This window comes from Mesoplodon mirus (genome assembly GCF_964341445.2).
Source record: "Mesoplodon mirus genome assembly, chromosome: 7".
NCBI classification, from domain to species: Eukaryota; Metazoa; Chordata; class Mammalia; order Artiodactyla; family Ziphiidae; genus Mesoplodon; species Mesoplodon mirus.
The window spans coordinates 37,228,348-37,300,436 of NC_138983.1; the positions used below are offsets into that span (position 1 = coordinate 37,228,348).

The following is a 72,089-nucleotide window of genomic DNA, read 5'->3' on the forward strand; positions in this document are numbered from 1 at the left end:
GGTCCTCCACTAGAACAAAACGCTCCTCAACATGGGATGCCTCTCCATGTAGATGCTGAAGAAATGCAGAGCCTATGTGTGCCTTCGTCGTGATGTGTTCCTGAAGTCATACTGTATGACTTTGTGGAACTTTCCTCCATGGATAAGGGGACTCAAAAGTTGGGAAGAAAGCAAATAGTAAGGTTTCATCAGGGTTAGGGTTTTCCAGCCATGTGTATCTCAAGGAGAAAGGAACAAGTGTCTTGATGGATTGGATGCAGGGATAAGAGAGTGATTAAAATGACAGGACAGTAAATTTATCCTGGGTAAAAAAGGAAATGAGAACATGAGGGCAATGATGGAGAATGAAACAGTGTTTGATTCATGGGCTGAATGTCTCCATTAGGTCAAATAGTTATATTAGAACACTAGGAAATGTAAGCTAGAAAGAGAATGGGATGCTTGAAACATAGGTGGTACTATCATTATTCCCATTTAATGGAGGAAGAAACGGAGATGTAGAAAAATTTATATTTAACTTAGTAGCTTGTGTTCTCAATCTCTAGAGTTATTTTTGTACTTGGCTTATCTTCCATATAAAACTACTTTGAGAGCATTGTCTAGGTCTTGTTCATCATCATATTCTCCAAGGTATCTTGGTACTTTATATAGTGCACACTCCAAAAATGTTTATTAAAAAAAAATAAGTAGGGCTTCCCTGGTGGCGCAGTGGTTGAGAGTCCGCCTGCCGATGCGGGCATCGCGGGTTCATGCCCCGGTCTGGAAAGATCCCGCATGCCGCGGAGCGGCTGGGCCCGTGAGCCATGGCCACTGAGCCTGCGCGTCGGAGCCTGTGCTCCACAATGGGAGAGGCCACAACAGTGAGAGGCCCATGTACCGCAAAAAAAATAAAAATAAAAATAATAAAATTAGTAACTAAAATAATTTGGCGCACACTGCAGTCTCTCTCCTCTTGGTTACACCCCATCTTTTTCCTATTCTCCTCTCTCAGGGAAAGAGAAGATACTGCCCCTCTCCAGAGATAATCTTGCCATTTAAACTCCTTAAAATGACACCTCCCATGAATTCCAAACTATGGTCAATTAAATGATCACTACCACCTCTGTAAGGACTTAAATCATCAGTCATCAGTTTGTTTCCTGATTTAAGCTACATCCTTTCTCTTACCTTCGTTTCAATACGCAATATGTCAAAACATAAACAAAAATAATCCACCTTTACAAAAACATTTCCTCATCTCTCTCGTCTTCTGATTCTGACCCCACTTCTCCACTGAAATTCATCTCTGTAAATCATCACATTGTCTCCCAAGTGCTGCTCCATGGGTTACACTTTATCTCTCTACATCATTGATTCATGGAACACCTCCTTCCTCCTAAAATGTCTCTGACCTCCAGGGTACTGATAGTCTTCTCTGGTTCTTTTCTTTCTCCTTGGTTCCACTTCTTTTTCTACTACACAAATGCAGTCTTATTTCAAAGCTCAATTCTCATCTCTCTTTTAACTCTTATTTTCTCCTTTTAAATTTCCTTTTTATGTTCATGGCTTTCTTTAGTATCACACCCTTTCTCTTTAAAGATATGATTTATTGCCATAGCTTTCTCTAATAGCACTGACTTTCTCCTGTGCTTCTGATTTGCTTTTCCTTCTTGACTGGCCACTGAGCCCCTGAAAATCAACTTGTTTAGTACAAATTGATCATCTTTCTCCTGAAATTAACTTCCTCCTTTAGAAATCTTTTTTTCTAAGGATGGAAATACAGTATCCTAGTTACCATTGGCTATTACATCTCCCTCTCCCTAGACATAGAGTCGGTGATGTCAGGGGATCACAGGACAGTCTACTGTGAGGCCCCAGGGACATCTGTATACCCAGGGAGGCTTCCTGTGCTCTCCTACTTATAGCTGTCACCACTCAAGCTAGACCCTGAGGATCTACAAGTAGCGGTCACCTGTATCATGTGATAATCTGCCCATCTCACCCTAATTTTTCATCTTAAAAATTTTTCTACAATGATTTTATTTAAAACTATATAAATATATAATCAAATTTTTCATTCTATATGAAAACTTCCCCTAAAGAAGTGAAAAGAAAAGAGTGAAGCAATTTAGAAGGAAAATTAATGTCAAAAATTTAAATACCATGCTAAGGGTCTTTCCCCTAATAAACAATAAAATGCTGATTATGAATATCACACAGGCCCTCATTTCTTATTGAATTATGAATAGACAACTAAACAAGACTTGAGGTGAGTATTTGTTTTTGTTTTTGTTTTTCTTGGCTTTGCCATGTGGCATGTGGGATCTCAGTTCCCTGACCAGGGATCAAACCCATCCCCCTGCAGTGGAAGCACAGAATCCTAACCACTGGACTGCCAGGTAAGTCCCCTGTATTTGTTTTATAAATTAATTATTTCCTTTTTACATTTCTAAGGATCCTAGGAGGAATGAGGCAGGGCTACCATCTATACAAAAGAACTAATCTAGATACATATTAGCCTTCAGATACTGAGCATCCAAAGGAAACACTCTGCTTTTGTAAGTGTAAGTCTGTGCGCAAATCAAAACTTCTCAGAATTTGCCGATTATAATTACGGTGATCCTTCAGCTCCAGAGAAATGTCTTCTCTTTGGGTCTTGGATGGTTGCTTTTACTGTGAAACCGCCTCCATGTTTCTTTCAATTGGAGCCACAGGTACTAGTTGAGAATAAATACCCTTTCATTTCAGTTACTCTTCCATTTTACCCGTATTCATAGTATCCCCAGTAACACAGAAATTCTTCATCTAAGGAAACCTGGCAATCTTGACAATTGAAGAAAAGTATTTTTATCAGAATGATTAGACTTGATGGATTTCCAGAAATTAGGAGTCTTTCAAAAATAATTCCTCCAAGCTTTCCTGGTGTGTGTGTGTGTGTGTGTGTTTGTGTGTTTCAAACTGCGGAAGGTAAGAAGTGAAATAAGTTTAATAAATACTCTCACTGCGGCCATTGTCCAGTTTGCTTATTGTACACATTGCTCAACAATTTCAGGACAGCAGGAAAGCCTTCTTGTCTTTTATGTTCCATGCATATTTCAAAACTATTATTTCAAATGAGGATTGTTGACAGAATGCCTCAGACATTAGGCATTCTTTCTGCTGACAGCCAATATCTAAATGCTGTGTTTAATAGATTTATTCTCAAGTTAGAAAGTCTACTTACCATTTATTGAAAATAACTATAACCATAATATTTGATGGCTAAATAAATTCTATTTGATGGAGATAAGCGACTCAACTTTTCCCCTATTATTGGACAGTTATTTTGTTTTTTACTTTTCCACAAGTATTCCTAATCCCTTATAAATATCCTATATTTCAGTACCTACATCAGTATATTTGGTATAACATTAAATAATGAAATTCCTTGGATTAGATATCTAGAAATGGAATTACTTCATTGCAAGATTTAAACATTTAAAATCCTTAACATGTATTGCCAAAACTTTCCAGAAACATATCACTTTACATTCTCACCATTAACTTTACTCTGAAAAACAATCTTTAATAATTTGTAAAGGAAATTATTGTGAAAAATTTAGGTGAAAAGTGTAGCTCTAGTTTTAATTTATACTTCTTAGATTACAACTAAGATTGACTTTTTTTTCTTCAATGAATGCTAGCCATTTGTATTGGTTCATATCCTTTGCTCATTCTTCTCTAATATGGTTCTAGTGTTTTTTCTCATCTACTTACATGAACATTTTACATATTATGTGACTATTTTGCAAATTTTACACAGTATATGAACATTTTACAAATTGGTCATGTGAATATTTTACATAGTAAACCCTTTGCTTAATCTGTTCATAGTTTTTTTCCCAGTTTGCCATTTCTTTAATTTATATTTAATTTTAAATGGTTTTGGTATATATTTCAGTTTAATATATTAAAATATTGAGTCAGTCTTTTCCTTTGTAATGCCTTTCATGGCCTTTATGTTTAGAATGTTAGAATTAGAAAGTTATTTGCCCATCCAGAGACAGATAAATATTACCTTATGGGGTTTTTCCTTTTTATATGTTAATTGTACTTTTAATTTCAATATGAAGTATACGTTTAATTCAATCTGGGGTTTTGGGGTTTATTAACTTTTTTTATAGGTTTGTCCGCATGGTATGAGGAATAAGGGAGATGTAAGTATGAATCCTAGTCCTAGTTTGTTGTGTTCCTCTCTATTAGTTTATAGGAGCTTTTCTTTGTCCCAGTGCTCTTAAATTTTTTCCATCTCAAAATTCTGGTTCTTTAGTTTTATGAAAACTTTTAGTTCCTTCTTTGACAACTTCCTCTAGTTTTCCCCTCTGTACATTAACTCCTGTATTTGGATATCAGACCTCATGGACTGGACCTCCAATTTTTGTGTCTTTTCTTCTTCCAATTTTCTATCCCTTTATCACTATGTTTATCTTCTGAAATTGTTTCTCATCTTTATCTTGTAAACCTACTTCTATTGTCTTTTTCATTTCTCCTATCAAACTTTTAATATTTAACAGCTCATTTCTGTCCCCTTAGCTTTTACAAGTGTATATAGCTTCCTTCCCTGCCCCCACCATTGTCCTATTTTTGTTTCACAGGTGCACTTATTTCATCTCTCAGAAAATACTAAAATGTCAATGGCTTTTGGAGGTATTTTTCCCTCCTGCATAGTCTGTTTCTTTGAAACTTCTTTTTTTTTTTCTTTTGTTTTGGTTTGGTTTGGTTTGGTTTCTATCTTTCATGTTTAGAGCTTTCCTCAAATGTCTGGTGATTCTTAGTAGTTGGAGCAAATATAAGAGTACAGCATAAAGAACTGATTAGAAGCTCAGGGTGTGTGGATGAGTTTGAAGATTATGCTTCCCTGAATGGTGATCTGGCTGGGCTGTTTCCTGGCTGAAACTCTGATGCTGGTATCTCTACGACTGGTGATATTCAACAGTGAAGAATCTTCCAATCTTCTTCCTGAGGGGACAGGCCTGGCTTCCCCACCACATGGAAAATGGGTCCTGAATTTTCCAATATCCAGCTTGGGAAGTTCACTAAATCAATTTGTTTTCCCTATGACAAACACAGTCTCAACAATTCCTGGAAATTCCCAGTCCAGAGACCATCCTTTTCACCTGCTCTAGAAAATGAAGCTTAGTCTTCTGTTCAGGGTGAGAGAGCAGTTTACCCTGCTGCCTAGAGGGAGGGGATCTGAGGTTCTCACTGCTTCTAAGACAGACTTTCCACAAGTCCTCCTTAGCCTCATTTGAACTGCCGCATCCAGAGGTACCTGGTGCCATGAAATCCTAAGTCTTCTGCGTTCTTAGAGACAATTGTGTTGCTTCTTGGCTTTCGTCACTACCAATTTAGCATTCAAATTTCCTGGGTTTGACAAATCAGTTTCTACTTGGCCATCTGTTTTCAAGTTTTGCTACTATATTATCTCCTTTACCATTTTTTTGGTATATTCTTAAAACAAAAATCCTGTTATTGTCACTCCAGTGTAGTTTTGGAGGGAAGAAATTAATGATTGGGTTTAAACCACCATCTTTATCTTTTCTTGTTTCCCCAAATGTCTCTCACAATAATTCCTTAAACAAACTCCCAGCTTCAGTCAAATCCGTCTAGCCATTGTCCCTGACTCCATGTGCTTCCTCCCTCACTTTTGTTCCCTTACCCTTATCTAAATTACAATCCCTGCTTTCCAGATGAATCTCCTACTTGAGGGATACTTCTCTGCAAACCCTAGGTCTTGGAAAAGACTGTCCTCTGCACTCCACCAACACTAGTTGTCTGGACCATTTATTTGGTGCTTAAAACAAACTGTTGATGTGGGAACTCTCCAGACTGTTTTACTTGACAGCTTGCTTTCACCTCTAATGGGCACTTGTCTAAAGTCATAAATCCCTTCAATGAGACGTGCTTGCTTCTTTCTCTAAGATACCTGCATGTTTCTGCTCCACAAGCTTCAACATTCCTTTCTTGAGAAGCTTTGTGGAAAAGAGTAGATTAAAAGGTGTCTCTTCCTGGACTTTTTTTTTTTTTTTTTATGCGGTACGTGGGCCTCTCACCGCTGCGGCCTCTCCCGTTGCGGAGCACAGGCTCCGCATGCACAGGCCCAGCGGCCATGGCTCACGGGCCCAGCCGCTCCGTGGCACGCGGGATCCTCCCGGACCAGGGCACGAACCGGCATCCCCTGCATCGGCAGGCGGACCCCCAGCCACCACGCCACCAGGGAAGCCCCTTCCTGGACCTTTGTATCTCGAATGCCAATATTTGATGTGTACTCCCTAGTTAGGAATATTCAGGAGTGTGGATATAGAGGAGAAGTGTCAGGCCTGAACAGCATTGATTAAATCCTGATACAGTTGAACAGCATAAATTAAATCCTGACAAAGATGAGGAGTTGGCCTTTAAATCAGCAACTTAAATGTCACATAATGACTTCATTGTGACATATAATAAATTGAGCCTGGGTATATTAACCTCAGAGATTTCTCTATTTGTTTTCCTCTTACATGGATACTGTGGCAGCCACAGTGGTATCTGTCAGAAGGGCAGAAGTCTTCTTGAACCCCTATCTGCAAGACACAGCCACTCGAATCTTAAGGCAACTTCTAACATATGCTTCTGTGGACTCTAAATAAATTTTAAATATATTTCTTGAGTAGTAGATAATCCTGGTTCTTGAAATGTTCCCAGAGATTCCATAAACTACTTAATACTTAAAAACAAACTAAAAACAAAACAGAATAAACCTCTTTTGCTTTGGAGTAAATTCTGTAGAATGCAAATAAAGAACGCTGACAAATATAATTCCTCTCCCTCATTCCCACTCCTCAAAGGCAACCACTCCTACATATTTTAGCTATTTTCTATGTTTTGTTTTTCCGGTATTTCTAGACTTTTCAGTTTTAGATATTGTGGACACAGACTATAAGAGACGTGGATCTCTTTGTGACTACCTAGAGGGGTGGGATAGGGAGGGTGGGAGGGAGGGAGATCCAAGAGGGAAGAGATATGGGAACATATGTATATATATAACTGATTCACTTTGTTATAAAGCAGAAACTAACACACCATTGTAAAGCAATTATACTCCAATAAAGATGTTAAAAAAAAAAGAAAAAAAAGACGTCAATCTAGTTCTCTTATGCTCCATCCCAGCACACATAGACTTCGTCTACTCCATCCTCTCATATCAAATTTTTTGGTTAAATCAAGTCTGAATTTTTACCATGTAATATTAGATACAGCTGAGTCATGTAGTGTACCATGATTCCACTGCCTTCCATAAACAAAATGTTATTTATCCTATAGTTAATAATTGTCTTATTTCATTTGCTCGGTTTTATACATATTAATTCACTCCCAAATTTATTTCCAGCAGTGCAAATCTCTTCTAAATACATAAAATACAACACGTACTAAATCCGATTTCTCTTTTCAGAAATATTCTTCCTGGAGCCCTCCATATGTTTAACTGAATCTGGACTGGTTAGTCTTTAGGTTGTTGCACAGCCTGCATCCTGGGGTTTCTATGCACTGTAATCCTGGGGATTATTTTTCCCTATTCTGTTAGATCCCTTAATCCACCCCCACCCCATCTCAGTCTTTTTTCTTGGTTTACTTCCTTGTGTTGCTGGAGCATATCCACCAGGAGCATCCTTGGAAGCTTCATTAAAGATTGTGAAGTAGCTTACAGAATCTCCAGGAGGACCAGAGAATAGGGTTTGGTGACTGTGCTTCCAGGAACAACACCCAAATTATCCGACCATCTATAGTAAAGTATTCTTATACCTCCTCTGGTCAAAGGCACCAAAGACCCTGAGCAAGGGACATTACCAACTAGAACCTATGCCACTGCTGCCTCTGAAAGTTCAGTGTCTCACCACCCTCTTCTAGGGACAGATCCTGTGCAAAATTGACTTCCACACGTTTCTTCAGATTGAGCTCTTCCAAGGAAATGTCTGGAAGAGCCAATGTCATATGCCTATGTCTTTGCTGCAATAGATGCTGGATAACTGAGCTATGAATTCAACCCTGGCAAGGCAGGGGTCAAAATGTGGGAATTTCCTCAAATATAAAAAGGACATTCTAAAGTTATTGGCCACAAATATAACAACAGTCTACCAGAGTCCACATGTCTGAAAATGTCTGTGTTCTACCTTTATGCTTTTCTTTCAGAATTCTGAAGATATCGTTGCATTAAATTCTAGTTTCTAGACATCCAAAATCTGTTTTCTGATTATTTTTTGTGTAACCTATTTTCACTTCTTGAACACTTTTACGATTATTTGTTTGTTCCTTATTTTCTGAGATTTCATTAAAATATGATTGGTAAGTCTTTTTTGTCAACTATTGTGGTAGATTTGATGTAGATTCATGTTCTTCGTTGCTGAGAAATTTTCTTATTCCATTTAAAAGTATATTTCTTCCCACTATATTTTCAGTTTTCTCTCTCTGGAAATATAACTAGTTCGATATTAAACCTCTTGGACTGATCCTCTAATTTTCTTATGTTATCTTTCTCTTATTTTCCATCTTTGTTCTTTTATTTTCCAAACATTCTAGCAATTATTTTTGACTTTCAGAAATTCTTTTTGTTCTCTGAATATTCCTTTTATTATAGATTTCTCATATTTTTCATGGTTATAGATTTTCTCTTCTCTCTCTTGAAATATTAATAGGGATTTGTAAAAGTTTTATTTGCTCTCTACATATGTCTGTTTTCTCTGAATTCACTCTTCTAGGATGTTTTGGTTTCTGTTTTGCATGTTAAATTTTTTCCTTATACATCTAGTTATTCTTGGCTTATGTTTAACAGGCACTAAAGAGTTGGGTTTGCTATGTATGACTGGTAAGCTTTACTAAGAATGTTCTAAGTCATTTCCTTTGGGAATGGGGGCAACTGACAGTGTCTGAAGGTAAGAGTATAATCAGAAGACTGTAAATTTATGCATCCATCTCAATTGAAACCGGGGCCCAGGAATTTATGGTGTCTTAATATTTTTGTTTTTGAGAAACATTAAAAATAAAGAAAATAGAATGTATAACAAAACCCTGCATTCCAACCAGCCAGAACGGACATCTTAATATTTTGTCATATTTGCTTCAAGTGGTTTTTTTAAACAGCTTTATTGAGATGTAATTAACATAACAAAAATTTCACCCGTTTTAAGTGTACAATTGAATGATTTTTGGTATATTTACAGAGTTGTGCAACCATCACCACAATCTAGTTTTAGAACATTTCCTCCACTCCAAAAAGAAAGCTCATGCCCACTTTCTTGCAGTCACAGCCCATATCCACCCTCAGCTCCAGGCAACCACTAATCTACTTTCTGTCTTTATAGATTTGCCTTTTCTGGACATTTCATATAAGTAGAATCATAATATGTGGTCTTTTATGTCTGGCTTGTTTCACTCAGCATGTTTTTGAGGTTCATGTTGTAGCATGTATCAGTATTTTGTTACTTTTTATGGTTGAATAATATGCCATCGTCATGAATATACCACATTTTTATTTATCCATTAATCAGCTGATAACATTTGGGTTGTTTTAATCTTTTGGCTCTTATGAATAATGCTGTTATGAACATTCATGTACAGTCTATGAGTGGACACATGTTTTTATTTTTCTTTTATAGGTACCTAGAAGTGGAATGCTGGGTCATAATATGGTGACTCTATATTTAACATCTTGAGAAACTGCTGTACTGTTTTTCCAAAGTGCCTGCAACATTTTAAATTTCCATCAGCCATATGTGAGGGTTTCAATTCCTCAACATCCTCACCAACACTTGTTACTGTTTGTCTATTTTTTTATATATATCACTTCTAGTCAGTGTGAAGCCCTATCTCATTGCTTTGATTTGCATTTCCTTAATGACAAATGATGCTGAACGTTTATTATGATATTTATTAGCCATTCATATATCTTTTCTGAAGAAATTTCTATTCAAATCCTTTGCTTTTTTTTAATAGTTTTGTTTTTTTGTTTTTAGATGTTGGGGGTAGGAGTTTATTAATTAATTTATTTATTTTTGCTTGTTGGGTCTTCATTTCTGTGCGAGGGCTTTCTCTAGTTGTGGCAAGCGGGGGCCACTCTTCATCGCGGTGCGCGGGCCTCTCACTATCGTGGCCTCTCTTGTTGTGGAGCACAGGCTCCAGACGCGCAGGCTCAGTAGTTGTGGCTCACAGGCCTAGTCGCTCCACGGCATGTGGGATCCTCCCAGACCAGGGCTCGAACCCGTGTCCCCTGCATTAGCAGGCAGATTCTCAACCACTGTGCCACCAGGGAAGCCCTCAAATCCTTTGCTCATTTTTGTATTTGTCTTATAATTGAGTTGCAAGAGGTCTTTGTATGTCCTAATTATAAGTCCTTTTTTGAATATATAATTTGCAAATATTTTCTCCCAGTCTGTGGGTTATCTTTTCACTTTCTTAATTATGTCTTTGGAAGTGAGTAAGTTTTGAATTTTGATGAATCTAATTTAACAGTTTTCTTTATTGCTTGTGCTTTTGATATTTTAACTAAGAAATTATTGCCTAGCACAAGATCATGGAGATATATTCCTATGTTTTCTTTTAAGAGTTTTATAGTTTTAGCTTACATTTAGGTCTGTGATCAATTTTGACTTAGTTTTTTGTGTATGGTGTGAGGTTAGGAGTCGGTTTCAGACTTCCATTTGTGGATATCCATTATTCTAGCGACATTTGTTGAAAAGACTATTCTGTCACTGTTGAAATGTCTTCAAATTTTGTTGATTCTATTCCATTTAAGTATACAGCTTTTCATTCAACTATATAGCTATCCTTATACCAATGTCTTGATTATTGTAGCTTTGCAGTTAAGTTTTGAAATGGGGAAGTGTGACTCCTCCAAATTTTTTATTCTTTTTCAAGACTGTTTTGGCTATTTTGGGTCCTTAGTATTTACATATCAATTTCAGGATCAACTTTTAATTTCTGGGGGGAAAAAAGCCAGCAGGAATTATAATAAGGACCACACTGAATCCATAGATCAATTGGGGGAGTATTTCTATCTTAACAATTTTGTCTTCTGATGCATGAATATGGAATGTCTTTCCATTTATTTAGCTCTTCTTTAACAATGTTTTGTAGTTTCCAGTGTAGAAGTCTTGCACTTCTTTTGTTAAATTTATTCTTAAACATTTTATTCATTTTGACAATATTGTTAATGGAATATTTTCTAAGTTTAATTTTCAGATTATTCATTGCTGGTGTATAGAAATCAACTGATTTTTGTATACTGATGTTGTATATCCCGCAATTTGTTGAACTTATTTGTTCTAGTAGTTGTTCCTTAAGATTTTCTCTATATAAAATCATGCCATCTATCAATAAATAAAATGTCATCTATCAAAAAATTTATTTTTTCCTTTCCAATTTGGATACCTTTTATTTCTTTTTCTTGCCTAACTTCCCTGACTAGAATCTCCAGTGTAATGTTGAACAGACATTCTGAAGGGTCTTCTTCCTGCTTCAAGTACTTTTAAATAGAAGAAATAAATATTTCAGATGAAGTGGAAGTCTCTTTCAGATCTAAAACCCAAATCCTAATCTCCTTCTCCTCTGCAATGCCAGAAACAACAACTACCATGAATTTGGTGTATTTTCTACCTGTGGATGATTGTGTGTGTGTGTGTGTATTGTGTATCCACATATATAGTGTTATTTTGTGTATCTGCTATTTCTATTTTCTATAAATTATTTTATACCAAATATATATTTTTCTAATTTTTAAATTAAACATTAATAGCTTCAAGATATATTCATATATATACATACATAGTCTGTCATAAGAATATATTTTTAATGCATTTCTCTATTGGTGGGTATTTAGATTACTCCCAGTGTTTTTTATTGTAAACAATGCTGCATTAAAAACCTTTTACATGTGTCTTAGTAATTATATGTGAGAATTTATTTAGGTTAGATATTTTAGTGTTATTTTTTAATGATAGAGAAACTACACTTTGTATTTTATTAGGCAATGTCATGTTGCTTATCTATTGACTTTCCTAATTAACACAGTCACTAGCAGAGTAGGAGAGTTTCTTTTTCCATATCCCCAGATGCACTTGACAGTGTCAAATTTTTAGTTCTTGGTGATTTGATTGGCAAAACAATTGATCTCCTTTATATTGTTGTTAATATTAATGTTGTGTGACCAGTTTCCTAGTGGCATGCTTTTTCATTGATTTATTGGCCTTTTGTGTGTTTTGATAATTATGTTATATCCTTTACCTATTTTTATTTATTTATTATTATTATTATTATTTTTGCGGTACGCGGGCCTCTCACTGTTGTGGCCTCTCCTGTTGCGGAGCACAGGCTCCGGACACGCAGGCTCAGCGGCCACGGCTCACGGGCCCAGCCACTCCGCGGCATGTGGGATCTTCCCTGGACCGGGGCACGAACCCGTGTCCCCTGCATCGGCAGGCGGACTCTCAACCACTGCACCATCAGGGAAGCCCCCTTTACCTATTTTTTAAGTTAGAGTGTTTTTCTTTCTCTACTGATTTGTAAAAGTTCTTTAAATGTTTGGGATACTAATTCTATGTCTATTGTATTATTTCAAATATCTTATCCTAGGCACCACCTCCATTTAAATCTGTTTATGGTATCTTTTTCAGATTTTGAAAAATTAAGTGTAACTAATTTTATTAATATTTTCCATTATGTTTTGTTCCCTTATGTCTTAAGTAACCCACTTATTTTTGAAGTCACAAAGATTTTATTCTCTTTTAATTTCTTTGTTTTTCATATTTGTTTCACTCATTTAGAACATTGTTGTTAGGAGGTAGGGATCTATATTGTTGTTGCAGTTTTTTTGTAGAAGTCCAGTTGTCTACCACCATTTTCCCACTGAGTTGGAATCCTCCACTCTCATATGTCAAGTTCCAAAATAAGTATGGTTCTCTTTCTAACCTTTCCATTCAAGTCCTTTGATTTCTTTGTCCATTTCTGTGCCAAAACTATATTGTCTAAATTACTATAGCTTTATACTTAGTATTGACTGTTGGTAAGGCTAGTCTCAATGTCCTTATTCATCTTTTTCAGAATTAAATTGACTAGATTAGTAAAGTTAAACCTCAGTATACATTTTAGAATAAATTTGTCAAGTTCTATAAAAACCCTGTTGATCTGAGTTGAAATTGCATTCAGTTAAATAAAAATTTGGTGTAGACATAGCATTCCCACCCATTAATTGGTATATTCCTCCATTTATTCAGATCTTGTGTGTATTTCAATAAAGTTTCAGAATTTTATCCATAAAGATATATATCTGTTTCCTCAGATATATTCTAAGGAACTTTGTAGATTTTAGTGTAATTTTTTAGTAAGTTATGGACAGTTTTTTCTATTAATTTTTTAATTGATCTTATTATATCTCTTTTCAAACCTTATTCCTCTTATTTCCTACTAGTTCTATTAGCTTGACCATTGATTCTAGAGTTTTTCATGTAGATAATATTTTCTGAAAATATATACAAAAATTATATCTCTTCTTTTCCAGTAGTCATAGCTTTTATTACTCTTTTTTTCTTTTTTTTTTTTTTTTGAGCTGCTTAGGAATGGAAGTCATATAATTAGATATGATCTCCAGTAAAATGTTGAATATTGACTGAGTTAGCAGAAATTCTACACTCACTTCAGATTTTCATGAGTGGTTCTCAATTTTAACATTATGTTACATCCTATCATTTATCACCTAATCTGAGATACTTTTCAGAATGACAGAGACCCAGAGAAGAAAGGCATAAAATAGGACCCCACTAATTGATCAAGTAGTTGAAAAGCTATATAGAATATTTGAGTGAGGCAATTTAAAAACTGATCTAAAGTTCATATACTGAACTTTGTACTCCCAAACTGCAGAATATAATTTTTTTCAAGTACTATGGAAATTTTGCAAAATTGACCATAAAACTGTGGCCATAAAACAGGTTTTAACAAATGTCAAAGGGTTGAAAGCAGGAAGAACATATTCTCTGACCACAAAATAATAAAGTTAGAAATTAATATTAAAAATATAACTAGAAAGCTCCCAATTCTGTAAAATTAAAAATATATTTCTAAATAAACCTTGTAATGATAAAGAAATAAAAATAAAATTAGAAAATACTTTAAACCAAATGAGAGTGAATATGCTACATTTCAAGCCTAATGGGATGCTGGTAAACAGTATTAAAAGGGAGATTTATAGGTTTAAATAAATATCTAACAAAAGAAAGAAGACTGGAAAGTTAAATGAGCTAAGCATCCACCACAGAAAGTTGAAGTACAGAAAAGAAAGTAGAACAAAGAAAACAATAAAAATAAGACCAGAAATTGATGAAATAGAAAACCAATATAAAATAAAGAGAATAAACAAAACCAATAGCTGGGTTGTTTTGAGAAGTCTAATAAAATCAACAAACCCCTGGTGAAAATGGTAAAGACCAGAAATAGAAGGCAGAAATAACCAATATTAGGAAAGACAAAGAGGTCATCACTATAGATGCTGCAGACATAAAAAAGAAAATAAAAATACTAAAAAGCACTTTAAGCCAACATATTTTAAAATTCAGATGAAATAAATAAATTCTTAGAAAAATGTAAATAGCAAAATTGACACAAGAAATAGAATGCTGAGTATATCTATAACCATCAAGGAAACTGAAGCAGTAATCAAAACTTTTTTCACAAAGAAAACTCTACACCCCAAATGGATACACCAGCAAATTTTACCAAATATTCAAGGAAGAAGTAATTCCAATCTTAGACAAATTTTCCTGGAGAACAGAAAAAGAAAGAATATTTCCCAGCATATTTTATGATACAAATTGTATGTACAAGGACATGATGAGAAAGGAAAATAATAAGCGTCTCACTTATGAACATAGATGCAGAAGTCCTAAATAGAATCTAAGTAAACTGATTCCTGCAATATATTCATCATAATCAAGATGGGTTTATTCCAGGAAAGAAAGGTTAGTTTATAGTTAAATAAATTAATATAATAACACACAGTAACAGGTCAAAAGACAATTTCATTAGATGCAGAAAAGTGTTTGATAAAATCTGCCATCCATTTAGCAAACCAAAAATTCTAGGGAAATTTCTAATTGAATAAAGTACATCTACCCCAAACCTTCAGTAAACATCATACTTAGTAATTAAAGGTTTTCCCTTTCAGAGCAGGAAAAAGACAAGGATGCCTGTGATCACCTCTTTTATTTAACATTGTCCTGGATGTCTTATCCAATGTAAGAAGGCAAGGAAAAAAAAGGGAGGAGGGGAGAAAAGATTAGAAAGGAAGAAACAAAACTGTTGTCATTCTTAGAAGTGATTGTATATGTAAAAATTCCAAAAGTTATATGAATAAACTATTTTACTTAATAAGAGCGTTTAGAACAGTCTCTGAATTTAAAATAGCAATATATAAAAAACAATTATCTTTATACATATCAGCAATGAACAATTAGGCAACTAAAATTTAAGAAAGATGCCATTTATAGTAGCATTAAAAATTAAGCAGTATCTAAGGCTAAATCTAACAAAAATTTGCAAGACTTCTGTGAAGACAATATAAATCTACTTAGGGGAAATTAAAGAAAATCTAAATAAATGGAAAAGACATAACCTGTTAATAGATTTGAAGACTCAATATTGTATAAATGTCGATTTTTAAATTGATCTATGGATTCAACATTATAACAATCAAAATCCCAAAAGTATTTTCATAGAACATGACACTTTAAATTTTATATTGAAGTGCAAAGGGCAGAGAATAGCAAAGTATTCATAAAAGAGGGACAAGGTGAGAAGGCTTGCTTTACCAGATTTCAAGACCCTTCTATTACACCATTCACAAAAATGAATTCCTGGTAGAATTATGAAAGGCCTAACTATAAAACCTTCAGAAGATAGTATCTGAGAATATCAATGTAACCTAAAAGTAGGGAAGAATTACTTAATAAAGAAATACCATGTACTAAGCAAAAAGGAAAAGATTAATAAACTGAACTACCCTCATATTAATTTTTGTATATCAAAATATACCAAAAAGAGAAGCCAAGAAGTGAAAAATTTATGCACAGCACAAATAAGTAACAGAGAACTGATGCCCAAAGTAATAAGAACTCATAGAAATCAATAAGAAAAAAATTTCAATAGAAAGACTGAACAGATACTTCACAAAGGAAATCCAAATGGACAATAAAAATATGAAAGATTAGTACTCAAGGAGATACAAATTAAGACTTCAATAAGATATCATTATACACCCACCAGATGAGCTGAAATTGAAAAGCTGGACAATATCAAGTGTGGTGAGATTATGGGACAAGAAGAATTCTTATCGTGATGATGGGATATATATATGAAATGTGTACACATGCACCTCTGCACATTTCCAAGAATGTTCATGGTGGCATTATGTGTAATAAACACATACTGGAAGCATAATTATTAGAATAAATAGGTTATACTATGTATTTTTATGCAATGAAATTCTATATATTATACCACAGCTACACATAATACACATTAAGGGAAAAAGCAAAGCACAAAAGAACACATATGATTCATTTATATAAAGTTCAAAAATTGACAAGATTAAATATTATCATTTAAAAATGAATACATACGCATTTATTGTTATTTATTTGGGGGCTTTATACTTGATTAAATTTTGTACATGTTCATTGTTTACTGAAAAGAATGTGTATTCTCTTGCTTTGGTTGAAGGATTTTATATACGTATATAAATGCAATATATAAATATAAATAAATGCAATAAGCATACATATCTATACACAATCTTGTTTCTGTGTATCAATGTTGTGAATTTGTCTGCTTGATCTATCAAACTGAGAGAAGTTTATGTTAAAAAAATTCCCACCATGATTGTGGATTTGCAGTTTTTCCTTTTAATTTTTTATTTTTGTTTCATATTTTTTCCAGACTATGTAGTTAGTTGCATAAATGTTCATGATTGTAACAATTTCCTAGTGGATTTCTGTGATGCAATAAGATGCCCATATTAATGTCCTTGTTAATGCTATACTATTTAAAGAATATTTTTGACAATTAATATTGCTACATAAAGTTCTTTGTTGTTGTTGTTTAGAATTTGCCTGGCCTGTTTTTTTCTATCCTTTTATTTTCTATATTTTTAGTTGTTTAGTTTTAACTGTTTTTTAATACGTTTGCTTTTAATTGTCTTAGTAGTAACAGACTGGCCAGCTAGTCAGGTAGCCATGTGCTCCGATTAAGTAAGAAGTGCTTAAATTATAATACTGTCCAGTAATCTAGCCTGGACCATCAGCAAATTTCATCTTGAGGTTATCACCAGGAAAGCATCTCTCTGGGCTCCAGAGCATCTTCATTTAAAAACAGGATTTTGTTGGTAGAAAGCAAGCTACTTTATTTTTCTATTCTTTTCACTTTTCAAAACAGATTAAAGCACCAACTTTTTATATTAGAAAATTGGTCATTTTCAGGTTAAAAATTTTAAACAGATGTCATTTTATATCACTTTATTTTTTAAATGTGATTTCTGACTTGTGACCATTGTTTTTTTTTCCTTCATTTTCAAGCAAAAGTTTCACACTTTGTGGGTTGGTAACTTTGCAAATGAGAGGGTTTACTAAAACTGGGGAAGTGATTTAAATGGAAGAGGAGGGAGGTTTGATTGAATTAGAGCTGTGCTTGGATTAGGGGTGGGCTGATTGAATTAGAATTTTGATAACACATATAGAGCCTGATAATCACATGATTTTTCATTTTCCTGAAAAAAATCATCTTTCTGGGTCTTGGCGTATCTTCATTTCGAATCTGGATTTCAGACAAGCAGAATGAAAATTACTTTTTTCTCCTTTAAAATATAAAAGAGATTAAGGCAATAACTTTTTTTTTTCTTTTTTTTTTTTTTTTGCGGTATGCGGGCCTCTCACTGTTGTGGCCTCTCCCATTGCGGAGCACAGGCTCCGGACGCGCAGGCTCAGCGGCCATGGCTCACGGACCCAGCCGCTCCAGGGCATGTGGGATCTTCCCGGACCGGGGCACGAACCCCTGTCCCCTGCATCGGCAGGCGGACTCTCAACCATTGTGCCACCAGGGAAGCCCAAGGCAAAAACTTTTTACATCCAAATATGATTTTTTTTCCCGTTAAAACACATTCACTCACTCACTCACTCATTCACTCATTCATTCATTTATTCACTCATTTGGAACACATTTATGGGCACCTATTGATACCAAGCACTGTTTTAGATGCTTGGCCTACCTCACCAGGCAAAACAGATTCCTGCCCTTGTAGAATTTATATTCTGCATGGGATAGATAAAGAAATAATAAACATAACTAAATTATATAGGATCATGGATGATGATAAGTGCTACGTAAAAAAGTTGAGCAGGATAAGGGATATAAGGCGTGCAAGATTTGGAAGGACAAGGTGGGAACATGGTTGCAACTTTAATTAGGGCTGTCATGGTTAGCTGACCTCACTTGACCAAAGACTTGAAGACAGGTAAGACTGTTCTCCACCAAGGAGATAGCTAGTGTAAGGGTCCTAAGGCAGGTGTTATGCTCAAACAACACCAGGAAGGCTGTAGCCCAGACAGGTATGAGCAAGACAGGAGGTCAACTAAGTAGGGGGGAGCCTTATGATGGGTCATGTGAGCACCTTTAATTTTTATTGTGAGGGAAATGGGAGCCAATGCCTCCTCACTGTCTGATTGGATCCCCTTTTTCCCTATCCCATCCAGCTGTATTATTAACTTTCAAAAATTGCTGCCAATCTGATGCTGTAATGTGATGATCTATTGTTAGTTTACTTTCATTTTCCTAATTAGAGAGGTTGTGTGTCATTCATGTTGATTATCTACTTGGAATTGCTTCTTCTGAATGGCCTGTTTATACTCTTTGTCCATTTTTTTATTGGGTTGTTGTATTTTTTATATTATGCATATTAGTAGTAGTGGACTAGCAGTAGTAATATTTTATATGTTATAGGCATTACAGGATTTATCTGTTAATCTAGCATTTATTTTTTGACTTCATTTTGGGCATCTTCTGCCATAAAATTAAATTTTTATATAGATAAATTTTTAAAATTATTTCTTTTACAGCTTGTAGGTGTTCTGCCTTGATCAAAAGGCCTTTACAGACCCCAAGTAGTACAAATAGTCTCTTAAATTTTCTTTCTAGGTTTTTATGATTTCCTTCTTCCCTTTCGGGTGTTTAATTCAACTGGCTGCAGTGTTTGTTTAAACTTTGAAGCTGGAATTCCTACGTTATATCCTGCCATAAAAATAGTCAGTTTTGTAATCACAGTTATGATATGAAAAGTCCTTTTCACATTGAATGAATATGACCGTTGTCATATTAAAATGAAGAAGCATTTTTTAAGGTTAAAATATACTACAACATATCCAAAAGCTGATAAGAATCATCTGAAAGGTATGGATTCATAGATTATGAGAGACAGAAAATATAGCAGGATGCCAGTTACTAAGAAGGCTGGAGGGATTTGGACCCAGAACACAGGGAGAAGGTTAGGGTCACCTCATCTCTACTAGCACATGAAAGCTGAATGTAAGGACATAGTCAAAGGCAGCTCAGTAGATCTGCTTGCAGGGAGATGAGGAATCCTCCTAGAAAAAGAGCTTCTATTTTCTCAGAGAAGTCAGATCACTCATTCCTGAGAAAGGAAATGAGGGAAGGATGGTGAAAGATGTGTGTAGGTTTGAAGAAAGAGGGGAATGTGGGAAATCATAATATTGCAGAGTGGGAAAATAAACAATTAGGAGAGTATCAGAAGATTTGCAGGCAGCATTAAGGGCCCAACTAGATTTTTGTGGTAATGGGTTTATGAGGATTCTTGGGAGGTTATATATGCTTTTTGTCACCTGAGAGGGTGAATTAAGTTTTTTACTTACTTTTATTTTCTTTTTTAATACTTTCAAGTCATTTAAGCAAAAAACTTTAGAGTTTTGGTTTTTTACTAGTACTTTAAAATCATTTAAGTAAACTTTAAAATTTCTTTTTCTTATTAATACTTTCAGACCATTTAAGCCAAAGCTTTTTGGACTGATTATACTATATGTTGGTGTTAATGAAATTACAGGGATGATTATTTAATCATGGTTGGTGACCAAAATAAGGGCAGTTGGATAAGGGCTGATAAGGGCAGTTGGAACATAAAAACCAGGGGTATTTTCTATATTTGTGTCACCTCCTTGCCATTGTTATATCATTCCTCTACTTCACAGTGCATCAATCACTCATTCATTCATTCAGCAAATACTTACTCAGCACCTATTATGTGCCAGGCACTGTTCTATATGCAGAGGATACACCAGTGAACAAGAGAGACAAGGTTCCTGCTTTCCTGGAACTTATGTTCTAATACAGGAAGATAGACAATAATAAAAATAATATTGATAATAATAATAACTAACATTTGTTTAGCAAATACTGTTTGCTGAGACAGTTTTAAGCACAAGTATTAATTCACTTAATCATTATAATAACACTATGTGGTAGAGTCTAGAAATTATCTCCATTTAATACATGAGGAAACTGAGGGCACAGAAAGGGAAAATAACTTGCCTGAGGTTACAGTTAGGAAAGGGCAGATCTGGAATTTAGAACCAAAACAGTCAGGCTATAGAGCCCCTTCTCTTAATGACTTTGCTATGCTGCCTGTCAGACAAGAAACAAGGCAATAAACAATGAACAGAATAAATTCAGTAGTGTTTAGTACTATGAAAAAATAAAACAGGGTGATGTGATGGTATTTGTGTGTTGGAGGGACAGGGGTGCAAATGTAGATGTCAGGGAAAAACTGAGGAGGTGATTATTTGAGCTGAGACTTGAAGAATGATAATACAGCTATGCTGGGGCACAGACAGCAGATATAAGCTAGTGCAAAGGAATCTTGCTTGTGAAACAGAAATGCAGGGTTGGCTGTGGCTAGAGCTTAGTGTGTAGGAGAGTGATTGATTAGAAGTGAAGCCAGAGAGATCGGTAGGAACCAGACCCTAAGAAACCTCAGGTCACATTAAGAAATTTGACTTTTATTCTAAGTGCAGTGGATTTTTATGCAGGAGTGTAACACTACCTGATTCACAATTTTAAAATATCAGTCTCATTGTTACAGGCAAAATTGACTGTGGGAGAAAAGTGGAAGCAGGAGGATCATTAGGGGGCAATTACAATCCAGGTGGAAAATGATGGTGGCCTGGACTTGGGCAGTGGAATGAAATTTAGGGTGTATGCTGAAAGTAGAATTGGCAAGACTTGCAAATAAACTGGATGAGAAAAATGAAGGGAAAGGAACTTAAGTAGGGCCCTGGGATTTTGGTTTGAGTAACTAGTATGATGGTAGTGTCCTTTACTGAGATGTGTAAGACTAGGGGGGTAATAGCTTCGCTAAGAAAAATCAAGATTTGCATCTTGAACTTTATGGGGGAAGGGACTTTTTCTATTGTTTTGTTTCATGTAAAGTTCAAAGAAAGAGTTCTAGGGGGAAAAAGCTTTTCTATCTTCAGTTTTATGAGCTCTTTACATTTGAAACCAAGTTGGGGGAGTTGAATTTTCATTTGTTCAACAAATATTTATTGAGCATCTACTGTGGCCAAGGACTATGTGATCAGATACCAAGACGAACTAAGCAAACAAGATCCCTGCTCCCAGAGTGGTTTTTTATGGGGAAAGAGTAAGGACGATTGGTTATTTTTTATCTTCCTGTTCGCTGCCTTATTAAAACTTCACCTAACACCTGAGTAGCCATCTTACATTAATAACTGCATCTAGTGCTCCTCGCAGTTGGGCCCACCGTTCTAAAAGTTCAGTGTCGGTTAATACATAAGGAAGCTCTTAATAGTGACACCTCCCATCCCACTAGAACTCAGGCTTTTTAAAAAATAAAAATTTTAACAAACAATACGAATACAACCTTTGCTTTGAAGACTAGTATTTTTGCTGGAATGGTACCTTTATAAAGATCGTGGTTGCCCCCGCACATATTTGTTCTTTCTTCATATCCAATTAAATGAAAATACTAGTCTTTCCGTAGCCCAGCTCTCTAGGGTTGTTGGGTCTAGCTCAGGAGAAAGGAGCTGGAGCCGTTGGATTTAAACAGTTTGGTGTAATCCTTTTCTACGCTCTCTCTCGCTAGCCGGGGACGTGGTGTCTGCTACCCAGGGCTTTCCGTCCACGCAGTACCGGAATGAAACAGTCTGGGAGGGGGTCAGGAAAGGAAAAGACGGAAGAGACATTAAGTAACTGGTTCTTGAAGGTATAAAATGATGCTTGGGGTCTACTCTTAAGCACTAATTTCAAATGCCCGCCCCCTGGGCAGTTTCAGCCCCGCCCCTTGCTGTCGTCACGCCGACGTCCACCTTGGCTTCCGCTGATTGGTCTCCGCCTCCGCCTCTTAAGGGCGGCTAAAGAGCTTGGGGTTTGCTTCCGGGTCTTGGGCTTTAGCCCTGGGCGCAGAGGTTTCTGGGAGCCAAGAGTTATAATGGCGTCTGTATGATCTCCTGAGGCAACTGCGTCGGAGCTCGGCCGAAGTGAGCGGCAGCAGGAAAGCAGACTGTGAGTGGGGCGGGAAAGGGCGGTTGGGGACGGAGGCGGAGAAGCGAGCGCAGGCAGAGGAGGCTCTGGAGCGGCGGGCGGGTGGTGGAGCTCAGCGCTTGTCAGAAGCGTCCCCAGTCCCGGGCTGGCAGCGGAGAGCGCAGCGTGAAGATGACTCTGCAGACAGCGTTAAGCAGGGTCCGGGCGCCCCCACCCCTCGCCGAGTGGGGCAGGGGTGAAGAGTCAGCGGGTTCCCGGTGACAGCCCGAAGGTGAACCCCCCAGAGGCGCTGGTAATGATAACCCGGGGGGATGTGGGGGGCGGCGGCGCCCCCAGAGGCCGGCAACCCTGTTTCTCCCTCTCTGGGTACATCCCTCTCCCTTTTTTTGAAAATCGAGAGAAGTGTACCATTTCCCCCAGTTTCCCCGACATTTGCTTTTCCGACGCTTGAGGATGTTTTAGTAGACACATCTGCTATGCAGTATCCTTTAGTTGCTCAAAAGCAAAAGTAGCATAACCTTTGGGGGTGGGTTCCTGTGTTTTGAGCATTTCTTAAATTGTAATTTGCAAAAGATCTGACTTGTATTACGTTGGCTGCTGGAGAAAATTGGATCAACAAAAGGTTGTTGGAGAACTTTGCCTCTGTAACTGTCATCAAAGTCTAGCTTTTTTTCCAGGACACTCGGTAGCTTTGTCAGTGATTTTTTTATATATCTTTTTTGTTTTTGTAGTTACTATCCTATTTTCTGCTGTGTGAGATTTAGATAAAATGGGAACCTTAAGGAGTCTGGTGGAGTAAGGTTGAGCTGAGATTTTTTAAAACTCGGACATGGCAGTACTGTATTTTACGAGGGTGTTGACATGTCAAGTCTCATCATTTCTTAATAATCCTATTAGGAATATCTCCATTCCACAGATGACAGAAACTTAAGCTTGGTGGTTTGCCGGAGGTCACAGAGCCAGAAGAACAGGAACACAAACTCATATCTTCATGACAGACTAAATATCTGCCATGTTCCTTGTACACCCTGAGCCTCATTATTTGTTTTGTTCAGAGCATTTGAGATTATTTTATAAGTTTTGGGGAATAAGTTAGGGAAATTGTTTCACAAGGAGGGATATTGATTAATACTTTATAAAATGAGAGTTCATCATATTGGAAATAACTTGACCCTGTTTTTCTTCAAAGCATAGAAGATGACAACAGCAGCTAGGCCAACTTTTGAACCTGCAAGAGGGGGGAGAGGAAAAGGAGAAGGTGATTTGAGCCAACTCTCAAAGCAATATTCAAGCAGAGACCTACCCTCTCATACAAAGATAAAATATAGGTAATGAAGCCTTTTATGTTTTTCTTGTTTCACAAAGCAAGACCAAATCTGTTGAATGACATGGTCATGAGATAGTACCATGTGTGGGTTATTATTACTTACCTATTTTCATAGGAGTAGAATGCGATAGTGTTTCTGACACTAAAATTATGCTCTATGATTGTAAAATGCTACTAGATATTCCTTAAGCAGAAATTCCAATTAACAAGGAATTTCCATATGTAGATGGAACAATAACTAATACATTACTTCAGAGGCACCAGGCTCTGTCAGTACTAATCAATATGAGATTAAAAGTGTTACTCTAGGGCCTCCCTGGTGGCGCAGTGGTTGAGAGTCCGCCTGCCGATGCAGGGGATACGGGTTCGTGCCCCGGTCTGGGAGGATCCCATATGCCGCGGAGCGGCTGGGCCCGTGAGCCATGGCCGCTGAGCCTGTGCGTCCGGAGCCTGTGCTCCGCAACGGGAGAGGCCACAACAGTGAGAGGCCCGCGTACAGCAAAAAAAAAAAAAAAAAAAAAAAAAAAAGTGTTACTCTAACGAGCTCTGAATTAACATACTAACAAAAAGTAAAGACATTGTGATCAGCCTGCAGCCTTATTATAAGAAAGTATGTGATTTAGTTTCAGTTTCTTGAAATATTGGATACATCACAGGATTCCTGTTAGTAACCTTCAGATTAGGGTGATCTTGTCCATTTCCCCCAATGGGACTTTATGCTTCAGGGACTCAGGACAAAGTTGCTTTTTGTGAATTGTCTTCCATTACTACAGCCATGTGTTTTTTAGAAGTATTTCTGCCCTGTTTTGTTTCTACTTTAGACAGACCACTCAGGATGCCCCTGAAGAAGTTCGGAACCGTGACTTCAGGAGAGAGTTGGAAGAGAGAGAGAGAGCTGCTGCAAGGGAAAAAAACAGAGACCGGCCAACCCGAGGTGCCAACACTACCCCAGACGTTTCTCTCATAACGTTATGTTGACAGTAGTTTTTCTTTCATGTGGTAATTGGAACGGATTACTGTTTTTTGTTTGTTTGCAATTAAATATGGGTGTGAGCTATAACAGTTTCTTGAAAGAGTTGATTGGATTAGAGATGATAATGAAGTTGATTCCAATTCCATCTTTTTTATGTTTCTGTGTTAGAAAGAACTAGGTGATCTGGGGATATTTAGCAACCGTTGTTTCAGTTCAGATGAAGGAGTTTTTAACTGTTTACACAGCCAGACTTTTTGAGGCCCCATGGTTTCTGTCTATGAAATTCTTCCATTTTTATTTCTACCATATGTAAACTATTTCCTAAATTTCCTGAGAGAGGCTACAGTTCCCATATTAAAATCAGTACTTTTATTAATTCATTCAATAAATATCTGCCAAGGGCTTATTTGCCAGGCACTGTGGTTATAATCCCTACTGTCATGCTTAAGACATAAGCTCTTCTTGCCCACAGGTCCCTAAAATGTTATAAGAAATGCAGGATTTGATTCAGTAAGCTAAATAATGTTTGTTTTCCCCCAGAACATACAACCTCCTCTTCAGTGTCAAAGAAGCCTCGGTTGGACCAGATTCCCGCTGCCAACCTCGATGCAGACGACCCTCTAACAGATGTATGTTTTACTTCCTCCTCTCATCTCCATGTAGTAATTTACTTACCATTTTTCTGAAATACCTTTTTATCTGGCTTCCCTGGTGGTGCAGTGGTTGAGAGTCCGCCTGCCAATGCAGGGGACACGGGTTCGTGCCCCGGTCCGGAAAGATCCCACGTACCGCAGAGCGGCTGGGCCCGTGAGCCATGGCCGCTGAGCCTGCGCGTCTGGAGCCTGTGCTCCGCAACGGGAGAGGCTGCAACAGTGAGAGGCCCACGTACCGCAAAAAAAAAAAAAGAAAGAAAGAAATACCTTTTTATCTATTCTTTTGGCTTTAAGAAGCGATTTGTATTCATTTTTACTTACTATTATTCAATTATAGCTCTGACTTCAATGCTAAACTCTGTAGTTTATTTTAAAACAAAAAGAATTATCTTGTGGTTAATCAAACTTCAAGTTTGATCTCTGGAGAGCCAAAGAAGGAAGAGGTCTATTAAAAGATACGCTTCCCTAAAAAATAATTCCCTGTATTAAACCATGGAAATTGGACTAGTTATTCCCCTTCAGAGGGCACTCTTCGGACTGGGCTCTTTATTGATAGCATCCCCTGCAGTGACTGTAGGGGCCTTTCCGTACTTGCTGCCAATGATGCCCCTTCCAGATGTTCAATGCACTTAATGGCTCCCTCTGTACTTAGGGAGGAATGTGATCTAAGTGGAAGGTTTTTAAGAATTGGCACTTTAATTAACGTTAAAATTTAGTGGGACTGCACAGTCTAATTAATTTGCAGTTTTCTACATACAGAGGAAAAATCTGAGGACTTTTCAAGGGTAGCATCTAATAAGCATATATATTAGTAATTCTAGAGTTGACAGACTAAATTAAAAATTAACTCAGTAATTCAATATAAGGAACTCAATTTTAAGTGAGATATAATGATTATTCATTTGAAACTATTTTTTCTGAGAATTTAGAACCCTTTTCTGTACCTTTGACTATCTTTAATTCCTAGTTGTTTTGAGCCATCTAAAATTATTTTGACTCCCAGGGTCAAAGTATGTAGTGTGTATTATACTTTGTTACTTTGTAAGACTTAGTATAAAGTGTTCCTTTTCTGGTTTTAGAAATATTTTCATATGTAAATTCCCATTTGACTATGTAAATTTGAAAGGTCATTCATTATACTCTTTGCTGTTATAATGTCTAAAATACATCAGAGGTTGACATTTTAGTAAGTAACTGTAAGCTTTTTTGTGGGGTTTTATTTTATTTTTTGGTTGTTGCTAATTTTAACCGTATTTAGGTACATTTATCTTTCCCTCTAGGAAAATTAATCCTGCTCCAAAGATTTGAGGAGTGCCACTTTTATGGAAAAAAATGAATAATCTATTTTGTCTCCCATCTCCTGGGCCATCACCATTCTTTTTTAGGAGGAAGATGAAGATGAAGATTTTGAAGAGGAGAGTGATGATGATGATACTGCAGCTCTTCTTGCGGAGCTGGAAAAAATTAAAAAAGAAAGAGCTGAAGAGCAGGCCAGGAAGGTAAAACCAGCATATTAAATATTTACATCTTCTCACATATACTAAAGTAGAAGTGTTTTTTAAATCAAGTAATATCATCTTATATTAGAAATCATCCTTACCATGTCTCGATATTATAGGACCTGTAGGTCTATAAATCTGGTGATTCCTATGACATCCTAAGTCTCCTGGTTATGTTAGAAATTCTTTCCAAATAGTTCAGACATACTCATCAAAATGCTCTTCATTCAGTTATTTGTTCAATAGACATATAGTCAGTGTCTGTTAAGTGTCAGAAGAATCAAAGATGATTAAGATGTAGTCATAGCCTACAAAGAACCCACAGGTATAGTGAGGCCGTCTTTATCTCTCTCCTTGTCTTCTGACCCAGCCTTCTTTCCAGGCACTTGCTGAGGCCATCTGTCAATAAATTTTATATAACCTAGCTTCTCTGAGTCCCCAGAGTCTCTACATTTACACAATGGAAGGAAAGAATGTCTAACTCAAAGACAGTTAGACGAATTAAATAGGATCCATAGTACGTACCTTTAAACTTTGAGTGAATTACCCATAGTAGTAACAGTAAGAGACAAAACTTGGGAGGCAAGAGCAAGTCAGAGCAGTAGAGATTTGTAGACCAGTGCTAAAGGAGTTTGAACTCTCTTCCAAAGGACCTGTGGAACTAGTCGATTTCAGCTGGAGATGGTAAGGTTGGGTATGCATTTTAGAAAGATTACTCTGGCTGAAGTGGAGGGTAGAGGAAAGAACTGAGTAGGGGGCTGTTCCAATAATCCTCACATGCAGTTATGAGAACCTTGCATGACAGGAGTTGGATTTGAGAGAAGTAAACAGATGCTGATAGAGCTGTCAAGGAGATAAGATTGACCAGAGAAAGTGACTGATTAGCTGTGGCAGTTTCTGGGTTGATGTTGGTGCTATACACTAATCAGGGAATGCCGAAGGATGGGCATGTTTCAGTGGAGAGAAAAATAATGAGTTCTTTTTGGCACATACTGAACGTGATATATTGTGAGACACTCAAGTAGATATATCTGCCTCCACTTTTTTTTTTTTCTCCCCTGGCCACACCACACAGCATGCGGGATCTTAGTTCCCCAACCAGGGATCGAACCCATGTCGCCTGTAGTGGCAGTGCAGATTCGTAATCACTGGACTGCCAGGGAAGTCCCTGCCTCCACTTTCAACCAGAAAAGAGCAGCTTTTTTAATGGGCTTCTGTGTAAGATTTCATTTGAACCAAGAATTGCTCTATTTAAAAAAAGGAAAGAGACTTGGGGAAAAGACTGATGTAGGTTAATGCTTAGAACCTAGGGAGGTAGAGTTCAAATGGATCAGAAGGGTCAGGGAAGAATTCAGAAAAGAGGAAGATTTGGGGATAGGCTTTGAAGACTGCTAGAATTCAGATTTGAAGAAGAAAAATATTTAAAAATACAATTCTTGTCAAAATTTGGCATAGGATAGCATAACTCCTGTAGAATTATAAGACCATTCCTACACTGGCCACCACAAGAGGGCAGTTCTGTTCCAAATTCTTGTGGCCTCCCTAATAGCTGTGGATACGCAAAGAGACATTTAAATGCATTTGGTTGACCTTTAAGGAGCATAAACATTTTAGACAGAAGATCTTGGCAGTTTTGCAAGGTTCATCTGATTTCTTTGTACAAAATGTGTTGGTGGTTTTTTTGGAGTTGAATGACAGTTTTATTCCATTTGTCCCCCATTTCCCTGTCTGGCTTTCTAGTGGCTGGTTTTTGAGGTGTTCCAAAATGTTTTCAAACCAGTCAGCCTGTGTCAAGGGCTGGGAAACTTTCTGTAAAGAGCCAGATAGCTAATATTTTAGGCTTGCAGGCCATACAGCCTCCATCACAGCTATTCAACTCAGCTAATTGTAATACAAGCAGCCATAGGCAGTGCATAAATAAATGGATGTGACTGTGTTCCAGTAAAATTTTATTTACAAAACAAGATGGTTCAGATTTGACCAAACCATAGGCTGTCCATCCTTTATACCTGTAGTCATGAAACAGTGTACCTGGTACTTGAGTATGGAAAGAGTTGGCACCTTTTTTCCCTACTGCTATGTATGGCAATCAACCAGTATCTCTAAAGGAAATAATATTCCAAACATAAAATGATCAGGACCTTATTACATCACATATGTTGTTTTCTTATAAATTTGGATACATTGTATGCTTGAGCTCCTGTTTGTCTAGCATCTCAGAGATATGTCTTTTTACTTTTAGCATCAATATAATTTGTTTAAAAATAAGTATATAATTTTTAGAAAGCTATCTGTTCTTAATCTATGATGGATGCTCCTGACTTCTGCTTGCTTATAGTCTGAAAATGACTTAAAGGAATTTTCCTGTTAATTTCCCTGAAAATTGCATCTTCTCACCTCCCAATTATTTGGCCTCATAAAAATGAAATCAGTTGTTCACACTTGATTATTAAAATGAAGTATCTTTAACCTGTATAGAAAATCAGGTTATTTTTCCAAGTGGTCTAACACAGATTCATTATAAATAGACTTCCAGAAAGTCCTTTTTCCCTTGGTATATTAAGTCATCAATTTTGTCATCCCCAAAACACAGCAAAGTGGGATCTATCTTTGGTTTAAGATAGCATGGAATCAGGTAGATCTAGAAGTTATGGCTAAGGATTTTAGACATTTTATATTTGTAATTCTAAGAAGGAGACTGAGGGTGATTTGAGTTTAAAGAGGTTAATGCTAAAATAAAAGTGAAAAAAGACAAGCATGTAACTGAGAACAGATGAGAGAGATAAAAATAGAAAGTCATTAACAATAAATCATAAGAATAAAATGGGTAAACCTCAGGTAAATTAGTAGAAATGCATGTTTACTGAATATAATTTTTTACATGATGGTTTATCTTATTTTAGGACATAATTCTTGGTTAATAATAACTTGTCACCAGTCCTAGAGATGCAAGTTTACATTGTTAGTAATTCAAAATAAAATTATTTTTAATCACAGTTATATATAACCCTTCCTTAAAAATTGAGATAATTGCTTTGCTAAATGTGTCTTTTTGATGTTTAATATGTTCTTAAATTATTGGAATGTTTATAGATGTACTCTCTTAAACAGTTATGTAATTTTGTATGTACTTCAAGAAAGAAAATAGATTTAAATATGCAACTCAAGAATGTCAAAGTCAGAAAGAGACTAATGAATGTATGATGGCAAGCATGAAATAGTTATAATGAAAATGCCCAATTATTTTATTTTGATAAATGAGACTTTTCTGGTATGTCTTAAAAACAAAGAAAAAGCAATACTACCTTGATGCTTATCCCATCTCCCTCTTAAAATCCTAACAGTCTTTTAAAATATGAGTTATATTATAGGATTGACGCCAGAAGTAATATAAGTAAATATGAATCTTCCCCTCTTGTTGGCAGGAACAAGAGCAAAAGGCTGAAGAAGAAAGGATTCGTATGGAAAACATTCTGAGTGGAAACCCTCTCCTTAATCTCACTGGCCCATCCCAGCCTCAGGCCAACTTCAAAGTTAAAAGAAGGTACTGTACAATAATGGGTTGGAGAGATATGTGTACACACACACACACACACACACACAGGTTATGAGTTTTATAGCAAACTATATTATGTAAAGCTTCTAATACCCACTCTCCACTGATATTTTTCTCCATCACATTTTGGAATAATGGAAGGAGAATGAAAGAAAATAAACTTATTTTCAGTATATATTTACAGTAACCAGCTGTGTAACAGAGATTGTTCTAAGTACTAGAGACAGAGCAGTGCACTGAGCCCTTGACCCTACAAAGCTTACACTGTAGTTATATATGTCAAGGGTCCCCAAAACCATCCTTCACATTCAGAGACTAGAAGGTCTCAGGGGGCTCAGCGTGTAGCTGTTCTCATGACTAACTTAGTGAAGATACACAGCCAGATCATAAAGGGAAAAGGCACTGAAGGAAGTGTGTGTGCTTCCTTATGCTGTGTCCCTCCTATGAGGGGTCACACAGAGCACATTCTTTTCCCTAGTAATGAAAATGCAGCAACATTTGTGCAGTGTTGCTGCCCAGGAAGACCCATTAGAGACTCCCAGGGTTTTTATTGGCTGCTTATATAGGCAACCTCTGCCTAGTACATACCAAAATTGAGACTCCCGGAAAGAAACCACATTATTTGTACAGACAGTCTAGACACAGTGACAGTGAGAAGATTGCTGCAATCCAAGTTTCCAAATGCCAGCCAGGGACCAACCTTGCAAGCGGCCTTCCTGAGGACAACAGTCTGTGTGTGTGTGTGTGTGTGTGTGTGTGTGTGTGATCGAGAAACCCTGCTGTAGGCTTAACATTTAAACCATATCTATTATTTCTCACCACCTCCACTGCTGCCATCTCCATCCGGAGTGATGCAGTCCCCCTAACTGGTCTGCTTGCATGCTCACCACCCTCTCCATCCGTACCCCCAGGTTTTTTCCTTAACATAGCAGTATCATGGTCCTTTTAAAATAAAAGATCTCAATCCTGTTCTAAACCATCCAGTGGCTTCCTGACTCATTCATAGTAAAAAACAAAAACAAGTCTTTACAATGGCAGTTGCATAGGCAAGGCAGGATTTGCAAGAAAGGTGACATTTTATTAGAGACTAGACTCCAAGGTATTTGACCCGAGCTATTGAAAGGATAGAGATGGGGAAGAATGTGAACTGAGGTGGGGAGGCGGAGGGACCAATTTAAGACATGGTAACTTTGGGATGATATATATGTCTGTGTGGAAATGTTGAGTAGGTAGCTTGATACACAGTTCTGGAGTTAGCCCAGGCTAGAGATCATGAATTTGGGAGCTGTCAACTTACAGAAGTTTCCTGAAGCCATGAAGACTAGATGAGGTTACTTAGTGAATGAGTATAGCCAGAGAGGAGGTCAGAGGAGTGAGCTTGGGGTAATATTTCGAGGTCGGGTAGATGATTAGCTGTCCATACCTGGAATAGTACCTGGTACATACTAGGTGCTCAGTAAATATCGATTATATGAATTATGAGTGAAAAAACTAGGCTGAGAAGGAGCAGCCAGTGGGGAAGAAATGAACCGAAAGAGGCTGGTAGGTGTCTTGGAGCCTCACAGACAGTTTCAAGAGGAGGGGAGTGATTATCTAGGTCAGATATTGCTGACAGGCCAAGTGAAGTGGGTACTGCAAAGTGGCGGTTGGAGTTAGGGCCCTGGGAGAGCAGTGCTGGTGTTGAGAGGGAGGGGTCAAAGCCTGTGGGGAGTGAGTTGAGGAGAGAGTGGGTAGAGAAAAAACTACATTGATTTATATTTGTATTAAGCTATATAGTTCTGCCTTGTTTGGATGCAGATAAAATCGTTGGGAGACTGAAACATGTTGTCTTAATGTGCAGATCACATTTCACCTAGCTCTGCTCAGCTTTTCACATTTCTCTGCACTGCACCAGTGATGACTTAAAACACTGTTTTCAAAGATGCCCATGTTCTTTGCTTATTTTCAACGTGCAGTTTCTTCTGGCGGGCATATGTCCACAGCAAACACACATTACATAGGCTTTCATTTTATATATGTTTGTGAAAGTTTATGTATTACGTATATGGGTTTGTGTTTTACATGCTAGGTGATATTTTGAAATCATAATCTTTATTTTCTATAAAACATGTATTTTGTAGCCCATCCATGGGTGTTTTTTTTTTCCTTTTTTAAGCTTACACATTATGAAATCCAACCAGGAGAAACGAACTAGAGATTCCTGCCCTAAGCTCTTCAGCTGCTCTTTCTTTGTGGTTAATGTAGATGTGAGCTAATATATGAGCCTTAATTGTTTTACCCCAATAGTTTCTTCTTTTGCCCTAAATTGTAAATACTACAGTGAATGCTTACTACATGTTAACTGATAAAAGAGTATGTATAAAGTCCTTAAAACCACATAATGTAACTATAGTAAATCGTCCAGCTATCATCTAGAGCTGTCCATACTAATCAGGGTAGAACCAGGTACTGCCTCTTTGTTTTAGATCTGAAAACATTAAATATTTATGTAATTTCTGCTTTTTAACTCAAAGTTTCTTATACTGGAGAAATAATAAGAATGTTGTGTATGTTCTAAATAAGGATTACCCTTCCTATTATAAAAAAGCAAGCTAACAGCCTATTAAGAATTACTTTATTCTTTTGGGTGTAATTGCTACATTGAATGATGTACAGGTTGAGCATCTTTTTGTGTGATGAATAAGCTTTACAGTTCGTTCACACGGTGTTCTTGTCTGTTGATACAAGCATTGTAAGATTGTTCTGTTTTCTTTTTTCTTTCAGGTGGGATGATGATGTTGTTTTCAAGAACTGTGCAAAAGGTGTAGATGATCAGAAGAAAGACAAAAGATTTGTAAATGATACGCTGCGATCTGAATTTCACAAAAAGTTCATGGAGAAATATATTAAATAGTACAGTTTTATGTGCTTAATTAAAGGCTATAAAATGTAAACGATATGACTTTATTTTGGTTTTTTTGTTTTTCTCTTCCCCTCCCATCTAAATTGTGTATACGCTTCCCTAATTTTAAGTTCCAAAATATCTTTTCCTTTATTGATTCCTAACTTGATAAGGACTGGGAATTGGTTTAACCAATTGCCATCTCAGTATTTCCAGTCATATGTTTTTCTTTTGAATATGGGAAAAGGAATCTGCTTGTAATAAATATTTTTAATAATCTGTGTCAAATCTGTGTCCCCACCTTTTTTGTTGAAATGTGTGCAGCTTATAAAACACTGCATATTTTCTTTCGTGTGTTGTATTTCTTTGTGTTAACTTTTTCTCCTCATATCTCTAACATTGACTTAAAGTCAGTTAATTCATATCTCCTCTGTATCTTTTAGAAGTGTGATGAAAAATTAAAGAGATTCCATTTTGGACCACCATGTTGGTATGGAAGAGTGTCATCAAACAGGAAGCGCCCTGAGTGTGTGTCAGGGAGCATGGGGTACCTCTCACTTCTGCAGGCGCCCCTTTCTTTTCTCTCAGCCCAAAATAAGAGCTCCTTAAGCATGCCTAGGAAGCATGTGATGTTCACCTGTGTTTTAGTTACTCAACTGCCATGTTTCTCTTGAATGAGGTAGAATTTGCACACTGACACTCATTAGATGCAAAACCTTGGAGAGTTTAACATCAAACAATACATGAAATAAAACCTTTGGAAATAGAATTGTTTGTTATCTTGGAGGATATGGATATGGGAAGTGGGAGGGGCTCTACACAGCTGGAAAACGAAGTTTCCCTAAACCTGGGCTGGGATTTTAAGGATGTCACATTGATAGAAAATGTGAGACCAGAAATTGAGCCTTCTACAGATAGAGACCCATTTATAGGATTCCTCAGCTGTGAATGATGTTGAGTTTGTTAAGGTTAAAGATAAAACTTTTAAAGCAAAAATAATGTGTTAGTTATCACTGGCTATTTATTTAAACCCCTTTCTCTAGGATCCCCAGTGGAATCTTGGACACAGGTTGTATGTAACCTGAGTCAGGAGTAGGGCTGGAATCATAGCCCAGGCCTTGACCACGTTCATACCCTGCTTTTTTTTTCTCCAACTGAGCAATTTACACGTAAATTTGAATACGTTGACTAGTATTTTTTTAAAGCCTTTAATAGTACTGAAGCACTTTTATCTCCAACTTTACAGTTTATAAAGTGCCTTTACATCCGTTTTCAGTTTTCTTCATAGCAACACACATAGGAAGGAAATACTGGGTTATTCAAAGCTAAGGAAATAAAATACAGGCCGAGTGACTGGATCAGCGTTAACACTTGATGGGAAACGTATGAGTGCCTTAAAACTACATGAAGATGTGCTTACAGAAGTGAGAAGCATTATTTAGATTTCCAAAACTAGTTCTTGGGATTATGGGTAAAGTCTTGAGGAAAAGAAATAGCAGCATATGAACTTTTTAGCATCTGAAAGGCTTATAATTCATACCCGGGGGTACAATTTAGGTGCACCCTTACCCCGAGATCCACTTCAGATAACCTATTTGAGCCTGACAGGTTCAGCAAGGATCAAAGTAAAGCTAATTTCAATAATTTATCCATTTTCCTAATAGTTTCCAACGTGAAACATTATGTAACTGGTCATAGATCAAGGACACACAAATGCTACAGTTTCAGCTCTCAGATCTATAAAGCCAGTAACAACCTTCCTAGCGAAAATGCCTAACATCCTCCTTGCAAAACATCTTGCCTAGGTGTGACTGAGGAAACTGTCTAATCCCTTCAAGAGCCCATGCTGAGTGCCAAGAGCCAGGGCTTTGAAGCCAGATGGACCTGGATGTGAAGCCCAGCTCAGTCACCTCGGGTTTCACTAAAGCTAACTCGCTAACTAACGTTGCACCAAGCATGCTTGTACTGCATCCCTTTAATCAACACCGCTCCCTGCAAGGCAGGCATTATTATTTTCCCTGTTTTATAGACAAGGAGACTGAAGTTTGTAAGAGAGATTTTAAAACAAGCAAAGTCATAAGTCTTTAAGAGGATAGGGCCGAGGTTCAAACCTTGAAGTTTCTATTTGCAGCCCATCCTTGTAACTGCTATGCTTGACTTCCTCTTCGTGTGAAAGAGCCCTTCTGACATTTCTCACCTATGAAACAATAGTATCAAGAGTGATGAGTAAGGGGGTTTGATGGGAATTAATTTAAGGTGTGAGTACTTGGCAGGCATATAGGAGGGATTTCATCCACATTCTCTTTCTATCTGCCTCTACTAGCATATAGCAGGGGCTGCTGAAAAGTTTGAAAGCCTGTCGTTTTGTTCTGTCATAAAGGTCTGGTTCTGAAGAGTTTCCCTAGCACCTCAGAGCTTGAGTTGGGGGATAGGTATGACCTCGAAAGGGGTTGCTTTTGCTTGGTTGCTAGGATTAGAAACCCACTAATAGAAACTCAAGTGAAATAGAGGTTTATCTTTTTTTATATAATTGAAATATATTTGATTTACAATGTTGAGTTAGTTTCAGGTTACAGCAAAGTGGATCAGATATATATATTCTGTTTTAGATTCTTTTTCATTACAAGTTATTACAAGATATTGAGTATAGTTCCCTGGGCTATACAATAGGTCCTTGTTGGTTATCTATTTTACACACACGCGCACACACACACACACACACCCTTTGGTAACCATAAGTTTGTTTTCTATGTCTGTGAGTCTATTTCTGTTTTGTAAATAAATTCATTTGTATCATATTTTAGGCTCCACATATAAGTGATATCATATGATACTTGTCTTTCTCTGTATGACTTAACTTCACTTAGTATGATAATCTCTAGGTCCATCCATGTTCCTGCAAATGGCATTATTTCATCCTTTTTCTGGCTGAGTAATATTCTATCGTGTATATATTAGTATGTATACATCTTTATCCATTCATCTGTCAATGGAGGGGTTTATCTTAACAATAGTTAAAAGGCACTTCCTCTGTCCAGCTCTTACTCTGCTCCTCTCTTCATCTGACCCACTTCCTCCACAAGACTAGATTTCTGCACCCAAAAAGCCTAGAGGTCACTCGTTTATGATCCTGGCTTCCCTGGAAAGGAATCTTCATGATCTTGTAGGTCCACTGGCCGACAGACCCTCTGTGTTGTGAGACAAAGCTTGTCCAGTGAGCAGTGGCCAGGAACCAGGTTACCTAGTACAAATGTGGGCCAGAGCAGGGAGACATTCACAGAACAATCTTTGTTATTGACGTGGCTTGAGATATTCAGCTACTCACATGGTAGACAAAACCTAGACACCGAGATTTCACAGCTGTAACTCGAGTCTCAGGGGTAGTGCCTGCATCTCCCACCAGGATCTAGCACCACGATGGGCACATAACAAGGGCTGCCCTCTGCCCCCAGTGCAGGCCTGGCCATAGGCAACCACCCAGGCCCAGATGGAAAAGAGGGGACCTAGTGACCAGAGACCTGGGTGTCATGGCGGGAGCAGGCCCTGCTGGGTCAGTTTCCTGCTGGTTTCTGGAAACTGTCATGTCCACCAGGGAGCAGGGTGGGACATGTCCTGTCTTTGAGACACCGTCTTAGAAGTAGGACTAATTAGATTGAACCACTTGTTGGGGGAGAGGGTGGATCAAGTGAAAGGGAGAGGAGTTTAGTGGGAGCTGCTGAGGGCTGGGATATTGGCCCCAGGGCCCTCTTCCCTGGCCACGGTCCAGGGAACACGGAAGAAGCAGGATCAGCCTGGGACTCATCTTTCAGTAAATGCGAGGGACCATTCTGTCCGTGTTGGTGGTGTTGGGATGCAACCCGCACACCTTTCTCTGAATCACACTCCCACAGACATCATAGCTCTTGGAATCTTTTGATACGGAAGCTCTTTTAGGTGTTTTTCATTTTCAGTTTTTAAAATGTCCTGTTCTCGCCTGGCCTAGTTCTCAGACACTTCAGGACAGGAAAGAGGAGGAAGAAGAAAGCAGTCGTGTTCACACTCCTGAGAGAGGCATCTGCCAGGTTCCCTCTCCAGGGTGATTTTTTCATCTAATCATATTTTCAAACAGCCTCCCTCTGGAGAAAGAAGCAGAGAGATGTCTCCTAATGGCCCCAGACTAATTGGAAGCCGCTTCCTGGGAGCTGCCTTCTCCGTCGTGCTAGAGTCTGAGGAAGGAGGAAAAAGGAGTGGGGACTTCAAGAACCTTCTGACTATGTCAGAGGGAAGGGTTCTAATGTCATCCTGAAATTTCCTCAATACTCACACCTCCTTGAAAGTCCAAGAGTTATCTTGGACTCAGAGGCCTATTTCCAGAGTGTGGGTTAACTAAGCACTGAACATTAAGTCACTCTTTGGAAGCACTGACTTCAAAGAAGCCACAGGGAGAAATGTCTATTTAGGTCTTCTGCCCATTTCTGGATTGGGTTGTTTGTTTTTTTTCTATTGAGCTGCATGAGCTGCTTATAAATTTTGGAGATTAATCCTTTGTCAGTTGCTTCATTTGCAAATATTTTCTCCCATTCTGAGGGTTGTCTTTTGGTCTTGTTTATGGTTTCCTTTGCTGTGCAAAAGCTTTGAGGTTTCGTTAGGTCCCATTTGTTTATTTTTGTTTTTATTTCCATTCCTCTAGGAGGTGGGTCAAAAAGGATCTTGCTGGGATTTATGTCATAGAGTGTTCTGCCTATGTTTTCCTCTAAGAGTTTGATAGTTTCTGGCCTTACATTTAGGTCTTTAATCCATTTTGAGCTTATTTTTGTGTATGGTGTTAGGGAGTGATCTAATCTCATACTTTTACATGTACCTGTCCAGTTTTCCCAGCACCACTTATTGAAGAGGCTGTCCTTTCTCCACTGTACATTCCTGCCTCCTTTATCAAAGATAAGGTGACCATATGTGCGTGGGTTTATCTCTGGGCTTTCTATCCTGTTCCATTGATCTATCTTTCTGTTTTTGTGCCAGTACCATACTGTCTTGAAGATATACAGACTGCCAACAAACACATGAAAGAATGCTCAACATCATGAATCATTAGAGAAATGCAAATCAAAACTACAATGAAATATCATCTCACACCAGTCAGAATAGCCATCATCAAAAATCTAGAAACAATAAATGCTGGAGAGGGTGTGGAGAAAAGGGAATGCTCTTGCACTCCTGGTGGGAATGTGAATTGGTACAGCCGCTATGGAGGACAGTATGGAGGTTCCTTAAAAAATTACAAATAGAACTACCATATGACCCAGCAATCCCACTACTGGGCATATACCCTGAGAAAACCATAATTCAAAAAGAATCATGTACCAAAATGTTCACTGCAGCTCTATGTACAATAGCCCGGAGATGGAAACAACCTAAGTGTCCATCATGCGATGAATGGATAAAGAAGATGTGGCCCATATATACAATGGAATATTACTCAGCCATAAAAAGAAATGAAATTGAGCTATTTGTAATGAGGTGGATAGACCTAGAGTCTGTCATACAGAGTGAAGTAAGTCAGAAAGAGAAAGACAAATACCGTATGCTAACACATATATATGGAATTTAGGGGAAAAAATGTCATGAAGAACCTAGGGGTAAAACAGGAATAAAGACACAGACCTACTTGAGAATAGACTTTAGGATATGGGGAGGGGGAAGGGTAAGCTGTGACAAAGTGAGAGAAAGGCATGGACATATATATACAGTACCAAACGTAAGGTAGATAGCTAGTGGGAAACAGCCGCATAGCACAGGGAGATCAGCTTGGTGCTTTGTGACCGCCTGGAGGGGTGGGATAGGGAGGGTGGGAGGGAGGGAGATGCAAGAGGGAAGGGATATTGGAACAGATGTATATGTATAACTGATTCAATTTGTTATAAAGCAGAAACTAAAAAAAAAAAAAAGAAAAAAGAAGAAGCCACAGGGAAGAAAACGCTGCGGATGAGGAGCAAACTGGGATAAGAAGTGGCAAAGCTCACAGAGCATCAGAGCACGTCCCCTGGGGCAGCAGGCCCTACAGACCAGGCTCCCCGACCTCCTGCCAGGCCACGCCCTCCCTCCATCCACCAAAGAGCTGCTCCCTGGACACTTCCCTGTTTAAAGCCTTCAACAATTAGGCAATATGATGGAAAACAATCCCATTCAAGATAGCTACAGAAAATGTAAAACACATAGTCATAAACTGAACAGGAAATGCGCAGGATCTCTTTGAAGAAAACGCTAATATTCCACTGTGGGGCATTAAAAAAAGAGAGGGTAAATGTAAAGAAATACCTATTGCTGGATGGGACAACTCGATAATGTAGATACAAGCTCCCCACCCCAAAAAAACTATTATGAAATTTCAGGAGGTTGGGATTTTTTTAATTGATGTTTTTACCAAATCACTTTAAAGTTTTCTGTTAAAGTAAATTTGTAAGAATATCCAGGGAAAATGTCTGGTGAGGAAGAATAATGAGAGGGCTTTTCCCCACCAATAAACAATGTCTTGGAAATATACAGAAATTAGGCTGTGTGTGGGTCCCCCTCCTGCTTGGTGGTTCACTGTGAACACAAGGTCAACATCCATCAGGTGACAGGCTTGCTCCCTCCATAATTCCCTGCTTTCCTTTCCCTCATTTCCCAAACAGAATATACGTGTCCCTAATGAGAATTTTTTTAATTTAATGTATTTTTATTGATGCATTATTTACTTCTTTCTCTTTTATAATTATTGTGTAAAAGTCTCACCATATGTCAGTTGATACATACTGTTCACCACTCATCATATTTATATTACTTTTGCCTCACTTTGCCTTTGTTTTTTTTTTCTTTTATACTTAAAAAAATTTTTATTTTATTTATTTAGTTTTGGCTGCGTTGGGTCTTTGCTGTTGCACACAGGTTTTCTCTAGTTGTGGTGAGCGGGGGCTACTCCTCGTTGTGGCGCGTGGGTTTCTCACTGCGGTAGCTTCTCTTGTTGCAGAGCATGGGTTCTAGGTGTGCAGGCTTCAGCAGTTGTGGCTCATGGGCTCTAGAACACAGGCTCAGTAGTTGTAGCACAGGGGCTCTAGAGCACAGCCTTCAGTAGCTGTGGCACACGGGCTCAGTAGTTGTGGCTCGCGGGCTCTAGAGCGCAGGCTCAGTAGTTGTGGTGCACGGGCTTCGTTGCTCCGCAGCATGTGGGATCTTCCCGGACCAGGGCTCGAACCCATGTCCCCTACATTTGCAGGAGGATTCTTAACCACTGCGCCACCAGGGAAGACCCTGCCTTTGTTTTTTTAAAAAAATTTGATACATACATGTAATTTCATGTAAAATAAACATAATTATATTTCATATATTATGGGTGATTTTTTAAAAAAATAAGAGGAAAAGACCCAGTATTTTTCTTCTACTTTGTTTCTTGCTTTCCTTCTCCACCTCCTCCTATTCCTCCCACATTAGCACCGACCGCGTAACCCACAGTAACAACCTAATGTGTATCATCCATGTTTTTCTCCATGCTTATATAACCACACACACACACACACACACACACACACACACACACACACACACCACACACACATATTTGTTTTACATATATGGGATTGTATGACATAATTCCCTGCCTTTGTTATTCTTACTCAACAAAATTTGATAGAAATATTTCCAAGATAAGTAGAATTTTAATTATAATTCTAATATAATTCTATAATTATAATTCCATAACTCTATAGAATTCTAATTATATAATTCCAAGATAAGTATAATTCTAATTCATCCTTCTTAATGGCTATGTGCAAGACTCTGTGGTGTTCTAGAGTCATCTCGTATTGAATACTCACCTCTCACAAGAGCTAGTTATTAAGTATTCAAGAATTTTGTAAGCTAGGTATAAATGCTAAGTAGCTTGACATACTCTGTGGTGGGAGAATTTACACCATGGAAATTGGCAAATGCTGCAAATCTGAGGCTTTGTTTTTTCAGAGAGCTAGCACGCCACTGGTGAAAGTTTACAATAATTTAACACAGGCAATCACCTTTTGAATGGCTGTTCATTTTATTTTATTTATTTATTTTATTTCTCTTTTCTATTTCTTTTCTGTTTTTTCCCCCCACTATGAACAATACTATAATAAACTCAGAGGCGTTAAGCAGGGCTTTACTGAAGAGGTTTGGGCAGTTGCCCCAAAGTCATTCTGAGTCCAGACAGGACAGGATAACAGAGGAGTATAGGCATCAGACCATGACCTCAGCTGCCTTATTGTCCCCTGGCTGCCTCCATTTTTAAGAATGCCCTGCTCGGACACTTCCTATGGGGTGTCTTGTGGGGTTGACCTCTCCTCCTTCCTTCCATCTCATAGTCACCTCTATTTAAGCCCCTCCTGCCTGTTGTCCTTAGCTGCCTCCTCCACTCTTAACATTCTGAGGAAGACCCACACAGAATAACAAAGGCACAGTCCCCTGGGTTTTGAAAGTCCTGCAGCTTGTGGATCATGGTGGTGTGGAGCTGGGTAGAGATGGACGGAGTTGCTCCACGGGGTTATGCTTTTTTCAGGAAGCCACAGTACAGCTTTATGTGGCTGATCCCCACAGCTCCTTCTCTGGCCCACGTCTATTTCCCAAGCTCCTGTTCTTTGTTTCCAAGCGTCTGCTGAGTGGATCCACTCATAGCCCACCAGCGACCCACACTCAACAAACATCTCCAGCCTAGAACCCCTCCTCTCTCCCTCTCTGCCTTTTACCAACACCACGGCTTTGAGCAGTGCTGCCATTTCTTCATTTGTATATATGGAGAATGTTCATTTCTGTTTAAAGGATATGCATGTAGGGAATTCCCAGGCAGTCCAGTGGTTAAAACACCGAGCTTCCAATTCAGGGGGTACAGGTTCGATCCCTGGTTGGGGAACTAAGATCCCACATGCTGTGCAACACGGCCAAAAGAAATAATAAATTTTTAAAAATGATATTCATGTAAAAAGCCTAGATGTTCAGCAAATGTTAGTTCCTTCTCCCTCCTTCCCTTCCTTCCTTTCCTCTCTCTTTTCTGGAGGAAGAGAAGTCTCAATTTAGGGGCGAAAAGTTCATAAAGTTGCCAAAGAGAACGTGCTTGCACTTAAAGGCAGACAGAGAAGCCAAGCTTGATTGTCTCAAGAGGAAAGTGACACTCAGAGTTGATACATTTTACTGCTCTTGTATTGACCAAGACTCAAGGAGGAGGCGAGAAGGAGTGGACTGGGCTCATCCTGCCTGTCCTGTCACCAGCTACAAAGCGGCTCCGATCCAGAGTCCATTGGAGTTTATTATGCACCTTAGGACATTGGCCAGGCTGGGGCAGACGGCGCTGTTTGAAGCCACCTAAATCAGAAAAAAAAAAAAAAAACAACAAACGTTTCTCTTGAGTTTCAGTTTTCCTCCACTTGAAAACCACCGAAGGCTGCAGGCCCATCTATCAGCCCCTGATGAACCACGTCCGTCCTCCCATTATCTCCTGAGCGGGGTCGTTGGAAAAAAGCTCATAAAACATGTGAGGACTGAACATAATTATTTAATGCTGTCAGAAGCCTGAGAACACCAGGGCCCAACAGCATACCAGGAAAAGTGGAAGATCGCTCATGGGAGAAGTTTGTGGTTTTGAAGCAGAAAAGAAAAAGACAATAAAAAAATATGGTGGAAATACAGCTAGAATGTGTTTTGCCTATAATAGTGAGTCAGTGCTTTTAGAAGTGTGTCTTAAAAAGTGCTTTAAACTTGAGCACCTACTGTGTGCAAGATGCTGTACTAAATATGGAGATTCAAAGGTGTTTAAGACACAGTGCTGGTCTACTGACTCAGCTGTCCTCCTGTCTGGGGTCAGACAGAGGTGCGCTCGAATCACAGCTCCACCACTGACTTGACTTTGGTTGAGACATTTTCATCTCCCCGAGCTTCAGCTTGCTGATCAGCAAAATGGGGGTAATGATCCCATTTTGTAAGAATAAGACATAACATGTGTAAAGCTCTTTGCATACTGCCTGGTACTTGGTAAATGATCAACAGACCTCAGTTCTCTCCTGCTCCACCCCAGCTTCTCCCACCTCTCCCATCAACAAGCCATCTGCCTATTTATTTCACTGTTGTGTTCCCAGTGCCAGAGGAGTACACCCTGGCACTCAGGGAGGGTAGGGATGGTGGGTAGTCAAAGCACAAATTTGCACTTCAGCAGAAATAACTGAAAATGTTCCGAAGAGGACAAGAGAAAACAAAAATGGGGAATGGAAACTGTCAAAAGATCCCCACATTTAGTCCAGAGAAGACTCAGGGCTTGGTTAGGAGGGCTGGAAGCTTGTATTCATACATGTAGAAGGCTGTTGTGTGGATGGGGAGAGAGCCTTGATGGGTGCGGACCTAGACACAGATTTCAGTGCTGTGGCAGAGCCACCAAGGTGCAGAGAGACACCCTCCAGTGGGGGTGAGGGGTGAGCTGGAGGCTGGAGGGTGGCAGGTAGAGTTATGAGGAGAGGGGGCTCAGGTGCTGCAGGCTGGGAAGGGGGAGAGACGACCTTTACCCCTTTCAAGGCTGAAAGCTCTGATTCTGAGAATTCTGCTCTATTAGAAACAGTTACTCAATATGTTATAATAACCTATAATGGAAAAGAATCTAAAAAAGCATATATATGTACATATATATACATATAACTGAATCACTTTGCTGTACACCTGAAACTAGCACATTGTAAATCAACTATATTTCAATAAAAATTAAAAAAAAAACAGCTGTCTAAAGAGGTCAATGGTTGTCAGTTGTGGCCATTCCAAACCTCACTTGGAATTTTCCACTTCCTAAATAATGGTGCAAACTTTGTTGTTCAAGCTGACATTAACTACCATTTAACTCAGCCCCTAGGCTGGTCTGCTTGTAGTTTCTCAAATGTTCCAGCAGTCTCCTTGCTTCCAGTCCTCACTCACACTGTTCCTCCTCCCTCGACTGCCAACTCTGTCCTCCCAAACTGTCTTTCCAAGTCATGCCCATTCCTCATGGTCCAGCTTAAATCTATTAGGAAGCTTCCCAGATTCCTGCAGGTGCAATCTGCACATCCCCTTCTCTCTGTCCACAGTATTTTCCTTTTAGGTGTAGTAGAGATCTCTGGGGGATAACTCTCTCCCACACTAGATTGGGAGCTTCTGGCCTCTCACAGAAGCTTAATGTTATTTATTCTCATTTCCTGCCCCCTCGAAAATTAACGGGTGCTCAATATTTGACTTTTAATTGGCTGAATAGGGCAAGTAACCACACATTATTATCTCCCCTGTAAAAACAAGCAAAGGGGCTTCGCTGGTGGTGCAGTGGTTGAGAGTCCGCCTGCCAATGCAGGGGACACGGGTTCGTGCCCCGGTCCGGGAAGATCCTACATGCCGCGGAGCGGCTGGGCCCGTGAGCCATGGCCGCTGAGCCTGCGCGTCCGGAGCCTGTGCTCCGCAACGGGAGAGGCCACCACAGTGAGAGGCCCGTGTACTGCAAAAAAAAAAAAAAAAAAAACAAGCAAAGAAAACAAGAAAGCAAAACCAAAAGTCTGACTTGCATGAGTTTCTTTTTGTCTACCATGGCCTCTTCCTATCCTGGGTCCATGAAAAAGAGCTATTGTCAACTGAAAAAAATGCACAACATAAAGGTGAGAATTATGTTTATTCAGTGGCCTTACTGAGGACTATAGGCCGGGATGGCAGCCTCTCAGATGGCTCTGGGGGACTGTTCCCAAGAGGTAAGGGAGGAGCCATGATATAGAGGAGTTTTGCAAAAACAAACAAACAAAAAAAACCCACGTAGTCGAACATGAAAAGATTCCTGCTAATCACACACACGCAAAAAGATAGACATCCCAAGTTAATGAATTTAGCGTTTTTCTACATATGGGAAAATGCAAGAGTCTGAGCTTTTTGAAATCATTCCTTTGATATGCACCTTAACGATCTAGGGCCAGTATCCTGTTTTTCTCCCAATATCCTTTGTTTACTGAAATGGCAGGCGACATTCTTTGTCCACACTGTGCAACTACTTACTACTTATATTGACTGTGGGACGATGCTTACTTCCTAGTCTTAGGTTCCCAAATATCACCTTTACTCATTTGTTCACTATAAGCCTGACAAATCTCCAGTAGTGAGGAGCACAGTATTATGAATTATATTTGGGTTCAAGTTCTGGCCCTAGTGCATACTAACAAGGTGACCTTCAGTAAGAGAATAGACCTTGGGGACTGTGCCCTGGTTTCCTCATCTGTAACACGGGGTGGATGACAACTTGCTCTCAGGATGATGTGGGAATCCAACAAAATGCCAAGTACCTTATAAGTGTTAGCAGCTAATATCATTAGTACTTGGTGCAATAATCTCTTCCATGTTGAAGCAGGGCCCTGTGGGGCTCCTGGGCCCAAAAGACTTTCTGTGTCCCCCATTTATTTGATTATAGGAAATCGGCTTCATTCAGCCTCCATGACCTTCCCTGTGTTTCAACGGGCAGATTCAAGCAGTTGTTAGTTAGGGAAGGGAGGGGATGCAAGACAAGGGAGGAGCAAAGAGTCAAGAGAAACAAGCTCCCGGTTCCCCACCAAGGGACACACACAACAATATCTTTGAGCTGTTTTGCAGATACTGACTCCTCCACCAGGTAGAAGAATTTAACTGTGTGCTGCCCACAAGCACGTAGACCCCAGACCGGTTGGAACCAGCAGGTTGATGATGTTGATCCCACTTACCTCACCACCAACCAATCAGAAGAATGTCCACGAAATGATCATGCCCTCTTTGAACCAGTACTATAAGACTTCTCACTGCCCTCTCCAAGGGGGGACACGCAGTTTTGAGGGCATTAGCCAGCTGGCTAATGCCCTCAAAAGATCCCTTTGCCTGGCAAAGCAATAAAGCTACTTTTTTCCTACTTCACCCAAAACTCTGTCTCTGAGATTTAATTCAGTGTCAGGGAACAGAGACTGGATTCGGCTTCAGTGTCAAGCACATCATGCCAAGCATGTGCTTGGAAAAGGGCAGGAGTCCACCCAGCCCACTGCCCTTGACATCTAAACAGGAACTCAGAAAGGAACATTGGGGTTACTCCCCCTGCAACATCCCCCTTTGTATTTCTACAAAGCACATTTCAGCTCCTGGGCTTTCTTGTTCTGAAAAAGAGAAAAGCATGTGTGCTGCAAAGCAAAAGCACCATTTAAACTCTCTCTTTCATCTACTTTAGTCCTTATAGAAAAGAAGGCGGTGTCAGTTTCCCATTGCGAAAGCACAAAGGGAGATTAATAACAATAATAGTTCATGTGGAGTTAACGCTCCATGAAAAATACCCTTCTGTTCTAATTCTCTCAGTTCAGAGAGATGGGGCCTGAAACGCAGTAAAATGGTTATGATTATGAGTCATACACTTGGAGAGATAGAGAAATAACTCGATTGTCCCAGAATTCCATTACTTTCCTTACCTGAGTTCTCCATTAAGCTCAATTTGCTTTCCTCAAGCCAAATTTTTAGTGATGACTTAAGCCAATCCTGGAGGAATTGTACATCCACACCCACAGTACATCCATATCTTTCGATAAAGTGATCAATGCTTGATCTTATTCAAATTAATGGCTTAGATATTGTCTCTGCTTCTCCCTGGCTGGGTGATCCCAGGTGATCCTAGATGATGGCCTAGATGATGCTGGACCATGATATAGAACAATGGCGTGTTAATGAGACCTTGGTTGTCCAGTCCCTGCCTATGGCTAACAGGGGTTGGCTAAGCTTTTGTCCCTTCCTTCTATCTTTCCTTCCCATTTCTTCTAAGTGCAAATTTAGCGCTTGTTTAGAGATTATCTTCACTACCAGACAATTGTCTTGATTCAGCCCCTTAATTTTCAAAGGAGAAATTTAACCTTGCCCTCTCCCAAGTGGTTTCACCTCAGGTCTTACCAAAGGCTACAAACATGAATTCTTTTGCATTCCAGTCATGAAAAGAACCTGGTTGATGGGAAATCATGTTTATGGAGGGATGGAGGAATACCTAGTTCCTTCCTTTGCCTGCGTGTTACGAGTTTCATCTCTGGGTCAGCTAGATCATGTACTAGCTATGCTCTCAGACTAATGAGTCTACCCCTAACCCCAGAACCACTTTCACTGAACAAACGCTCGGGGCGGGGTGGGAGGGTGTTCCCACTGCAGAGCCTCAGGAGAAGCCACCCCAGGCAATATCCAACTGTAGCCTTCTTAGGGCATTTTTTAGGGCCGCCCCCAACTGCCTCGTTGCAATGGGTCTCCCCATGGGGAAGCTTGGGAGGATTCCTCCTGGTATAGGTAAGTCTTGGCAACTGAAGAAGCAGTGCATCTTCTGGAAGAACCAGATTGGTTTTACCTGACAGAGTTGGTGAGTCCTGTCAAGGCCATGGGCCCCTCTTTCCTGGGTCACTAGGAAGTTCTGAGGCCAATCTGTGCAGATTCCTTGCATCCCACCTGTTCCCACATTTCCTTTGTTGGTCACTCACCAGTCCTATTTTTTCCTTTGCCTGGAGTCCCTCTACCCTTTATTTTTTTCCTTTTGGGTCATATGCATTTTTGTAAGAACTACCCAACCTTTCCAGAAAAAAAGAGGAAATTATAAATACATTTCAGAAATCATAGGATGCCTTGAATCATTTCCAAATGGTTTCTTGTATATCCATTTAAATATAAGGCTATTATAGTCAAAACAAGAGGAGGGTAGTATGGACTGGATGTTTGTGTTCTTCCAAAAGTCATATGTTGACATCTTAAGGTCAAATGTGATGGTATTAGGGGTAGGGTCTTTGGGAGGTAATTAGGTCATGAGGATGGAGCCTTCATGGATGGGATTAGTGCCCTTATAAGAAGAGACATGAGAGAGCTGATCTCTGGGCCATGTGAGGACACAGCAAGAAGGTAACTGTTGCAAACCAGGAAGAGGGTTCATACTGAATCTGCCAGCACCTTGCTCTTGGACTTCCCAGCTTCCAGAACTGTGAGAAATAAATGTATGTTGTTTAAGCCACCTACTTTATGGTATTATGTTATAGCAGCCCAAGCAGACTAAGAGAGTAAATTTTTTCCCCCACTTCTTTTATGTTGCTCATTGTGTCAGTTTGGATCCTCTCAGAAGTAAATGCCAAGACAGAATCAGACATGCAAGAGATTTATTGGGGGGAGCACCTGTGAAGGATAAAGGGGCAAGGCAGCAGGAGTAAGGGGGGGGCGTCAGTCCCTGGCATAGGTCTGATGGAGGGAAAGAAGGGTGAAATGGAGCAGGACCCTATGGTCCTTGCCCCTCCCCACCATGTCCTCTGCCTGCCTTTTGTCTGTGGAAGAAGTTTAGCCAAAGAATAAGTTTAATCAGAGAAGTAAGAGAATGTAGAAGCAAAGGAAAACAGTCAAATGAGACCAAATAATAATAGTTTAGTCAGTAAGCAAAGTCAAGACCTTTAGTTCCTTCTCAAGGGCTACAGATAATATTCTGGGCCATATCCTGTGAGCTGTCTTGCAGAGACTGAAACCCCAGGTGGGAAGAAATTAACTACATGAAGACCAGACTGTAGCCATGACATAAACTGCCACAATTCCAAGGTTAGCCTCAAGAAAATGAGAACAAACTGACCCTGGAACTGAAGATTAACTGTACTTAAAACAATCAAGATGATGATGATCAAACAACCACATGACCAACTTCAAGATGACTGTCAGAGCTGACTGTGCTGTTTCTACATGTAGCCCCCTCCCTCAGCCTATAAAAGCTCCTGCCCACTGGTTGTCAGTGGGGTGGGGGGAGTCAGCCTTTGGACAGGCGTCCGCCCCCCCCACCCCCCCACTCCCCCACCCCCAGTTGCCAGCATCCAAAATAAAGCAAACTTTCCACAAATCTTGCCTCTTTAATGGCTTTTGAGCAGCAAGCAGCTGGACCCCCACTTTCAGTAACAGGAGCACTGGGGAAGAGGAGAAAGTTTCCGCCAGGCCAATGGGGAACCCCACAGCAAATATTCTCCGCTGGAGGGGTCTACACAGAACAGGGATGGCCAGGCTCTAGTACTCCTGCTGTGCTTAGTCATTAGCTGGGAATATCCTAGGGATAGCATGGCCTCAACATGAATGCTTGGGAAGATCTAAATATGTAGCAGCTGGAGGCTGTTCACCAACAACCTTCCTCCAAGCAGGTTCTCTTGAAGGGAGATCTGAACTGCATGGCTGAGTGGCTGCCTCACCCACAGTGCCCAGCTAACTTCACACCAAGAACTCAGTATGGTAACTCAGAAGTTTCTTGAAACTGTGTACACGTTTCACACCTTCCAGCTTCTCCTCCTCATCGAAACATAGCTGTTTTGCATACCGCTCTCCTAAGAGATCATGTCCCATTTCTTAGGAACTTGATGCCCTCTCCAGGAAATGACTGCACTAGAAGAGTGGTTAGGAGTACAGGTTCTGGAGCCAGACTGCCCGGCTCCATAGCCTGAAGCTACCACCTACTAGCTGTGGGAACTGGGACAAAAGGATATGGAAAGTTCCTCCCCCTATGTCTTGCACATAGGTGGAGCCTGACAGAGAGAGTTATCACTGGTACCACACTCACCACCACCATCACCTCCCCCAGTACCAGCACCACGACCATGAACAACACCAGCTCCATCACCTGCACCATCACCGTCACCAATACCACCCCCGTCCCCACCTCTGTATCACCACCAGATGGGCTGTATGTGTTCATTTATTAGATTTATCTACTATATGAAGCACAACTCAAAGGCAGGGAAGGTAACTTTGGGCCTTTGTATCCACAGGGCCCCCTCGTCATGCTCTGAAGGTAGTAGACACAAGCGTTTCACAGAACAAGTCAATGAACAAACACACATGATGATATTTTTAAATCACCTTTATTGCTAGATAGTTCTATCCCCAGCATATGGGACCTAACACAACCTGAGTTCCTACAATGTGAAAGGTGCTGAGCAGCCACTTTCTATCTGAGATCATGTGTCATCTATAGCCCCACCTCCTACCCCAGCAACCTCTCTAACTCCTCTTCTCACCATCTCACTTTTCTAGACCCACCTCCAGCTAAGCAAAGTTACCATCCTCTGCTCAGTGTTGCCCTTTCCTTGCGGTCCTGAGTTCATCTGTATTCTTGACACCTCAAGTGCTAACTTTAGGTTGCATTCCTATAAATTAGTGGTTCCCAAAGTGTGGTTTTCTGGACCAGAAGCATCAGAATCACCTGGGGACTTGATGGCAATGAAGAGTCTTGAGCCCCACCTAAGACCCTAGTGAGTCAGAAACTCTAGGAGTGGGTCCAGCAGTCTGTGTTTGCACAAGCCCTCCAGATAGTTCTGATGCTCGTTCAAGTTTGAGAACTACCGACACAGAGCACACGTAAGCAGGTATTAGAGAGTGACACTGAAATGGAGAAATGACGAATGGAAAGTTTTCAACCTTAACCATAGCAGTGAGGTCAAGGCTATTTGGTGTTCCTAAAATAAAGCGTTGATGGGTAATGAGGAATTGGCAGGGGGTGTGGGCAGCGCGGGCAGCAGGGTGGAAAGGAAGGGCCTGGAAGGACAGGGGTGGAGATGAGAGTAAAGCTTCCAAGGAGCCCTCAGCTTGGAAGTGGTCATTATTCTGGCTCATGTGAGCAAGGCTTGTAAAGTCCTTCTGACTGCACAACATCTGTGATTTTCAGATGAAACGTTACGCGGAGTGGCACACAACAGGGGAGACACAGCTGTTCTGGCCGAGGGGCTGGGCGCCCAGGACCTCTGGCTCCGTCCCCGTGTTAGCTCCTGAGCTACTTGGAGAAGCCACACACTCAGCTTCTTTGCAGCTGTGATCCTATAAAGCTGTGAACAGAGCCCTTGGTCATGCCTTAGCCCCGAGCCAGGGGAAGCCACTAAAGCTTGTCAGTAACACGTGGGAGAGGGGGTGCCATTGCACAGGGCACAGGTGGCCTGGTCCACTCAGAAGCCAGGCCAGGATCAGATACCAGGCCGACCCCACCTGACTGCAAGGCCCAGGCCAGCCGGGGAGGGAGCGGGAGGACAGAGACCGTGGGTCAGTCACCCCCGGAAGGCAGGAGCTGACAAGGACACAAGACCCCGGGACAACCATGGGCGCTGGGTCATCTCGGACGATTTCTCCAGGACAGCCTTCCATAGGGAGGGCATTTGGGGGAACATCTTGGAGTTTATGGATAGGTACATACACACAAACACACACACACACACACACACACTGTATAGAAAACTAGCCATGGTTCTTGATCCTCAGAGAGTTCAGTCGCTCTCAACAAGGCATTTTGTTACAGTTATAAGATGCACCACAGTTACACACCATGATGTTATTTACCCCTCCACCTTTGCTCTTTCCGGAAAGCTTTTCCCTCCTTGAAGATTCCTATCAGGTGTCGCCTCCTCCTGGAAGTCCTCCTGATTGCCCCTTCCTGCCCTCGTTCCTGCTGTGTGTATTTCTGTGCTGTGTTAAACTGCTTGTAGACTTGTTGCTCTAGACTTCAAACCCTTGAGGACAGGCTCCGTGCATTCAGCTAATGCCGGCCCCGTGCTACTGCATAACAGATGTGCAAGAAACCCCTGTGGAATGACTGACTCCACAAGTCAGTGGAGGGGCATCTCACCTGGGCGAGCCCAGCTGACAGTGGAGGTCAGCATGGTTGCTGGGCTCAGGGCGGCAGGGCAGCTGGACATCACACCTGCTGGGGGTGAGGGGCAGCCTTCACACCTACAGGAAGCCTCTGGTTCCCCCCCACTCCTGCTCCGAGAGAGCAGCTGGTGAGACAGGAAAGGCACGGATCCCAGAGCCCAGGAAGGTGCAGCATCCAGTTGGTGGTAAACCTTACTGCTAACACGAGCAGAAACGGAACTGAAGTCGGTCTCACTGGCCCCCAGACTCAGAATAGCAAATCCCTTTGGCTACAAATTTGCCACTGCCTCTGGAGTTTTCTGCCCAGTTGCTTTTTCTTGTGGCTACTTTGAAGCTTCTTCTCACTGCCAGAGCTCTTTAGAAGGAAGGGAGGTGAAAATCAGATGCCATCAATTAATCTGACCAGGTGGGCTCTTTGCCTTTTTTTCTCGATATCCTGTGAGAGACCGTTTCCTTCCATAGGATGGATGCTTGTTTGACCTGAGACGAAACACTTTCTCTTTTGTCCAGATATATATTAAGCGGGGTTTGCTCTGCATTGAAAAATGAATAAATGTCTACAATTGGGTTTTATTTTTAAAGCTGACATTTTGAACATTAACTAAAATGTTCTCAATAAAGTCCAAGTCATTATAAAGTTTGGATGATAGAAGACAAGGCTCCTCACCCAGGAAGGGCCAAGGGCAGTCAAGGGCTATTATGGACGGACTGTTTGTATCTTGCAAAATTGAATTGAATTCAATTTCTCTGTCTTCCCAAGTGCACACACCAAGGAAAGGCCATGGGAGGACACGGTGAGCAGCCTTGTACAAGCTAGGAGGGGGATCCTCACCAGGAACTAAATCAGCTAGCACCTTGTTCTTGGTTTTCCCAGCCTCCAGCACTCTGAGGAAATACATTTTTGTTTAAGCCACCAGACTACTGCAACTTGTTATGGCAGCCCGAGCTGACTGAGAAAAGGGCAAAGGTGGGAGAGAAACAAAGAGGGTTGGAGCCATGTCCCAGCTCTGAAGCTGCCTTCCCGAGGGCCTGTGTGGGACCAGGTCCTCTTAGCTGGTTGCTATGGCAACAATGCGGTAGCTGAGGTGATGCCTGGGTGCAGACTCCCCCATCGTTGCCACAGGACCGCCTGCTAACCAGGATGATCATGTGCTTGGCAGACTGTGCATTCAGGCCTACACCCAATCTCAGGTGTCCCCACTGCCCACCCCTCACCATCAATCCACTCCAGACCCTCACAGGACAACAACCCAGAGCCGGGCTCTCTCGGGCCTTTTGAGTCAAGCAGCAAAGAGCTTGTGTGTTTGGGAGAAGTAGGAGACTGAAGGGGTTGCACAGAAAATCGGCAACTTTCAACTCCTGCCTTTCCTCCCCACAGTGGAGCTGGCCAGTGGGTGTAGGGAGGCTGATGACCTTGAATATGGGCTTGGCATGTTGCTGGATGCCAACAGCTATTCCAAGGAAAAAACAGTGTCCCTCTCTGTCACCACAAGGCCCAGCCCGGCTCCTCAGCCCTGCCACCCGGCCAGATCCCCACATCAAGGTAGCGTTGAAGGTGGTCCAGAAAGGTTGTTACCATATTTACTTTAAAGAGAAAAGGATTATGTAAGCCCAGTTTAAAAAAAGAAAAAGTTTCTCATCCAGAGTAGACATTGAGTTCATGCAAAAATTGTCACAGAGAGCCTCTTGTCCCAGATGCTCCTTGCAAAACAAGCAGCAGCCCCTCATTTTTACCCCATCTCCCGGGGCTGGCCTGACCCATCCTAAGCTCCCCAGGAAGTCAAGTGTCCTGGGGTCAGGGGAGCAGATGGTGACCCAGACTTGAGGTGCAGGGAAGGAATTTCTTGTTTTCTTGTCCCAAGGGTCTTCCTCTTCCCCTCTGAGACTTGAGCCAGAGGAAATTAGGCCAAATAGCAACAAGAAAGATGATTTTCAGTAGAGAAAAGGGAATTTCAGACAAAAATGTCTTCCTTCTAGAGCTCAGGTCCCCTGGTTTGGAGAAACTTTCATTTTCATTTTAGGAAGCCCTGTGGTCTATTTGAAAGAGCACTAGACCAGAACTCAGGAAAGTGGGTTATAGTTCTGGCACTATGCCCACCGGCTGTGTGACCTTAATTTAGACAAGTCATTTCACCCCCAAGGACTCAGTCTCCTCATTTATGAAATGGAGAAACATGCCCTGTTCTGCCTATTTCACACAGCAGTCAGGATATGATCAAACGAAAGAAAAAAATGTGCGCAGACATTCTTTGTGGACATGAGTTATGAAAAAACAGACTTTTCAAGCACTTCGAATCCCTCAAAGAAAACATGTTGTGAAAAACAGACAGCAGTAGGCTTCCCTGGTGGTGCAGTGGTTGAGAGTCCACCTGCCGATGCAGGGGACACGGGTTCGTGCCCCGGTCTGGGAAGTTCCCACATGCCACGGAGCGGCTGGGCCCGTGAGCCATGGCCGCTGAGCCTGCGCGTCCGGAGCCTGTGCAACACAACGGGAGAGGCCACAACAGTGAGAGGCCCGCGTACCACAAAAAAAAAAAAAAAAAAAAAAAAAAAAAACAGACAACAGTAAGTCTGGTAGCAGGAAGCGAAGGCCACTCTCCAACCAGGCAGCGTTCAGATTGCCCAGAACGCAATCTGGCCTCGCCATTCGGCTCATGCTGGTTCCCGGTTCTGGAGTCACAGTGCTGGCTTGCAGCTCCACAGGGACATGCATCAGTCTCTTCACAGGAACTAATTTATTAGGACAGGTCAAGCTGACAGCTCTGCATTCTATGAACAGAATTGGTCAACCTGAATTTGGGGCAGAATTGAATTGACAGGTCGAGTGTCAGCCAAGAAGCCTCATGTGACAAACTTGGGGTATAGAAAAGCCAGGAACCTTGTAGCTGAAGCCAAAGATTTAAAGGTGGTAATTCTAAGTATACAACGTGGAAGAGACCAGTGGCCACTATTGGCCTAATAACAATAGCTATTGTTATTTTTTGGTATTTGCTATACAAAGTTCTTTACAAATATTACCTCTTTTAATTCTCTGAAACTCATAAAATAGCTACTGCCATTTTACCTATGAGAAAACCAGAGCTCAGAGAGGTTAGGTAACTTGTCTAGAGTCACACAGGTGAGAGAGCTGGAATTCAAATCAAGGTATATGTGATACCTAAGAGTGAGCTCTTAACCACGTGCCAGTCATCCCACCCTGTGGTGGGCTTCAGATTCAGCTGCAAGACTGGTTGATACACGGGCTTCCGGGTCCCATTCCCAGAGTGTCTGACTCAGGAGGTCCAGGGAGAGCCTGGGAATGTATATTTCTCACAAGTCACAAGGCGTTGCTGCGGGTCCCCGGGAGCAGCCATGGAGAACCGTGTGCTTTGCCAGCTGCCTCTTATACAGCTGGGAGCCCTGCAGTGTGGTTGGGGCCAGGCGGCCGAAGGAAACCCACCCAGTGTGTGCACAGGTTGCTGCCAGGTCCTACCTGTCCTCAACACCCTTCCCAGAAGGGAGTTTCTGCATTCAGGAGCCTCACCTAAGCCAGACACAGCAAACACAGGGCCTCTCATCTTTCTAGACAATTGTTTGCCAGCCTTCTCTCAGTTTCTTACTCACTTGATTTCATGATCCATTCAAAACAGTCATCAACCTTAGAAGTGCCAGCATCTGGAAGGATCTCTTACAGAATCTCAGAATTGGAAGGGACCTCAGGGTCTTCCAGCTGAATCCTCTCTGGGGTGTCAAAAGATCCTGCATAAAGGACATCAGTGATCCCTGAGGCAAAGTGTGTCCAGCTGTGGTAGAGGACAGGTCTATGAGCCTGGCTGAATATTCTTTTTCAGAGGCTCCTTCCTGTCTTGTCAACTTGTGGGCTGCCCTCCAGCTGTTCACATGAAGCTCGTCTACCCCTCCACACACAGATGCTCGAATTCCTGTCTCAGCCTCCTAGAGTGGGTTAAATGTTGACCTCCCCACCCCAAAAACTACATCTGAGTTCTAACCCCTGCACAAAGGTCATAGATACAGGACGATAGTCAAAACCAAGTCTGTATAAAAAACGGCAGAGTACTCCACAGACAAGCTTTTCCTATTTTGCAGTTTTCTGAAATACAAGCTGATGTCAAGTACTGTAACATAATTTTTCCATGAAAAGGACAAGAAACACCTTCAATCTTTATATGGTCTTCAGAAACACACACACACACACACACACACACACACACACAGTCATGGAGGACTTCACCACTGAGCCTGCGTCTTCCTCGTCACTCCTGTCCCGCCATCACCAGAGAAGCCCCGTGTCACTGTGGACAGGCCATCCAACCCCCAGCTCACATCTCTGTCTCATCACTGTTCATCTCCACCTGACCTTAGCCCTTCCTATGGCCACACCTAGACCTTGTCATTACCTGGAACTCTTCTACAAAGGAAACATGACAGCTCCTAGCTCTTAAATACCACACAACGAGCTCTCATCCCAACCTCCGTTCTTCCTGAACTTGCCCTTTCTTGCATGCATCTTATCTTTTCTTGGACCTTATCAACAACTCCCTACCCTCTATTCCTCCATTCTCCTCACTTCCCATCTATCAGCCTGTCTTCACATCCGCCGCTCTGCAGCGTTGATCCCGTGGACCATCACTAAATTTCTTGTTACACCTCCAACTACTTTATCCCATTGACATTATTTTTTCACTCACCTGGCAAAACCGCAACTGTAGATGATTTCAGCCCATCTGATTTCTCCCTTCTTATTCTCAAACTTCAAAACATGGCAAGAAACGGTCATACTCATCTGCAGACTGAAGTCGTTGCAAATGAACTCAAGGTCTCCAAATTCAGAAGGGCCTCAAGGCTATCTGGCAAGCCTTTTGCAGGTCCCTAGTCAGCATCCCAGTCTGAAGCCACAGCTATCACACACAAAACTTTGGTGCAAATGACAAGGTCATCCCTTAATTCTGGGCTGGGCAGAACTTAGGGCTCGGTGCAGGGCTGGAAGCACGTGGAGGAATATCTTTTCAAAATTCAGAGCTACATACCTGCACTTGCTCTGCCTTACTTGTTCCCTCCAACAGCTGCTCTAGAACTTTCCTCTGGCCATGATTTCCACTGGATAACTTTGCCTTAACTTGATAAAGTAAGGATAATCAAGGAGGATCTCCACAATTTTTCTGGCCCTCATCCTTCTCAAAAGATGTGTTTCTCCTGGTCATTAAGACAATTCCTTCCCCTTGTGCTTGATTCCATCTCCTCCTTTCTTCTCCCTTCATCACCCTTCTCTCCCTTTCAATTTCTATCCCCTTCTTTTCACCAGGATTTAAATATGTTCAAGCCTCTCTCATTTAAAAAAAGCAAACCCTCTGCCAGTCATATTCAGCCTAGCCACTGCTCTCTTGCTCTTTTTTCCTTCAGCCAATACAATACAATTAGTAGTATTAGTATAAATCTCTTCAGACAAGAATAGTACAGTGTTCACCTGTGTGCTGTATTTACCCAGATTCAAGATTTTGCCATATTTCCAGCCAGGTTTCTTGAAAGAGTGATTGATATTTACATCCCACCCCATCTATAACCCCTGAGGTCTGGGTCTCTCTCCCTAACCACGCCACTGAAATTGCTCTCTTAAGTATTTCCATTGACCTGATGGTCAAATCTAGCAAACACTTTTCAGTTTGTGGCTTCCTGTTGAGCACTCTGCCCTTTGTTATTTTCTCCTTCCTTGCTTGCATGTCCTGTTTTCTCCTGGTTTCACTGCTACTGCTCAGTTTCCTCTGTGGCTCCTCTTATCTCTTAAACATCCCATTGGATATTGTCCCTTAAATATCCCATTGGAGTCTATCTTTTTTATGTTATTTTATGGGGGGGGTCCTGATTTTATTTTTTTTCAACAAAGATGACCTTTTTTTTTTTTTAGTATAGTTGATTTACAATGTCGTGTTAGTTTCAGGTGTACAGCAAAGTGATTCCGTTATATATATATTCTTTTTCAGATTCTTTTCCCTTATAGGTTATTATAAGATATTGAGTATAGTTCTCTGTGCTATACAGTACGTCCTTGTTGGTTATCTATTTTGTATATAGTAGTGTGTATGTGTTAATCCCAAACTCCTAATTTATTCCTTCCCCCATCTTTTTTGTTTCTAAAACACATGGATGAATTTTTTTTTTTTTTTTAGATTTCAATAGCTGTAGCTTTATTTGGGCATGCAACTAATATTTTGGAAAACTTAAATTAAAAATTTCATAGAATTTTGGAGTTGTAAGTTACTTTAGAGATGGCAAAATGCAACCATTCTCTTTTTTTTTTTTTTTTTTTGCGGTACGCGGGCCTCTCATTGTTGTGGCCTCATCCGGTTGTGGAGCACAGGCTCCGGATGCGCAGGCTCAGCAGCCACGGCTCACGGGCCCAGCCGCTCCGTGGCATGTGGGATCTTCCCGGACCGGGGCACGAACCCATGTCCCCTGCATCGGCAGGCGGACTCTCAACCACTGCGCCACCAGGGAAGCCCCAACCATTCTCTTTTACTCTTACATAAAGAAATTGGAGTCCATACAGATGGAGAGATTTGTCCAGGGTCCTACGTGTAATAATGGTGCCATTGGATCCTATCTTTAGCTTCCTTTTTCTCACTCTTCACTTGAGCCTTTCCTGACACACACCCCAAAACTGTTTAAAACACCTCTTTCCCATGTTTCTAGAGCCCCTATCCCACTGAATTGCACTTGCCTGACTAATTATTGGCATTCTCTAATAAACTACGAATTACTTAAGGTCAGGGACCTTATTTTTATTGATGTATTACCCAGAACCCAGCTTAGTTTCAAGTTCAAAGTAGGGACTAATAAATATGTGTTGAATGAATGTTCTCCAGCCCTTGAATGGCTATGCTAGGAGAACAGACCCATTACCGCACCCAAATCACTTCTCCACTGCTTGTTAATGGGCGCCACCGGCTTGGCTATGAGGAGGAGCAAACAAATAACCTTTTATTGTCCCTGCTAATTGGGGCATGAATAGGGAAAATTCCAGAGAGTTCCCAAAGCCTCATTTAAGCCCAGAATTGCAAAGCCTCCGAAAATAGTAAAAGCCATTCATGCCAGAAGTACGGATTTGTGATCCAGACACTTCCCCTGTCCCCATTCACTGAGTCACAGAAGCCAAGGAGCCACACTAAGACCTGCAGGCAGGCAGGAAGACGAAGCAGTAATGGCAGAGATTTTCCACAAATCCCCAGGAACTGAATGGTATTGTTATTCCATGATATGAATGCTGAGACCAGGAGAACTCCCTCTGAGCCCAATGGACCTGGTCTCGGGTCACCTGGTCTCTGTAGGGTCAGGGGGTATGGATCGCCGTTCCACTGACCTGTTAAATTGCCTTTTTTTTCTGTGGACCTCTGCTGTCTCCAGCTGATGTTAGGGATCCCCGATGGTCCTGGGGGACATAAAACTGGAGACCAAATGGGAAGTTACTGATTCACAGCACATAATGAAAATAACTCCACTTACTGAGTACCTACTGTGTGCCAGGCACTGAACCAGGCTCTCTGCATGTATTCAGTCCCCCAAGTAGCCAGCAATATACCTGTCCCTAATAGCAATGGCATCGAGAGCAGCCTGAAGAATCCTCCTCTCTCAATACAACTGGCGTGACATTTTTTTTTTTTTTTTTTTTTGTGGTACGTGGGCCTCTCACTGTTGTGACCTCTCCCATTGCGGAGCACAGGCTTCGAACACACAGGCTCAGTGGCCATGGCTCACGGGCCCAGCCGCTCTGTGGCATGTGGGATCTTCCCGGACCGGGGCACGAACCCGTGTCCCCTGCATCGGCAGGCGGACTCTCAACCACTGCACCACCAGGGAAGCCCCAACTGGTGTGCCATATTTTGAAAGCACTCTCTTTGGCATCATCCTGTTTGGCTTTTACAGAATGCCATCATCTAGGCACAGGGCCTTGTTCCTGTTTCGTAAAGAGAAAAACTGAGCTCTAGACAGCATCTCATCTGGGGCCACACAGATTATGGGGTCAGATATGGACCTCCCTGCGCTGTCTGCCTCCCAAATTTGGGTTCCCCTTGCATCGCAGCTGCTCAGAGGGTATTGGTCTCCCATGGCCACATGGCTGGGCGGGCCCATGTCCTGTCCTATATGGAGGAAAGAGCCCTGAGATGATCTCATTTCTGCTACTGACGAGCTCTGTAGGACACACACTCTCTGACCTTTGGTTTCTTCTTCTGTAAACTGGGGCTGGTAATACCTGCCCCGCCTGGCTACTTGTGGCGTTTTGAGAGAATCAGATGAGATGAGGTCAGGCAAGGCATTCTGAAACGCATAACATGGAGACAAGTGCCCAGGACTGTTATTATTAAGGACACAGTGTCCAGAGGAAAACCTAATTCCTTTTGCTTGTAAAGATTTTAAGGTGACCTTTAAAGGAGCCAGCTGGGTTCTTAGTTCACAGTAGTTTAGAACATTTTAATTCAGAGGTTTTGAAAGTGCAGATGAATCCAGAGAGAAATATTTGCAGGCACAGTTCCCAGAAACAGCTAGAGAGGAGAAACCAGAGCTCCCTGCGGTGTGGGGCTGGGGGTCAGGACACTGGCCCAGATCTCCTCTGCCACTAGCTTCTCATCCCCAGATTCAGGAGACCCTTGCCACTCCTGGAGCCCTTTCCCACACTGACTTTCCGCTTCCTCCTGCGGGGGCAGAGGCTTTCCTCTGGCCCCTGGATCTTGGACTGGGCTTGGGGAGGAAGACGGAGGGTCTGTGTGAGTAGTGCCTGCCTATGGGGAAGACAGGAGGGGGCGTGGGAGAGGGAAGGGAGGGGACTCTCACTGCTGTGATCCTATATTTTATATCATACGTTATACGCAAGGGTCCTATGGGGGAGATATGCTGATTTCCATTTGAGAAACTAGGAGACGGACGGAGGGCCAGGTATAATTTGAGAATGATTCCACTGCTCTGAAGTGGGGGAACTGGATTTAGAACACAAGACACAGTCACAGCAGCTGCTTTCTCCCGAGGATCCCTGGGCATGTTCATTTCAAGGATATGCAAACCCAGCACTGCGCATGGCACATGATACCCCTTCTCTCTGTGACTTTCTGAACATGGAGGCGCACCCTCCATGCCCCAAGCCCTGGGCTAACCTCTTCAGTCTTTTTTTTTTTTTTTTTTTTTTTTCCGCTGTACGCGGGCCTCTCACTGTTGTGGCCTCTCCCGTTGCGGAGCACAGGCTCCGGACGCACAGGCTCAGCGGCCATGGCTCACGGGCCCAGCCACTCCGCGGCATGTGGGATCTTCCCCGGACCGGGGCACGAACCCGTGTCCCCTGCATTGGCAGGCGGACTCTCAACCACTGCGCCACCAGGGAAGCCCCAGTCTTTTTTTTTTTTTTAATTAATCTTATTGAAGTATGGTTGGTCTACAGGGTTGTGTTAATTTCTGCCATACGGCAAAGTGATTCAGTTATACATATATATACATTCTTTTTTTATATTCTTTTTCATTAGGGTTTATCCCAGGATATTGAACATAGTTCCCTGTGCCTCTTCCGTCTTACCTTCTGTCTTACCTGTTTTGAACATTTAACATAGCCACACAATCCCCAAGCACACCAAACATGCCTCCTCACCTTTGTGCACAAGGTCCTCTCTGCCTGGGACTCCCATCCAGCCTCCCTCCCGGGGTTCGCCACTCCACCCCATACCCACACCCCAAGGGCCTGGCAACTCTCTACTGTTCAAAGTTAAACTGAAGCATATTAAAAATGTGAAGGGTTTATTTGAATATTTATTGATTTGAATTGAGCAGCACCAAACCAGAAGTGGTTAGGAGTGCTCCAATGACAGGAGCCAGGGAGAAACTTCTACAGAGAGAAAGTGGAAGCAAAGCAAGGACATTACTGATTGGCTGTAGCTTAAAGCCCAGTTGTCTGTGATTAGTTGTCATTGGGTTTTGATTTTGTAACCTTGAAGCCTCTACAAGCTTGGATTTTGGTTTGCTATGTAGGCGACCATGACATTAGAGCCATCTCTGTCTAGTGGCCTCCTGGGTTAATTAATTTAACATGACTGATCTTTTAAGATGCAGCTTCAGGTTGCTACCTCCATGATGCCTTTCCTTATCCCGACCACCCACCCAAAGGTAGAATTAATTGATTCTTCCTCCTTTAAACTCCCACTGTAACCTGTACAGATTTTCACCATAGTATGAATAATATTTTATTGTTCTTGTTCTTACAGGTCTATCCCTTCCATCAGATTATAAGCCCTTTAGAACAGGGACCATGTATCATTCATTTTGGAGTTTTCGCAACTTTTCACAGGGCCTGGGACTTAGTAAGCACCATCTTATTTTAAAAATATATTTTAGTGCACAAATACTATACTAATACATTGTCACTGTAAAAATTCTAAGTAATAAAGATAATGAGACCCCAATTCAATCTCACTACTTTTCCCAGAGTAATCAATTTATTAATTCCTCCTTCCAGGCCTTTCTCTATGCCCTTACATACCTACAAACATGGAGAAATATACAATTTTGAGGAGCTAAATAAAAATAGGATTATACTAGCAATTATTTTACAACATACCTTTTTTCATTTAAAAATATCTTCCAGACATCTTAACAAGTCGGTATGTATAAGTCTACCCATTCTATTTTAACTGTCAGTGTTCTACAGTATGAATGTACCATAGTTGATTTCGCTAGTTTTCTATTAATGGACATTTATGTGTTTTCCAACATTATCTATTATGAACAATGCTTCGATGAATATCCCCAGACATACACTTCTCAGAATACATGGCCGAGTGTTTCTCTATGTCAGTGACCCTCAACCAAACTATATTTGGCTCACCTGAAGAGCTTTTAAAAAATGAACATAGATGCAAAAATCGTCAACAAAATATTAGCAGATCAAATCAAACAATGTGTAAAAAGCTGGTTAAACATTCTAAAATCAACTAATGTAATCCACCACATCAACAAGCTAAGGAAGAAAAAATGTATGATTATATCAATACATGCAGAAAAAGCATTTGACAAAATCCAACACCCATTTCATTATGAAAAGTCTCAGAAAACTAGGTATAGAGGGGAGCCTCCTCAACTTGATAAGGAAGAGCTGCCATATTGTAAATCAACTATACCTCAACTTTAAAAATTCAATAAAAAATAATATCTACCAAAAATCTACAGTTAACATCATACCTGATGGTGAGAAACTAGGTGCTTTCTCCCCATGACCAGGAACAAGGCAAGGATGTACCCTCTCAATACTCTTTTCAACATTGTACTGGAAGTCCTAGCTAATGTAATGAAGCAAAAAAAAAAAAAAAAGAAAAAAGAAAAAAGAAATAACAGGTATACAAACTGGGAAGGAAGAAATAAAACAATCTGTGTTTGCAGATGACATGATTGTGTCTATAGAAAATCCCAAAGAATCAACCAAAAAACTCCCAAAACTAATAAATGACTATAGCAAGCTTGCAGGATACAAAGTTAATTGCTTTCTTATATACCAGCCAATGAACAACTGGGATTTAAAATAAAAAACACAGCACCATTTACATTAGCACCCCCCAAAAGAGAAATACTTAGAGAGAAATCTAACAAAATTTCTATAAGATCTATATGAGGAAAACTACAAAACACTGATGATAGAAGTCAAAGAAGAACTAAATAAATTGCGAGATATTCCATGTTTATGAATAGAAAGACTCAAATATGTAGAAATGTCAGTTCTTCCCAGCTTGATCAAAAATGCAATTGAAATCAAAATCCCAGCAAGCTATTTGTGGATATCAACAAACAATTCTAAAGTTACTATTAAAAAGACTGAGAATAGTTAACGGAGTACTGAAGAACAGAATTGGAGGACTGACACCACCTGATTTGAAGACTTACTATAGAGCTACAGTAATCAAGACAGTGTGGTACTGGTGAAAGAATAGACAAATAGATCAATGGAACCTAATAGAGAGTCCAGATAGAGACACACACAAATATAGTCAACTGATCATTGGCAAAAGAGCAAAGGCAATTCAGTGGGGAAAGGATAGTCTTTTGAACAAATAGTGCTGGAACAACAGGACATCCACATGCAAAACAGTGAATCTAGACATGGACTTTACATCTTTCACAAAAATTAACTCAAAATGGACCATAAACTTTACATTTGTAAAACACAAATCTATAAAACTTCTAGAAGATAACATAGGAAAAAATCTAAATGATTTTGCATTGGCAATAGCTTTTCAGATACAACACCAAAAGCGCAATCCATGAAAGAAAAAACTGATAAGTTGGACTTCATTAAAATTGTAAAAACTGCTCTGTGAAAGACACTATTAAGGGAATGAACAAACGGGCACAGACTGGGAGAAAATCTCAGCAAAACACATATCTGATAAAGGACTGTTAACAAAGTACACAAAGAACTTTTAAAACTCAAAAACAAGAAAACAACCTAATTTTAAAATAGCCAAAAATTCTAAACAGACAGTTTACAGCGAAGACATACAGATGGCACATAAACATACGAAAAACTGCTCAACATTATATGTTGTTAGGGAATTGCAAATTAAAACAATAAGCTACTACTACAGACCTATTAGAGTGGCTTAAATCCAAAGCAATGGCAACATCAGATGCTCGCAAGAATGTGGTATAACAGAAACTCTCTTTCATTGCTGATGGGAATGCAAAATGGTACAGCCATTTTAGAAGACAATTTGGCAGTTTCTTACAACGTTAAACATAAGCTTGCCATATGATCCAGCAATCATCATGCTCCCAGATACTTACCCAAATGAGTTGAAAACTTATGTCACAAGACCTGCACATGAATATTTATAGCAGCTTTAAACTCGGAACCAACCAAGATGTCCCTCAATAGGTGAATAGGTAAACTAAGTGTGGCATATCCATACAGTGGAATACAACTCAGCCATAAAAAGTAATGCGTTATCAAGCCATGAAAATCCATGGAGAAAACTTAAGTGCTAAGTGACAGAAACCAGCCTGAAAAGGCTACATATAGTATGATTCCAATTTTATGACATTGTCACCACTACCACCACCATCATCATCGTCATCATCACGTGTGCAGTCTCATACCAAGTTCAGAAAGCACCTTCATACCAGTAATCTGATCTGACCCTCACTCACAAGGATCCCACAGAGCAGGTGGGGCAGAGGTCTTGATCACAGCTTACAGATGGGGAGGCTGTGCTTGGCAGATTGCCCTGCCTGAAGTCACACAGCTGAAAACAACATCACATCTTCCCATCCTAGCTCTTACACCTCAGTCTCTCCAGTCCAGCCTCCTGGGCCTTGATGGACATCAGACCATGGCAGTGGGGGGCATGAGGTATGTAATCACAGGACGTGATGTGTCATCATGGAAAGGAGTGCAGAAGAGGGGTTCTAACAAGTGGATTCAGTGGCTCTTGTTCTCTCTGGGCCCTGGACCAGCTCCGCCCTCCCTTGATCCCTCCCCACATCTCTCCCTGTTGCAGGCATTGACACTCGTAGCACACAGAGACTTGGCAGCAGGATGCTTATTATTTATTGATTGGGAGCACATCAGCCAGTTCCTCCTCCATTTGTCTGGAGGAAGCAGGTCAAGAGCTGCCTGCTTATGCCCTATCAATCCTGGAGGCTGGATTCACTGGTCAGAGAGATGCCCACTTGCAGACAGCAGAAAGAGGATTTTCTTTAGGTAGGAGAGTGCCCCTGAGATATCCATAAATGAATGCAATGGAGACTTGCTGAGCAAATGTATAGAGGGGTGGGAAAGGGGAAAGAGGTGAGAATCTCTTTAGCCTCTGGTCACCATGGAAACGATGGCATCTTAAAAGAAGCATAACTGATCACGGTAAATCAGAGGGGTTTTTGTTTGTTTATTTTGTTTTTGGGGGGTTTTGTTTGTTTTGTTTTTTAACCTCTTTCATAACGCTGGAATAAATGAATGGAAAGGTGAGTCTTCCCCTCAGCTCAACATCTAGGTATAGAGTCTTGGGGAAAATGTGGATCTGAGCCTGGAAGCCCCTAATTTTGTCACCCTGACTCAGAACATCCTTTTGAAAATCATTGAGCCTGTTGGTGGGAACCAAAAGAGCCCATGCAGGGAGTGACTATGGGGGCAGGGGCAGTGGGACTGACATTTCCAGAAGAACCAATGGGGCTCATCCATCAGCAAGGAGTGTGAGTGGTCTTTACAGTAATGAGCAAGGATGCAGCAGCTGTGAGAGACCTGTAGTAGTCTGAATGATGGCCCCCTAAGCATGTCGATGTCCTAATCCCTGGAATTTATGAATATGTTACCTCGGCCAAAGGCACTTTGCAGGTGAAAGTTAAGAATCTTAAAATAGGAGAGATTATCATCGATTATCCTGGTAGCCCAGTATAATCACAGGATCCTTTTAAGAGCAAGGTAGGAGGATCTGAGTCAGAGAAGATGATGTGACAGTGGAAGTGGAGGAGAATACAGAAATATGACAACGGAAGCAGAGACCACGAGCCAAAGAATGCAGGTAACCTTTAGAAGCTGGAAAAGGCAAGAAAACAGATTCTTCCCTAGAGTTTCCAGAATGAGTGCAGCCTGGTCCGAACCTTGATTTTAGGCTTGCAACCTCCAGAACTGTAAGAGGATAAATGTGTGGTGACTTAAGCCACTAAGCTTGCAGTTGTTTGCTACAGCAGCATTAGGAAACTGAATCTGATCATTCACTGATGGGCCCCTGTTTTCTGGCCCTTTTGCTTTTGTAATAATGGTTGGTGCCATTATTGATTCAGGCCATCTTCATCCGCCATCTGGATTATGGTTACAACCTCCAACTGGTCCTCCTGCCTCCACTCTTGCTGCCCTCAATTCCATGCTCTGCATGCTTTCCAAAAAGGTAATCTTACTCTGTCATCTCCTGGATAAAGCCTTTCCATGGCTTCCCATTGTCCTTAGGATAAAAGCCAAAATCCTTCACTTCTTGAGACTAGAAGGTCTTCAAAGGCAGTGCTATTAGTGGGTTCAAGTAGGACTCGCCAGCATGGGAACAGGGCACAGTTCCTGGTGGACACCTAATGCGTACTAATGGGATGTCTTATGAGAACCTCTGTGACTCATCTTTTGTGACTTCCACTTTCAGACTGCTCCAGCCATGCTAGACAGCTCTTGATTCCTTAAGAGAGATCTGTTTCTCCTCCAGGTCTTTGTACTCCCTCTCGCCCATTTCCTGGGTCTCCCATCCCTACTCCCTTGCATCGCAACATCCCCCTCATCCTTGGGGATTTAGTTGAAACATCCCATATTCTCAGAGACCTGCCTTGCTCTCTAGGTTAAGTCCTCATAGTATATAGGTTCTTACAGTGTCTTGAGCTTCCTGTACCGTGACACTAATTATACTTTAACTACTTGTTTAATTGGCATGGACTTTTTTTTTTTCCCCAGTACGCGGGCCTCTCACTGTTGTGGCCTCTCCCGTTGTGGAGCACAGGCTCCGGACGCGCAGGCTCAGCGGCCATGGCTCACGGGCCCAGCCGCTCCGCGGCACATGGGATCCTCCCGGACTGGGGCACGAACCCGCGTCCCCTGTATCGGCAGGCGGACTCTCAACCACTGTGCCACCAGGGAAGCCCTGGCATGGACTTTATGCTTAATGACAGGTCTTCTCAACCTCGGCACTGTTGACATTTTTGGCCGAACCATTCTTTGTCATGGGGGCTCCCCTATGTATTCTTGGATGTTGACGGCACCCTTGTAGCAACCCTGCCACCCACCCAAATCATAAGAATCAAAAATGCCTGCAGAGACCTACTAGAGAATGGACTTGAGGACACGGGGAGCGGGAAGGGTAAGCTGTGACAAAGCGAGAGAGTGGCATGGACATATATACACTCCCAAATGTAAAATAGATAGCTAGTGGGCAGCAGCTGCATAGCACAGGGAGATCAGCTCGGTGCTTTGTGACCACCTAGAGGGGTGGGATAGGGAGGGTGGCAGGGAGACGCAAGAGGGAGGGGATATGGGGATATATGTATACGTAGAGCTGGTTCACTTTGTTATAAAGCAGAAACTGACACACCATTGTAAAGCAATTATACTCTAATAAAGATGTTAAAAAAATAAAATAAAAAGATGTTTTAGGGGCTTCCCTGGTGGCGCAGTGGTTGAGAGTCCGCCTGCCGATGCAGGGGACACGGCTTCGTGCCCCGGTCCGGGAAGATCCCACATGCCGCGGAGCGGCTGGGCCCGTGAGCCATGGCTGCTGAGCCTGCGCGTCCGGAGCCTGTGCTCTGCAACGGGAGAGGCCACAACAGTGAGAGGCCCACGTACAGCAAAAAAAAAAAAAAAAAAAAAAAAAAGATGTTTTAAACAAATAAACAAAATGCCTACAGACATTGCCAAATATCCCTTGAGGGGCAAAATTGCCCCATGTTAAGAACCTCTTCTCCATGAAAGCAGGGTCTATGACTGTCTTGTTTACTTTGGCATTTCTGATGTCTAGCAAAGTACCTGGGCCATGGCAGGCACTAATAACTAATTGAGTTATTACAACTTATGGGTTCCCAGCCCTTGGTAGCCACTAAACACTGTTCTACATGCCTTCTAGGCCAGCACACATATGCACAGCCCCTTCCCCTCCAGGTTTTTTTTGTCCTTGGAAGTCTTGAAAAACGCTTTCCCTGGGGTGCTAGGTAAACCTCTGAGCCCAGATGAGGATTCTAGACATTCTGCAGATTTATTTATTAAACTTGCTTTTTTCTTTCTTTTTTTGTTTTTTGATGTGGACCATTTTTAAAGTCTTTATTGAATTTGTTACAATATGGCTTCTGTTTTATGGTTCTTTGTTTTTTTGGCCGCGAGGCATGTAAGATCTTAGCTCCCCGACCAGGGTTCGAACCCACACCCCGTGCATTGGAAAGTGAAGTCAACCACCCTGCTGCCAGGGAAGTCCCCATTCTGCATATTTTAAAATATCTCTCTCCTCCCAGCCTCATGCTCTAGTGGACAGATGGCTGTTAAGGTGAACTCTGTGCCCTTTACATTAGAGATCCAACACATTAAAAAGCTGTTTAGAATAATGGAAAAGAGCAATGGTCTGGGACTCAGTTCTACCATAAAAAAGCTCTGGACCCTGAGCAATTCACTCCACCTCTCTGGGCCTCATTACCTTAGCTGTAAAATAAGGAGCTTGGACTGAGAGATCAGTGGCTTCTTCTAAACATCTAGAATGCTGTGCCTTAGAAGAAAATGACATCATGAAAACTACAAGGGAAGAACAGGACACTTAAGAAAAAAAATCTTAGAAAAAGAAGCAGCCCATCAAGTCCAATATCCTCCCCACAATGCTCTGTTGCCCCTATCTCAGGATACATATTTCTCTGACCTTGTGTTATACTGTTTACGTAGTGTTAGCCCTGCAGCTGGTCTGCCAGCCCCTGAGAGCAGGTTCATGGCATTGTGCTTCTCTGTGTCATGAGCAATAGACAGGCAGAGCTCTCTGCTCTGAAATAGTAACTCAATTAATCCTCATACAAGTTCACAAGGCATGATCTATTATTCATCTTCTTTTTACAGATGTGGAAACTGAGGCACAGAGAGTTTAAGGAACTTAACCAGATTTGCATAGTTACTAAGTAGACCAGTCAGGACTCCAGCCCAGACAGACAAATTCCAGGATCCACCTGTATGCATTGTTGGGCTGCACCTCGCAGGCCTGAAAGTCATGTAGTTGTCCAGCCTCAAGACCGAAGAAAGAGCCCAGAGACAGCAACAGAGACATCAGTGGTTTATTGGACAGGGGATCTTATACGTCCAAAGCAACAGGGTCCTGGAGGGACACACCACCATGGACGGTAAACGGCAGGCAGGACATGACAGCAATCTTCGCATCTTGGAGGAGAAGGAGGCTACCATTTATAGGGGGAATTGATAGCAGGTAGGCTCATCAGTTACCAGGGAAACCAGTGGCTGGGGCAGGGAGAAAGCACGAGGCAGTTACTGATTAAACCCTATAATTAAGAGGATTGGATAGTCATGTCAATGAAACGGACTGGTCAAGCAGGGGATGTACAGAGAGCAAGAGAACGGCCATTTTCAATGGCCTGACTGTACATGCCTCGAGCAGGTATTCAGTCACTATTAATTGACCCAATGAATGAATCTGTCAAGCGAGGCCTATAGTCCTCAGGACAGGCCCCAAACTCTGCACAGAGCCAGGAAAACACACTGCAGGAAAAGCACCCTCGTAAAGGGCTAGCCACCCCCAAAATGTATATATATATATATATATATATATATATATTTTTTTTTTTTTTTTTTTTTTTTTTGCGGTAGGCGGGCCTCTCACTGTTGTGGCCTCTCCCCTTGCGGAGCACAGGCTCCGGACACGCAGGCTCAGCGGCCATGGCTCACGGGCCTAGCCGCTCCGCGGCATGTGGGATCTTCCCGGACCGGGGCACGAACCTGTGTCCCCTGCATCGGCAGGCGGACTCTCAACCACTGCGCCACCAGGGAAGCCCCAAAATGTATATTTTTAAATAGTGAAAAACAAGACACCCATAATCCACAGGGTGCCACACCCACACCTGCTACCGATACTTACCAAGATTATATAACAGCCCAGCACACACACACACACACACACACACACACACACACACTTAAGCCTCAGTGAAACTGGATGATTTAACCCCCAAACCCATCTCTCCCAAGGATTCATTCATGCTCAGATTCAGGAGAAACTACCAGGTTTTCATCTCTGAGATTTAAAGAAAACAAATAATAACAAAGCCTGCCTGGCCGGCTACATAATTGCATGTCCAGGGACTTTCTCTCCAGATGGCACACGTGTAAATGACAAGCATCTGTTATTCACCAAGTGCAGAGGTAGCAGCCCTAGAGGCAAGACAGTGGTTTGCGTTCCAGCTCCTGCGTTTGCCTGCTGCAGAATTTACATCTGAACCTCAGTGTATGCAGCTGTCACACCTCCTAAAGCTTTGGGAGGACCAACTATAGGTGAAAGTCATGAAATGGGTGGGCCTTGTTCAGGATTGTTCTGAAAAGGGCACCATTCCCCTTGTCTGCCCCATCTTGGCCCTGGAATGGCGACTCCAGCTGTTGGTCCATCCTGCCAGAAACTTTTCCCAAATCATGCCTGAAAGGGCTCTTTTAATTCAGGGTATCATAAGAACTGCAAAAGGATGAATGGAGCAGAAACAAACACAGGTTATGGAGTCAGCATTGCCGGGTTTATTAAGTCTGGGTTGGCCCCAATCACATGGGGGCTCAGAGCACGGCTTGGGAGTCAGGGAGGTCTGGGCCAAGTATTCACGCTATTGCATCTTCTTAGGTAAATGACTACCTACCTAGGTCATAGTTTCCTGTTCTCTAAAATGGGAATAATAAGAGTAAGCACTGCATAAGGTAGCTGTGAGGATTAAGTGTGACGGTGTTTGTGTCGTTCTTAGCAGGGTCACCATTACCCATCTTTATTGGATTGTACACAGCACACCAGCAGCACACCAACATAATGCCTTAGGAACAAGGCTTCCCTACAATTGGTGAGGCAAGTGGCCAGGGTGTGCGTGTCCAGGTCTGCATTCTCCTGCTCCATCGTCCTGTTTCTGGATCACCTTCCTCATCCAGATTCCATTCTGGTACACAGCAGGACACAGCAGGGACGACTTCCTTGAGTCATGGTGGATCTGCTGCTGAGGACAGTTTTAGTCTAGGAACACTCAAAGACTCGCTGTCTTAGCTATGCCCATGCCTTCAGCTGCCCAGACTTCAACTGCTCTGGCTCTTTTTGTTCCTCTTTGCAACTGCACAGAGTCATGCATTAAAAGGGAATGCTGGAGATGCTTTTAACCATCCTAGTGCCTTGCCCAATGCCTGGATCAAAATAGATGCTCCATAAATATTTATGGAATGAATGAATAATGCTTCTGAAA

At 41.1% G+C, this 72,089-nt stretch overlaps 1 protein-coding gene across 3 annotated transcripts; it reads left to right on the forward strand.

The window, feature by feature from the left end:
* The first annotated feature begins 22,488 nt into the window (after positions 1 to 22,488).
* CWC15 (CWC15 spliceosome associated protein homolog) lies at positions 22,489 to 33,973 on the forward strand. Of its 3 annotated transcripts, none has more exons than XM_082627839.1 (7): positions 22,489 to 22,620; positions 23,789 to 23,927; positions 24,748 to 24,860; positions 25,440 to 25,528; positions 26,938 to 27,051; positions 30,477 to 30,595; positions 33,371 to 33,973. In XM_082627839.1, the coding sequence occupies exons 2-7, from the start codon at positions 23,797 to 23,799 to the stop codon at positions 33,498 to 33,500; spliced, it is 696 nt and encodes a 231-aa protein (XP_082483965.1). In that variant the 5' UTR covers positions 22,489 to 22,620; positions 23,789 to 23,796; the 3' UTR covers positions 33,501 to 33,973. The 3 variants fall into 3 exon arrangements, with proteins under 3 accessions (XP_082483965.1, XP_082483966.1, XP_082483967.1); XM_082627840.1 differs by having other exon boundaries at positions 22,502 to 22,620; positions 23,794 to 23,927; XM_082627841.1 differs by lacking the exon at positions 22,489 to 22,620 and adding an exon at positions 22,760 to 22,891.
* The last annotated feature ends 38,116 nt before the right edge of the window (positions 33,974 to 72,089 follow it).

Excerpts from the sequence above, each read along its gene's own strand:
- CWC15 (XM_082627839.1), top strand. The coding sequence starts at position 23,797 with ATGACAACAGCAGCTAGGCCAACTTTTGAACCTGCAAGAGGGGGGAGA. Across the intron at positions 23,928-24,747 it reads CATACAAAGATAAAATATAG|ACAGACCACTCAGGATGCCC; the intron begins GTAATGAAGCCT and ends TTTCTACTTTAG. Across the intron at positions 25,529-26,937 it reads CAGACGACCCTCTAACAGAT|GAGGAAGATGAAGATGAAGA; the intron begins GTATGTTTTACT and ends ATTCTTTTTTAG.